The following is a 72,089-nucleotide window of genomic DNA, read 5'->3' as shown; positions in this document are numbered from 1 at the left end:
GCATTTGACAAAGCATATATGTGCATCTAACCTATCAATAAAATCAGTGGTGCACCAGGCCCCAGTACATCATGAAAATTATAAAGTGGGCATTATCAATTATATGAATTGTTATTTTAGAAGCATTCTGTTTTACTACAATAATTTTCATGTGAATCCAGGAAGGACTGAGAGCAGAGAACTTGGAATAGCTATTTTCATGAGTAGTAGATAAACATGGTCTAATGCTCAGCATTTGACTTACATTACAGTTTTATTCAGCTTCCATGAGCGCATTTATTTATTTTAAATCCAACATTCTTTCTATGAGAATTTCTTTTAAAATAATAGCCACTCTTCGTGCCTCCCACAAATAACCATCCTTGCACGCTTGCTGCTGACTCGGCACTGGCAGAGAAACACAGTCTGTTTCCCAGGGCTGCCCTGGCTCTCCCCTCCAGCAGCACGGATGCTCAGGCAGCGTGGGCCACAACGTTGCAACTCTGATTGGCCTTGGCTGTAGAAGCTCATCAATCAGACTCATGTCAGTCTGAGCTTAAAAGTGCAGTGAGGTTTATATTTTCCAGGGGAGAGATATAAAAAGTATTTCCCACTTCCTCTTCTCATTTGATAATAGGAAATTTTGCTCAGTGAAGAATGTAGCATTCAAAATGGACTTAAGAGTCACTGTGACCACCTTCATGATGAAGTGTCATGGGATTTTGATGGCTTGCTTACACATCCATCGGTCTAGCTTCACCTTGGGAACAAGGAAAGAGCCAGCAGGACAGAGGACCAGGGACAAAGGACATTCAGCATCCTGTTGATGATTTGTGTGAGAGTAGCTATAATTTACGGGGCACTTACTTTGTGCCACTCACTGTTACAAGCTGGAGCCACGTATTTCTCATAACACATACAATAGGTAATATTACTAGAGTCATTTCACAATTGAGGAAACCAAGTGCTAGGTGTTTGTGTCCCTCCCAAATTCATGTGTTAATGTCCCAACCCCAGTATCTCAGAATGTGACTGCATGTGGAAATAGGGTCTTTATGTTAAAGTTAAAATAAGCCCAATAGGGTGCAACATAATCCAACAAACCAATGTCCTTATAAGAAGGGGAAATCTGGACTCTGGATTCAGGGACAGGCATACAGGGAAAAAGCCGTGTGAACATGAGGACAGCTGTCTATAAGCCAATGAGAGGGGCCTGGAGCGGATTCTTTCCTCACAGCCCTCAGAAAAAACCCAGCCCTGCTGAGACTTTGATCAGGAACTTCTAGAACTGTGAGACAATACATTTCTGTGTCTAAGCTGCCCAGTCTGTGGTACTTTGTTATCATAGTCCTAGCAGATGAATTCACTAAAGGTATGTAGCTTGCCAAGGATCATCCAGAGAATGGGGTCCACGGCTTGCCCAAGAATGTTGGTGTCTGAGTCGGGATATGGGCTCTGTTTAACCCTGTGCTCTACAGTCCCTAATGAGTGGTAATAGAATCTTTTCCCGGGCTTCTTGCTCCATGAAATTGGATGAGTCCATCACATGGGGTTAGTGGTTTCTAGACAATTTTAATAGTATCACACAATAACTACTTGTCTGCCATGTCATACTATTGGTGAAATATTTTTTAAGAGTTTCTCTTTTTAGAGAGAGAGAGAGAGAGAGAGAGAGAAAGGAGGGAGGGTGGGGATGGGCAAAGGAAGAGGGAAAGAGAATCCTAAGCAGGCTCCATACCCAGAGTGGAGCCCCGACACAGGACTCGATCTCACCACCCTAAGATCATGACCTGAGCCAAAATCGAGAGTTGGACACTTAACCCACTGAGCCGCCCAGGTGCCCCTTGGTGAAATACTGAATATATTATTATTTCCCAGGGAGAAACCAGGGCTAAATTGACCCTGTCCTGCAGTCTGTAGGTTCACACTGGGGCCAAAAACAGTTTGCAAGGACACTTTTGCCGGAATCATCCTCTGAGTCTATGCTTAGGGTCACCATGACTGTCAATGGGGTGCACTTCCTAAAGACATTTCAATTCTTCTTAAAGTCCTGATTGAGTCATTCCACTGCTCAAAAATTTGGATGGCAATCCCAGCCACCATCTTGACGTACAGAAGAAAGTTGTTAATACGTAACTTCGCCCGACACATTGTCCTGGCCTGTGTTTTCAGGCCTCACTAGGGCCCCAAACCTTTTCTCCCCACATGCAGGCATGCATGCTCACACAGATGACTCTCAGGCTCACACCTTCTCCAGCCCGGTTTCACTGAGTACTCCTTCACACCTGGGCCTTTCCTCCAGTTGTTTCCCTGACCTGAAACTACCTTCTTTTCCCTTGTTTGTCTACTAACATCCTACTCACTTGCAAAGTCCACTTCAGACCTCACATTCCCCAAGGGCTTGTCTCCTATCCCTCCAAGTAGAACATGACTGCCCCTCTCACTCAAAATCCCAGGGCCTATTTCCCAGTCTCCCTTCAAATAAAGGTAATTATGACTTATCCTCATGGGCTCTTGGGAGACCAGGGTTTTGTCTTTTCTTTTCTTTCTTTTTTTTTTTTTTTTTTTTTGGTTTTGTCTTTTCAATTTGTATGTGTCCTCCAACAACATCTAGAATGATCTTTAGATAGCAGGTTCTCACTAAGTTTTTGCTAGATTCTAATGCAGTCTCCAAGTCACCTTAATGAAGGCTCCCAAACAAGCTCAAAAAAAAAAAAAAAAAAAATCTACCAAACTTCAGGAATAAGAAGCAAAGGAGAGGAGCTTGGTCCTTAGCTTTCATTTTGAACAGAGCCAGCTCATAAAGGCAGAGAAACTCTTTCTTATGTTTTTCCTGGAAGACAGAGCGTAGGCCTATGATCACTAAGTGTGCTTTGTGGTCTCCGTTTCATTGTCTACTAACTTATAAGGTTTTATTTTGTTTCTAGACTGAACAACTTTGAACTCCAGGAGTTGATAATATAGCTTACCCCAACAACAATTCTTCCACTTGGTGTCAGGTAATGGAATGACACCTCAGATAACATGGTGGCCCCAAGCAGAAGCAACACGCAATGTTAGATTGGAAGCTGCCTATGGTCAAAGTCTGTTTCACTTCTCTAAGCTGATTTTTCTTAAGAAATGTGAAGGCAGCACAAAAGAAATATGCTTCCCAACTCATGGGTCTCACTGAGAGTGATTGTCCAGTTTAACACCAGTCCTGATCCTTGTAACTTAGTCTTGACAGCAACAAATTCTTTAACAACATGATCAAAAATTTATGTCCCTTTTCCCTGGGATAAATTTCTTTTGAACTTGATGGAAATTATTGAGCTCTACATGGCAACTGGGTGAATTGTTAAGTACGTGGAACCATCTGGCTGGGGACAAATCCTTACACCTTATTAGGTGTTAGGGATTTTAGATGTGACTTAACTTTCTGGGCCTCAGTTTTAGTGTCTATAAAATGAGGACAAAGGATTATTTTGAAAGACTGTTATGATAAATTAACTGAGTCAATACATAGAAAGCGCATTGGCTAGGAACCAGGACATAGTCGGTGTTGGATTTAATGTGAACTGTTACTATTTCAAAGTGTTCTCTTCATCAAAGGGAAGAAACAGCAGAGAAGATTACTGGCTTCTATTATGGATTCCATCTCAAACTCCTTTTCCTCTGTTGTTTTTTCTTTTCAGAGTATGTTGGAAATCATAAGTCAACATGCAAGTGATGCACATATATTTAGTTTCACATACAACCTCATTGTTACTTTCTGGCGCCTTTCCAAGATATCTTACAAGTTATCAATCTCGCCAGGACAGAGTGTGTTTTCTGACCACTTCCCCTTTGCAATTAAGACTGTGACCACTCGCTTACGCACAGACTGAGACCAGCAGCCTTAACCCCAAAGGAGGTCAGAAACTCCCAGCTCTTCCCGCCGAGGGGGCTAGCTGAGAACCCGATACCGTGTGTTTTAAGGCTGTGGCTACGACTGTGACCATAGGAACTGCGAACACCCACCAACACCCTGCTTCCCCCCGCCCCACTTCCTTCACTTCGATGCCATTAGCATGGTTGCAGTGCATTTGTGAATGTTTTGAGTGGAGTTAGGTTTCTGATGTTTATTGTTGAATTGCTAAAGATTTGGAGTGAAGACAAATAAGCAGACAAACAGACAAGCATAGAAATATACAGAAAACACCCTTGGACAGACCAGCACTGTGAGCAGATGTGCTCAGGATAACTGGGGTCCATGAAGGTCTGGGTTCTCCCCAGGGCCCCCAGGAGTTGGTCAGTTGCTCTGCAAAGAAAACCTGCCCTAGACACAAGGGGCAAGGAGGGTTTATTTGCATAGGAAACCTGCCAGGCTGGCCTTGCAGATAGTAGGTCAGGGTGGTAAGGAGTTTTCCTGTTTACCATCTACCTCCATGGAAGCATTGAATGCAAGGCTGAAAGGGGCTAGGGAGGGCCATCGCCTCTCCTCTTTCCAGATAGTGTCTCCAGCTAAATCCAGGGCTTTGCCTCTCCGATTGTTCTCCGTAGCATGCAGAGTATAGAGAAGTAAGATAAACTCACAAAGACTTCTGAATGTGTGTGGGAGGGCTTGGGAGTGAGGCCGGTCGGGCTGGCAATAGAAGGTCAAGTTGCATGTGTTATCCGCAGGCTTCCCCATCTGACTTCATCATGGTGCTTCTTACACACACACTTATCCACATAAACTAAACTCCACGTGGCTAGAAGCTGTGTCTCTGCCGCTTGCCACTGTGTGCCCAACATCTACCACAATGCTTGACACATGACAGACTCTTGGTGCAGATTTGTTGAATACGGAATAAATGTCTATTAATAGGTGTAAATACATAGGAGTTCGTATGGTCTGGATTTGAAATATTCAGTCCCATTGTCTTCATATGTATACTTGTTAACATGCACAATCATGCTAGTTTTTTGTTTAGTCAATGGTTATGTTCTGTTCTTCCTTCCTTTCTCCCTCCCTCCCCTCTCTTTCTTTTTCTTTCTTTCCTTCTTGTTAAAATAGGGACGGAAGCCTTCCAAGGTTTGGAGAGAGAATATATTTGAGATCAGCCTATGAAGGCTGTGTGTGATTTCCTTGGAGAATAGACTCCAGAGGCTCTTCTATCATATTTGAAGAGGCTTATAGTTGCAAGCTTCTCCATCCAAGACAGATTATACATTCCTTCCGAGTCTCAGATTTTATCACTCCTTGGAGAGGAGCTTAAAGTTTAAAGAAACTGAAGTTACTGACTCTGGTGAGGAGGAAGTTGAATGGCACACTTTAAGATTATGAAAGGTTATGTTCTTTGAAGATGATGTTGGCTGAAGGGGTATAAATTATAGTTTAAATTATGAATCAAGAGCCTAAAATTTTACCTTTTCATCTAGTAATTCTTCTAGGAATATAGCCTAAAGCTATAACACAGAAATTAGCAAAAGTTCCACAGCCAGTAAAATTCATCGTATCATTGCCAAAACTTGGAAACAATTTTAATGTCCAGCAATGGGCAATGGCTAAGTAAATTATGGGGTACATTCATTAAAGTGGAAAGCAGGACACTTTGCTGTGGCTATTTTGATACTGTGGATATTTTATGTCCCTAAATAACAAACCAGTGAATTCATAAGTTAAAGGAAAAAAGTGATATATTTAACACACGCCTCATCCCTGGAACCCTACTTCTTCCTATCTTTGACCCTCACCCCAGGAATTTAGCACTTGACTGGATTTTAAGGATAAGATAAAGCAATCTGATGTACAAATAATTTGTAATTTAAAATCAAAGTTTAATTATTTCTTTTCAGTGTAACCAAATAGCTGTGTGTGTTAAAATAAACATGACAACTAAAAAAATAGGGCCAAACCTTTACATATGAGGATGATATTTATAAAAAATATTTATTGATGAAGAGGAATATTAGAATAATATCAAGTAAAAAAAGGATACAAATGTGCATGTATAGTGTGATCTAAGTAATATAAACATATTTATATAAATATATACAGGGATTTATGTGCTAAATTATTTACATTGATCTTCACCATATAATACTATTTTAATATATAAAATTTAATATTTATATTTTATATTTTAATATATTTTACATAGATACATATTGCTTTTGTGTCAAATTAAAATATTGTAATAAAAATATAGAAAAGTAATTAAAATTACAATGTAATGGATTGGGTTAACTATTAAAAAGAACTTTCTTGTAAATAGATTTTATTCTTTTAGTGATTAAAAGTTTATTATATTTCATTATATTGTACACCTGAAACTAATATAATACTATATGTTAATTATACTTTAATAGAAAATTAAAATGAAAGAAATAGAAAATAATAATAATAAAATAATAAAATATTACATTCCTAAGCTAAAAAGGAAATGATTATGTTTATAGGATCCTTAGAAAATCTTGAATAACCAGAATTCTATTATACAAAACTTTAGTAAGTCTATATATGTATGTATTTATTTTGTTTTTGTTTTTGTTTTTTTTCTTGTTTGTTTCAAGTTTTTATTTAAATTCTAGTCAGTTAGCATCCAGTGTAATATTGGTTTCAGGAGTAGAATTTAGTGATTCATCATTTACATATAACACTCAGTGCTCATCACAGCAAGTGCCCTCCTTAATACCCATCCCCCATCTAGCCTATCCCCCACCCACCTCCCTCCATCAACCTTCAGTTTGTTCTCTATTGTTGAGTCTGTTTCTAGTTTGCCCATCGTTTTCCTTTTTTCCACTATGTTCCCCTATGTTCATCTGTTTTGTTTCTTAAATTCCATGTATGAGTGAAATCATATGATATTTGTCTTTTTCTAACTGACTTATTTTGCTTTGCATGATAATGGCAATGATATATATACATCTATATATGTACGTTCCATTCATTAGTCGATGGACATTTGGACTTTTTCCAGAATTCAGTGACATAGATAACAAAGCTGGAAATAACCTACACTGAGTGTTTTCTTACCTTGCACTTGACTCTGATCCCTACTCTCAATTCGTGAGGCCCAGCTCTCTCAGGCTTATAGATCCAGACTAGGATAGGCCTCAAGAAAGGGCAGGAGTGGTCTGTAGTGGCCTTTAGGGCTTTCAGTATATGGCGAACTCTTTAATAATATGGCAATAATGAATAGCAAAAGGGATCACATACTTGTGATGGAAAAGAAAATAAAGACATCTTATCTTCTGAGTAAATTAAAAGTAATACCATTCATTTCATTAGTAATTTTGGTTATTTGTATGCGGTATATGGAAGAGGGTCTTTATAGGGAAGGTGTTTTATTCCCATGGATCCCAACAAAATACTATTTGGATGAAGAGCATCTGATAACTTTCTATGGCAGCTGGATTTTCCTAAGGCCAGCTTTGTGAGAATTGGCCTGTACTTTGGGAACGAACCCCTCAGAGGTTTTCTGTCCTCCCTGAGGGCAGACTAGATCCTGGAAACGGTATCTATGGCTCTAAAGACTAATTCATTCTGGACAATGGGAAAAGAAGGAACAGGAGAGAGAGAGAGAGAGAGAGAGAGAGATCAATGAATTGCTGTAACTTATTTGCTACATTTTGTAAAAGTATCTAGTGGTAGAAAAATGGCTCCAACCAGGGTGGGAAGAGTGCCCTGGTGTTTCTTCCCATTCTATGTTCAAGTTAGTAAAAGAAGATACCTGGCAAAGAGATCATACCCCTTCTAAGGAGTAAATGGCCCTACAGAGAAGGAGCTGGGAAAAGCTTGTATTAGTTTGCTAGGGCTGCCATACTAAAGTACCATAGACTAACTTAAAACACAGAAATTTTTTTTCTCACAGTTTTGGAGGCGATAAGCTCAAGATCAAGATGTTGGGAAGGTTGGTTCCTTCTGGAGGCCCAAAGGGAAGAATCTTTTCCGGGCTTCTTTCCTTGTCTTATAGATGGTGGTCTTCCTCCTGTGTCTTCACATTGTCTTCTTTTTATGTGTTTGTGTCCAAATTTCCTTTTGTAAGGACCCCACTCATATCAGACCTCATTCTAACTTAATTACCTCTGTAAAGACCCTATCTCCAAATGTAGTCACATTCTGAGATTCTGGAGGTTGGGACTTCAAAAAATATGAGTTTTGGGGGGGTACACAATTCAACCATAACAAAGCCTGTTTATTTCGGACTATGGCATCGTCTGGCATAGGTATATTCTCCAAACTTTCCTGTCTGTAGGTCTGGGGTCCCCAACTCTTTACACCAGTGAGAGAGGGTAAAGACAATCAACGAGCAAACATTGCGTACAAGACTCCTCTCTTACAGAAGGTACTGGATGAGCCATCTACTCAATCCCAGCCTAGATTGGACCTTGTTCACTTTCTAAATGGAGCAGCTGCCGAAAAAGCAAAATTTTATGGTGAATCCAAAATAGTCTGAAACTATGAAGCTGGGCAGCTTGGCTGTGTGGTGGAGCCCATTAATTATAGTGTGTCCTGATCATGTTTATTTGTCTAAACTTTTCTTGGTATTGCAGAGCTGCCCCCCCCCCCCCGGACATTAAACAACAAAAAAAGTGAGAGCCCATGGAGCTATAGTCATCTCCCCTGTGGCTCAGGTCTATGGTGGGACAGCACAAGGAGACATGCTGTGTCTCCCTGGGAGGAACTCTGCATGATGTGGACTCACCTGGGTCCCATTAGAGAGAGATTTTCCTGAGTGCAGTTGTGGGTCTCTGGGACCAGTTGCCATCTCACTTATCATTAGCCAAATGCTTTGCACCTTAAACTAATGGTTGGGAATGAGGGGCATGGGTGATAAGGCCAGAGAAACACTCACAAGTCCTCTCCTAAATGTCTTTTGTCCCTGCCCCAGACTGTGGTAAAATAGAGCAGGGACCAGCTGGTCAGCCTTGTTTGTTTAAGCTGTTGACTAATCTCTGAGTTCATGTGCTGAGCTGGTTCATGAAGTTCTTGAACTTTTATTATCCTTGGACTTTTGGCACAGTGAACATAAAATAAGAAACTGGCACTGTTTTTAAAAGAAGCCTATGAGATTGAATGAAGTGAATGTTTGACTTCAAATTAAGAAGTTCAAGGGATTCAAATAAATTTGCACAGTATTTGTTGATGGCTACCGTGCCAGGCACTGCACTAGGCTCTGGGATCGGAGTTGAAACTGAATTTTCTTCTCAGCTCTATCAAGAGCTCTACTCATTGAAGCTGCTTCTGGAATCATTGGGCAGCATTGATCCTGTTTCTTTGAAACAATGTTTTAAGTGCAAAATACTAAGAAGCAGATAGAAATCGGGAAAAAATGAGAAGTGCATATAGATCTGTACTGTCCAATATGGTAGCCACCAGCCTCAGTGACTGATGAGGAACTGAGGAAATCCAGTCTGCTAGCTGCACTATCCATATTTAAAGTGTCCCAAAGCTATATGTGCCTAGTGGCTACCATATTGCACAGCACCAGTATAGAAGATTCTGCTGATGAGAATGTTCTATAGGATGGTGCTGATGTAGATAATGAACAAATACATATGGTTTCATGTTGAATATTTTTCATTTGAAAGCATTTTTGCAAACTTCTGCATATGAACCCTGGGAAGGCCCATTAAGGTTGCTAATTTGTATCTCGGAACTGGAAACAATCTTAAAGATTACCTAGATTAATTAATCCACTTTACAAAATCTCCACCAAGCCTCTGTCTATGTTGGGCTTGAAAATGGCAACAACGGACATTTGCCTTGAAGGCAGTGGATTTTCTCAATGAATTCCCCCCTAGTTCAAAATGGTTGGTATAATTTAGTACAAGATTCTTTGCAAATATTAAGGAATTTCTATTCTTACAAATGCCTTTGCAGATGAGTCACAAAATTTCCATTAGAATCATGTATAGAAAGAGTAAATGTCAAATGCAAATGTAAATGTCAAAAATACAATGAAGCTAGGATGTCATCTGCCCACTTGTCCTGCAGTATGCTAATAATAATTTAAAAATTAAGTGTGGATGTATTAATACAGCCAGATAGATGACTTCTTTCCTGAGAGTGATCTTAAACATTTCCAAATGATTTTCTTTCTCCAAAATATTTCAACCATCGAAAAGTGAGCAAATTATCCAGATAAATAATTAAGTTTACCTTTTATAACACCCACCTCTTGAGAATTATCATCAATCATGACAGGAAAACTTTTGTAAAGTATCTCTGCTTGAGTAAGCAGGGCATACTGATGCACTCCAACCTTTTCCAAAAGTCTTGGCATTGCTAACACTATGGTACTGAGCTGGGTCATTGCACCACAGAGATGCACAGGCTGGGTGACCTTGCAGCCACCCATGGTGTGACCTTGCAGTCACTCTACTGTGTCTTCCTTCCTTGTTTGGTAATTCTTCTGACTGCTCTTGCTGAGACTCTAGCTGCAATTGGATGTTCTTTACTGGAGGGGAGATTTCATTGCTTCACTTCTATCTCTTTTCATGCACACTGGATTTATTTAAAGATAAGAATCTGAAATGACTATCCTTCTAAGATTTCTAATTATTATTAAGTAAAGTGCGCAGATGCTGACAGCAATCTGAATGGCCGATAAGTATTGCTGTGTAGTAGTCATAGTAATAACAAGGACAAAAAAGAAGAATGAAAAGAATGTAACATGCATATATTCAGCACCATCCTAAGGCTTTGTATATGATGACTCAAATTGTATTCATAACAATCCATAAGCTAGAAGACGCTTTCTTGATTTTTTAAATGACCTAAGGCATAAGAAGCATGGGTCACCCAGCCAGTTTGGTGGAAAAGCCTGTATTTAATCCCAGGGCATGTGGTCCCAGAGACTCTCTTTTTAACCATTTTGTTTTAGGACAGAGTTCTAGTTTTCACTTTGTAATAGAGCATGAATGTATGCATGTTAAACAATCACTTATTTCTATCCTCTATTTTTGCATGGGGACCTTTGACAAAAGCCATATACTGTTTTACAAGAGTCATTTTGGGGGCAGCCTGGGTGGCTCAGCGGTTTAGTGCTGCCTGCAGCCCAGAATGTGATCCTGGAGACCCAAGACCATGTCCCATGTCCTCCCTGCCTGGAACCTGCTTCTCCCTCTGCCTGTGTCTCTGCCTCTCTCTCTCTCTGTGTCTCTCATGAATAAATAAATAAAATCTTTAAAAAGTCAGTTTGGTAAAACAACATAAAATCTGTAGTCAGAATGGATATGACTGTTGTTCAAGCATTCAATACATACTACTTTCAACAGAGTCTCATTTGAGTATCTTTAGTTTTTAGTCTTTTTTTCTACCTTTCCCGAAGGCTAATAATGCCTCATTTGCATATGAGTACCTATACACCTTTATCAGGGTGGTGGCAATGATGGTATCTGCCATCCTGGTCATTTCTGAAATGTATTCACTCAGAAATATCTCAGATGTATTTTTTGCATCTGTGTTGCTGTTTCAATGTTTTAAGATTAAAAGAGCCATTTTATTCAATAACACTGATTAGGTGCCTGATGTGTGCCAGGCATTTTGCTAGATATAATAATGAATACAATAATGTCTTCAAGGCTCTTCAAGATCTGCTGGGAAGACACTCATTTATAAACAGATGAAATCCCTGAAGAAACGAAGTAATGAAGAAAGTGACAGGTTAAAGGTGAGTGAGGGATATGAGAGGAAGGGCTCTTATAAAAATCCAGGGATTTGGGAAAAGCCAGGAGGTGATATCACCTGGACTGAAACTTGATGGCTGAGCAAGAGTCAAGAAAATAAATGGAAGTGGCAGAGAGAACTTCATAGGTGCACTCAGACCTGGGGTGTGACATGGAGCGCATCCAATCTGCTCCAGCTCCAGGGTTTCTTCTCTCAGTGAAGGGTGCCTCTTTGTTGCACAAAATGAAAACCTGTAGGGCATCGTGGACTCCTCCCTCATCCTCTCCCTCCACAGCCAGTCAGCCACCACACCCAGTGCACTCCAGCTCCTAAATGGTTCTGGGGCCCATCACTTCTCTCCAGTACTTCCACCACCACCCTGGGTGTTTCTTGCCTCTCTTTGGCAATGGTCTGATAGCTGGTTCCCGGCCTCCAGGCCAGCTCTGTCCATCTCTTTCCACCACTCTCCTCCAAACTCATTCACCACATTGCAGCCAAAGCCTCTAAATTGCAAATCAGAATAGACCATATCTCTGAGAGGGGGAAAAGACTTTCAATGACTCTCCTTTGCTTTCAGAATAAAATTTAAATTTTTATCATGACTGGCAAAAGCTTGGTGTTTTAATCTCTGCTTATTTTTCCAGTCTCGTCTTTACCCATTCCTTCCTCACACTCTGATCAAACTATACCGAACTTCTTGTAGTTCCTTGAATGCATCCTGTTTTGCTTCTGGGCCTTTATATGTGTGTTTTCACTAGTTTGGGGTAACTATTACTCATCCCACAAGTCTCATCTTAAATACGGCTTCTCCAAAAAAGTCTTTCCTGAACTGCCTCGTCTGGGTTCAGAACTTCTCTTCTGTGCTCCCAGAGCACATTTTACTAATTACACTATATGGTAAGTGGCTGTTTCCTTGAGCAACAGCACGTTAAAGTGGAACCAAAATACTAGGTGGCAAAAACTCCCATGGTTCAGAGAAGATACTTGTAGAGAAGGAATCTGGAAACCAGATTATGGATATAAATAATTGAGGATGAAGTAACCAAGGACTGGTTTGTTTAGAGAATTTATGAGAAAGGTGTTGAGAGAGACCTGTTGGACAGCTTGATCTTCGTTCTGAAGTTTGAGATGACAGAGACTGAGATTTCTCCGATGTCTAAAAAGACTAAAAGTAAATGGTTGTGGCTGGAGCTGCCTGTCTAGTGGCAGGGCTAAGATGAAGCTGGACTGGGAGCAAAATATGTTTTCATTGACAACAAGGCAGAAGTGTGTACTGGGGACAAGATGTGGGCAGCCAAGGAGGAGACAGTCTGAGGATAATATTTTAAGAGATTTCATACAAAAGGGCTTCCAGCCAGAGACAGGCTGTGGCCAGAAGAAAGAAAAAGGGATATACTATTAGCTGAAGAAACTGGGGGTGTAGTTATCTAAAATAACTTAAAAATAAGTAGTTATCTATCTGACTGAAGACGTTTTGGGTGGGAATTTTTTCAAGGAAACATGAAAATGCCCCATGAAATAATTACCTCTGAATATTCACTCACCAAGCCCAAAGAATGCCAGCCCAGGTTATAATTGTGCCAGTTGAATAAAACCTTTCCCATCCTTTGCCACTCCTGCTTCCATCCTCCCCCCCTCCCCCAACACACACACAGCAGCCCCTCGAGCCCAGGGTCATTTTTCCAGACTAGTAATCCTAAACTGTGGGAGGGAAGAAGATTCAACTCTAAATGGAATCAGAATTTTTCTTATTTAACTATTTCCTTTAAATAAAGGAAATTAGCAGACTGAGTTCTCAGAACTAACGTGACCAGAGAACTGTGTATTATGTAAGTATTAACAAAGAAATTATGAAACTCGTCTGAGACTTCCAGGGAAAAGGAAAAGAAAAATACAGATTACTGAGTGGTTTTAAGTTTTTTTTTTTCTTTTTTCTTTGTCTTTTGGTTTCAGCAGTTTAATTGTGGTGTGCCTAAATGTGGATCACTTTATATATATCTTGTTTGGGATTTTCCAACTTTTTCAATCCAGGAGCTGATGTCTTTATTCAGTTTGTAAAATTCTCAACATAATCTCCTCATATGTTGTTTCTTGCCTATTCTTTCCTTTTCTTCTAGAACTCCAATTACACATATGTTAGACCATTTGATGATATACCACATATTTCTAATGACATATTGTTTTATTTTCTAATTAGTTTTCCTTTATGTGCTTGAGTTTGGAAATCTATTTAACAGCCTTTGAATTCACAGGCTTTTTTTTTTTTTTTTTTTTTAATGTCTGGTCTGCTAGTAAGCTCATCCAACAAATTCTTAATTTAAGATATCTTATTTTTATTTTCTACTATATTAATTCAATTATTTTTTAAGATTTTGTTTATTTACTCATGAGAGAAACAGAGAGAAAGGCAGAGACATAGGCAGAGAGAGAGAGGCAGGCTCCCTGTGGGAAGCCCGATACAGGACTTGATCCCCAGGTCCCAGGATCATGCCCTGAGCCAAAGGCAGAGGCTCAACCACCGAGCCAACTAGGCATCCTTCATTTGATTATTTTTAAGCCATTCCATTTATCTGCTGAAATTCTCTATTTTCTTTACACTTTACCCCACTTTCTTTATCATAATTATTATAGTTATTAAAAATCTTGCCTACTATTTCCAGTATTTGGGTCATCTCTAGGTCCACATCTATTGAATGTTCTAGCTTCCTGTCATGTCATGTAATTTTAAAAATTGCATGATAGGCATCATGTATAAAAGAGCTAATGTAGATATTAACATGCAGCCAAGTTGAAGAGGACTTCAAACAAAAATCAAGCTGGGCTGTAGTTTAATTTCAGTTCAACTCTTGTTTCAATATCTTGAAGGCTATATTTGCTTTGTGCTTATTATAAATCTTTCTCTCCAGCAATATTTTGAAAAACTCCTAACTGCCACTGTGAACTTAATGGCTTTTCAATACTAAAAACTGTCCTAATGACATCAGTGATGATTTTAATTGAATGTGATTTTGGGGTATTATATAATGAAATATGTACACACTGGGAAGATCTGTAAAATTCAGTGAATGAATATTTCCCAAATGACCATGCCTGATACTACAAAGTTATTTCTGGGGAAGAGATGCATTCAATAAAAAAGATAGACCAATGGATATGATTGTAATGGAAGAGGAAAACTTCGCTGAAGGTTTTAGATGCCATGGTGCAAATAATGGCTAAAAAATGACCACTTGTTGAGTTTTGGTATAGTAGAAAGGGAGAACACTACAATTATCAGGAAAGGCAATTAAAATATTCCTCTCTTTGGGATGCCTGGGTGGCTCAGTGGTTGAGCATCTGCCTTCAGCTCAGAGCATGATTCCGGTCTGGGGATCGAGTCCCACTGCCTACGTCTCTGCCTCTCTCTCTCTGTGTCCCTTATGAATAAAATAAATAAAATCTTTAAAAAAATAATAATTTTTTAAAAATTATTTTTATAATTATTTTTATAATTATTTTTAATTTTATAATTATTTTTATTTTTTATAATTATTTTTCATAAAATATGTTAGATATTGTCACTACAAAGAGTAAAAGGTCTCTGTTTGAATATCTAATCTGGGGGATCCCTGGGTGGCGCAGTGGTTTGGCACCTGCCTTTGGCCCAGGGCGCGATCCTGGAGACCCGGGATCGAATCCCACATCAGGCTCCTGGTGCATGGAGCCTGCTTCTCCCTCTGCCTGTGTCTCTGCCTCTCTCTCTCTCTCTCTGTGACTATCATAAATAAATAAAAATTAAAAAAAAATTTAAAAAAAAAAATGAATATCTAATCTGTAAATATTAATAGCTATAACCCACATTTAAAAATTCAGCTCTTGGAGGCACCTGAGTGGCTCAGATGGTTAAGTGTCTGACTCTTGATTTCTGATCAGGTCATGATCTCAGAGTTGTGAGACTGAGCCCTTTGTGCAGCCCTCAGTGCTGAACACTGAGCATGGAGCCTGTTTAAGATTCTCTCTCCCTCTCCCTTTGCTTCCCATCCCCCCTTCTGTATGCATTCTCTCTCTAAAAAACAAAACAAAAAAACAAAAACAAAAACAAAAACAAAAAACAAAACAAAACACTTCAGCTCTTGGGGGTCTCTGATTTTTAAGGGAATAAAAAGGTCCTGAGACTAAAATGTTTGAGAACTGCTGCTATATAATTAAGTTCTATAAACTTGATATTAAAATTTTATAGAATTAGCACCAAAAAATACATTCCTCATTATTGCACAGGCATATCATGCATGTAAGTTTGCTGTGTAAGTTTTCCTAGGCTATCAATGCATTTAGAGAGATTTAGAGAGTGACATCATTTGGGTACTTTCCTCTTCAACATGCAGTCTTCTCCCCAGTCCAGCCCTCTGTTATTAGAATACCAGAATCGTTTGCACATTTTTTTCTTTTTAATTTATTTAATTAATTAATTTTTTAAAAGATTTTATTTCTTTATTCATGAGAGACACAGAGAGAGGGGCAGAGACATAGGAGAGGGAGAAGCAAGCTCCCCATTTGGAGCCTGATGTAGGACTTGATCCTGGGACCTCAGGATCATGCCCTGAGCCGAAGGTAGAGGCTCAACCACTGAGACACCCAGGCATCCCTTATTAATTTATTTTTTTATTATGATTTTAAAATTTCAGTATAATTAACATACAGTGTTATATTAGTTTCAGGTGTACAACATAGTGATTCAACAATTCTACACATTACTCAGTGCTCATCATCCCCTTCACCTATTTCACCGGTCCTCTGCACCCACCTCCCCTCTGGGAATCACCAGTTTGTTCTCTATAGTTAAGAGTCTGAGTTTTCTTGTTTGTCTCTTTTTTATTTTATTCATTTGTTCTGTTCCTTAAATTCCACATATGAGTGAAATCATATGGTATTTGTCTTGCATATTCTTTTCTTTATTTCTTCATTCGTTTTACAAACATTCTTTATGCACTGTGTTAAGGCAGTAGGAATACAAAGATAACTTCCCTCAGGAGCTAACAGTCTAGTAAGTTAGAGAAGTATATTAAAGATTATAAAAAGGGTTTCAGAAATATGATAACATATACACATAGTGTAACAAAGAACATAGAGAAGTGGTGCCCGGCCTTTGGAAAGGTATCAAGAAAAGCTTCGTAAGGACAAGAAGCCTTAACTGTATGTTTAAAGATGAACTAGTAATCAGATGAAAGACTCAGGGAAGGTCAAATCTGGCAGTAAAGACCGAATGACCCAAGGTATAGAAGAAAGAAGTGGGAGGGTGCAAGCAATCCTGTGTTGCTGGGGCATAAGGTGAAAGGCTGGATGGTGAAAAGAGGCAATGAGGGAGATAGAACCAGAAGATGCTAAAAAGATGGTAAGGAGCTTGAGAGCCATCTGATTGGCCAGTGCAGTTTAAGGGGGCTCCACAAAGCCCTGGCAAGGCCTGAAATCTGCAAGTCTGTGGGAATGCTTTGTATGGCCAGCACATGGCTTGAAAATGGATAGGAACACTTTTCTCCAACTTGCCAGTCTTCGGCATTCTCCATGGTCTTGTGTCTCCTTTTCCTGTTTCATCAATGCCTATACATTCCCCTGCCTACTGACCATTTTACTTACACTTAGGCCATTTGTGTTGTATTGACCATTTGTGTTGTATTGACCATTTGACCACAGGTGTCTTTCACCGAGTTTTTACCAAATCTTGTTCATTAGACCCTTGATATATGAAGCACTGCACCACCCCCATCCTCCCCCGCCCCCCAAATTAGAAAATTTGAAAAATCAATGTATATCAAATCCCTTTTCCAGAGATTTACAATATACTTTTGCACATTACTGTCACTGATGAGATGTACATTAGACAAAAACCAACTGATTTTATTTCCAAGCTAATCTGACCTTGGGCCCCCTTCTTTATTTAAGTGAATGCGAAGTAACATCTAGAGAAGTCATTTGAGAATGTAATTCCAGAATGCCTGAGTCTCTGAGATTCTCTCAGGGGTTCTGCGAGGTCAGAAGTATTTCCTAATAATACTACAGCATTATTGTCCTTTTTCCTTCTCATTCTCCCAAGAGTGTGCAGTGGAGTTTTCTAGAGGTTGTATGATGTTCAGTATTATAACAGATTAAATACAGAAATGCTTATGAGGATAGATTAAGCCAGATAGTAATGAGATTTGAAAAAAAGGTAAAACAGAGTCACTTTTCTCCCTACTTAAAAAAATACAAATGGTTATTTCTATAAAACTCTACTGTGCTAACATGCTAATAGGTTAAAAAAAAATCTCAGTTTAGATTTCTAATGTGCCAAATATTCACAAATATAATTCACATGAACAAAAGCCCTTTGGGGTCCTCACTAACTCTTAGGAATAGGAAGAAGTCCTGAAACCAAAGAGTGTGTTTTTGCCTGCCCAGCAGCACAGCATCAATTCCTCGTATTTGATATCTGCACTTTAATTTTCCTTTGGGAGTTCTCTCTCCTCTCCTCTCGGCCCATAGGTTCAGATTGGGTTAACTCAATCCCCTGGCTCCAGGGAAAGGCTTTTGATGAAGGCCTGTGCACAACCATGCCCAGATCTAGAGACCTAATGCTAATTTCCCAATTACATGCACCAATAAATTGTCCCTTGACTCCAAAGAACTTTCACCTTAATACACCAGGGTACCAGGAAATGCAACTTGAGAAATGTTGATCTCATCATCATCATGTTGTTTGTAGCTGAGTATAGACATAAACTTGAATATTCAATTTTGGTTTTGGTCTTGACATCTCTTAATACCTTAGCTCACTGGGGCTTTGACTTAATTATTTTGCGGTTTTGGAAACAAAGTAACTGGTTCATTTATTGAGATAAAAATAAATATATTTATGAATTCATAGTAAGTAAGACAGACGTGTTTAATTGGAAAGATATATTAAACCAATAATTATAACAGAATCATTGTCTGCCTAAAATAGGCCCCTGGTCACTCTCTCCCGGGTACCTACTATTCAGGGATTAGTTTTAATCATTATCTTTGCCCAGGAAGTCTGTTCTGACACTCCAGAATAGTTAGGCCCCCCCATCACTAAAACAGTCTCATCATTCTTGCACTTTGGCTTTGGAATACTCATCATGGTTTTAGTTAATTATTTGATGATTTGTTTGATAGCTTCCTTTCTCACCAGACCGTAAGCTCCATGTTTATCTTGACCACTCTGTCGTTGGGATCCAGCTTAGTGCATGGTGTACGGTGGGCTTCCACAGATAATATCTGTGAATGAGTACGTGAGTGTCATGACAGGAGAAGTTAAAGGTGTTGTAGGGGCATAAGACGGAGGGAGCCCACCCAGGTCAGGGGGACAGAGGAGCACTGCTGGAGAAATGACACTGGAGTGGAAAGAGGTAGTATGAGTAGGAGAGTCATCCAGCTTGGAGGAAAGGGAGAGAAGCACACTACAGCTAAGGGGTGGATTCGAAATGCATGCAGAAGAAGAGTCTGGAGCCAGATTGTGAAGGACCATTTGGGGTTTTATCTCAAGAGCTTAGATTTCATACCAACAACACTGAGAAGCCATTAGAGGGTTGGAAGTAGGGAAATGATTTATCTTTTTGTTTTAAAAGGACATCTTGATCAGTGTGTGCAGAGAACTGTTGAGGGGATGGCAAGTCTGGAGGTAGGTGGGGCCAGTTAGGCGACAAGATTAATTAGGTAAGCGACAAGGTGGCTTGGCCTGGGATAGTGGAAGAGTGTCCTTCAATCATATTTTGATTCAACTCCTACTTGCTGTGCACCTGCTATCTGCAAGGCAACACTCTAGGAAATGGGATATAGAATAATCCAGATAAAGTTGAATCCAGATAAAGGTGAATAAGACAGATAAAGTTCTTGAACCTGTGGAGTTTATATATTGATTAAGGAATGAAACACATATTTTATTTATTTATATTGATCCAGGGGACGAATGAATTAGCAAATGAATAAGCTGGAAAGGTTCACTGTCTTCGAAAAAGCAACAAGCAGACTGAGAGTGGAGCTTCCAATCCAGCCTATGCAGAAGGAGGTGGAATCTTAGGGTACTAGGGGAACCTAAGAGCCAAGCAGTAGGAATGTCACACAAATAATTCGGTATGAATATAACATATGGTCTAATGTATAAAGCTACTGAGTCAACCATACCTGAACACGATTCAGAGATTTGGGGGACCCTCTTGTAATCTGAAGATCGTGGTGGCAAGGAATAAAAACACGTGTAAAACACCGAAAAAAAATGGAAAGGATTACAGAGGGGTCATTGTGGGTTTAGTTGTTAGTAGTATTATTTTGTGAGAGAGCACATGGGTGCAAGTGTGCCTAAGGTAGGGGGAGGGGCAGAGAGAGAGAGAGGGAGAAAATCCTAAGCAGGCTCCACACTTAGCACAGAGCCAGACACAAGGCTCAATCTCATGACCCTGAAATCATGACCTGAACCGAAATCAAGAGTCTTCCGTTTAACTGACTGAGGCACCCAGATGCCCCAAGGTTTAGTTGTTATGATGTTTTTTAAACTTCTTTGACCCTAATAAAGATTTGCAAAAGAGATGAAATATAGAATTGTTCTCCAAAAGAAGAACAAAAAGGGAAAAAGAGGAGGAAAACAACATCTTGTCCCCAAAGTTAAGAAACTTTGCCCCGGGTCTGCATATAGTAGAAGATTAATGCTCATTATTTCTATACTGGGGTTTGAAAACTGTTTTTTTTCCCTCTTTTCCCATCAAACTTGTTATACATTCACATATAAACGCTAAAAACGTTTTTTAATGTGAACAAATCATTCCATTTGTACAGATGCTTTCTTAAAGCCAACCTGGTTGCTTTTCTTCAACATGTGCTGGGGTCTAAGTGTTCACCTGGGAGCACGAGCTTCACTAACTTAGAGATGCGTCACTGGTGAGAACTCTTGCCTCCGGGAAGTGCCCACTAGAGAATGATGCAGAATGAGGACACAAAGTTTTAAAGGATCCATGGAATCAGAACATCCACAAACGTGGAATTTTTGTAGGCATCTCAATTGTCCTGCACTGACTTCTCTTACGTCCTGCTGAAGATGTATCCGAATTTGTGAGCCTGGTCCATATTTTCATTTCCTCACCAAGGGGGAACAATTCTGAATAGGGGTTTAAAAAAAAAAAAAAAAAAAAGAACAACAAACAAAACCCTGGGAAGTTTTCTTGAGCAAGGAAACGAACATTTAACTTACACTTTCAACCTCGTGTAACATTCATCTTCCTCCTTCCACAGCTGGAGGAGCTCTCCTGGGGCTCCCTACATCTCAGTGTATACCCCCTCTTATCTTTAGGACACGGAAGGAAACGAACTGCCCAGCAGTAGGAATGGCATGAATGTGATATATGGTCCCGTATAGGAAGCTACTGGATTCTATGCTCCTCTCCGTACCTTTCTTTTCCTGGGTCAGGACTGGTGCCCATAGGCTCTCTGCTCCCGCACTCAAAGCCTGCCTTAGTCAAAGCCACACTGAGGGTTGCAGACACAGGGATTTGGGACGGGGTCCTGGGTTTCTAAGGCTGCACAGAGGATTCGGAACCTCCACTTGGGACCATGATAGAGGCTGCCCCCCTCGGTGGGGAGGGGTGTCCCCCGAGGGTAATCCTTGCGGAATTTCTTTGGGGCGGTGAAGGGAGGGGGGAAGGGGGCTTCGGAGGTCGCCAGGTGCAGCTCTCCTGCGGGGGAAAGTGCAGCTCGCGGCCGCCGGGCGCCCGGGCCCCGAGGGTGGGCGAGCCCCTCTGTGCCGACCCCGGGCACCTCCGCCCGCGCACCCCCCGGCAGCCGAGCCCGGCGCCCGCCCCGCGAGCGCCGTGGGGAGGGGAGGGGAGGGGAGGGGAGGGGAGGGCGGGGGCGCGGGGAGGCCGGTCGGCGAGGGCGACGGAGTTCGAGAGCGAGGGAGGAGAGAGGAAGGAAGGGGCGCCGGCGGGGGGAGTGGAGGAGCAGCCGCGCCCGGGGCTGATTGGCTCCCGGGCCCGGCCCTCGGCCGCGGTGTATAAGAGTTGGGGTGTCCGGGCGCCCTGCCCGCCCGCCCCCGAGCAGCGCCCCGGCTCCGAGGCCCCAGGTCGAGGCCGCCCGGCCGCGCGCCGCCTTCCGAGTCGCTCGCGGGCAGAGGACGAGGCGGGCACCGCCCGCGGCCCGAGCGCCATGCGCCGCGCCAGCCGAGACTACAGCAAGTACCTGCGCGGCCCCGAGGAGGCGGGCGGCGGCCCGGGCGCCCCCCACGACGGCCCCCCGCCCGCGCCGCCCGCGCCGCCCGCGCCCCCGCCCGCCTCCCGCTCCGTGGCCGTGGCCTTCCTGGGGCTGGGGCTGGGCCAGGTGGTCTGCAGCGTCGCCCTGTTCCTCTACTTCAGGGCTCAGGTGAGTGCCCGCCTCCCCAAGGTCCCGGCTGCACGGGAGGGAACCTGAGTCCGGCTGCCCGGACCCTCGGGAGGGCTCCCCGCGGGGCTCCCCTCGGGGCTCCTCCCCCGCCCCCGGCCTCGCTGCGCGCTCAGCCCTGGGCTCGCCCGGCTGGTGGGTTTGAATTTCCCCCGCGACGCAGCATTGGCCGCTCACCTCCACCGAAAGCGCTTCCCCGGCCCAGTGCGGAGCCGGGAGCGAACTCGCGGCCACGCAGGGCCGGCCCGGAGCCCCCCGCCACCCCCCCACCCCCCACCCGCGCTGGCGGCGGGGCAGGTGCGCTCCGGGAGGGGCCGCGGGGCACGGGGGCGCGCGGGGCTCCGCCCTGCAGGAGGCCCCCCCGCAGCACGCGGCGGAGGTGCCCGGGGCGCCGGAGAGGCCCGGGGACGGGGACCCCTGCGCTCCGCTCGCCCCCCGGGGTGCAAGGACCACGGGCCTTCCCTCGCAGGTGGGCGGAGGGAGGGAGAAGCTATAGGTGTGTGTGGTCGCGGTGGAGCCCTCGGCCCCGGCGCAGCCTCGCTACAGCCCAGCAAATAACCGAACTTCTAAAAGACGAGAAGGAGGGCTGGGAACTGCAGAGAAAGATAGTAGAAAGGAAGGGGTAAATCTGTAATATTATGCTTTCTGGTGGTTTATGCTCTTGTGTTTTCTTGGAAATTGCAGTGCAGTTGGTTGGATTCATTCAAATGTTCTTGTCTGGTGCTGTGAACTCTTTCTCAGAGGAAGTGGAGGGCTGACTGTGCACTTTTTTTTTTTTTATGGGAAAAGAGAGTTGGGTTTGGACTTTATGGGTTTTCAGATTCAAAGGTGATTACTAAACCGAGTTGGATGCATCAAAACATGGCATTGCTTGCGCTGTATGGGTTTTTGACGCGTGCCAGAGTCTTAAACTTCGTTGCTTGCAATCGCAGGCCTTTTGTTAAATATTCGTTGTCTACTGTTTTGTGTTTTATAGAGCAAGTTTGATTATCTACTATAAAAAAAAAGGTCTAAATATTATGAGTGATACTTTAGGACACTCGTATTTGCATATTAATAAAAATAATCTTTACCTGTTGAGATAACTTTTTCTTAAAAAAGCAACTTTGCAACAAGGATTACTCACATCAATATGAAAGTGATGAAATGTTTTTCTTTCATCACAGTATGCTGCCGTCAAGAATGAGTGGTCCACCCATTTCCCCATCCAGTTTTCTCCCTCCCCTCCCCGCATGTAAAGTCTGTATATATTGAGTGTCTACACTGCAGATGAGACTATGAAGCGCTATGGAATGTGAATTAAGAATCACTAATTCAACATATAATGTCCACCTACTGTGTGCATCACATGGTGCCATGTAAATCATTAATTCAACATATAATGTCCACCTGCTATGTGCATCATATGGTGCCACGTAATGGAGGGACCTATAACAAAAGACTTAAAATTCTTGGCCAAACAAGAGAGCAGCATTCAGAAAAAGGACAGAAGATACAGTAGTTCTCTACTATTTATCTTTTCTAACACCTTAGGGATGTGGCATTTTTGTAGCAGTAGTAGCGAAGTGAATGTTCAGCAACGAAAGAGCAGTGGGGAATGAATGAGCTCAAGGGATGATGCCTAGCTCAGGCTGGTGGGAGCCATGGAGATGGGTGTGGCCACGTAGAAAGTGGCATGCTGGGCTCTTAGGACAGTTGTTCTGCTGTTTCACAGAAATATTAATGGTCTGGTAGGCTTGGGGGTCGGATGATCCCTTATCACAATTTAGTAGTCTTGATGTTACATGGGTAATAGTGAAGCTCTTAGCACTTTCTTCCAAAGTAAATGTGCAAACTAGTCAGCGTAGCTAGAAAATTTTCATTTGGAGATTTAATAGCATCAGATTTTATAGGTACAGTTTTCCTAAATGCCATGAAGGACAGGTTTCTCTAAGACTTACGCAGAATGTATTAACCATTACTCCTGAACCCCATTTTGTACTGCATTTTTAAAGGGGCATCTTCTTTAGGAAAGAAGTAATATAAGGAGTAATGTGTTCATAGGAAGACACCACTATCTTTGCTTGCATTTTACTGAGGATAGTATCTACCTTTTTTTATATATATAATAAATTTATTTTTTATTGGTGTTCAATTTACCAACATACAGAATAAGACCCAGTGCTCATCTCGTCACGTGCCCTCCTCAGTGCCCGTCACCCATTCACCCCCACCCCCCGCCCTCCTCCCCTTCCACCACCCCTAGTTCGTTTCCCAGAGTTAGGAGTCTTTATGTATCTACCTTTGTTACCTAAAGGAGTCCTAATCATTTAGAGATGCTTACCGAAGTAGTTACAAGTGAATGCTATGATGTCCGGAATTTATTTCAAAACAATAGGTTCATCTTATAGATGAAACGAGATTGGTCATGGCTTGATAATTGTTGAAGCTTGGTGATGGGTTTGTGGGAGTTCATTCTGCAATTCTTTCCACTTTTATGTATGCCAAAGGCCTTCTTTCAAAGTTCTACTAGCTAAGAGAATAGACTTGATTTGACCCATCACTAATGCAACATTTTTAGTCATATCAATTCTTTAGATTAGAACTTGGTACCAAGTAAGAGATTATTTTTTTTTGATTCCACTAAAGTTGTGAGTGTCAACTACTTGGGGTTTCTGAATGCATCTGAATCAGAATGAAATCATTTAGTATCAAGTGACGTGTTTACAGTTTATAGTAAGCAAATGAGAAAAAGGAGCCAGTTTTATTGATTTTGTTTAAAGGAGAGGTAGCTATGTAATTCTTCAAGAAAAAAACAAAACCAGTTAATTTAGTTTTTAATGCAGTTAGAAGAATGCTTAGAATAGTGTAAAAATTACAGTAACTTTTAAAAAATTGTTTCCCCTTCTCATGTTTGAATAGTTAAAAATGAATCAGCCTCCCAAATGTTTGCAGATTGCATGTACCCAGATTGAAAAGAAAAAAAAAAAAGTACTAGATCTAAAGTAGATTGACTTTTCCTCCACCAACCTTGCCAAAGAAAAAATAGCATGTGGTTTGTGCTATATATTTACCACATAGTATTCATACTTTGGTTTGCAAAGAAGAAGAAAAAAACCTTCCAAAAAGTTGCTTGTAGAATTTATGTGTGTGTGTTTTCTTTCTTTCTTTCTTTCTTTTTTTTTTTTTTTAAACATCCATATAACCATATTCAAAGTTTGGAGTTTAGCTACAAGATAAACTTTTTCAGAAAACCATCTCTGTTGCCCTTTTAACTTCTTCCCCCAAACCCCCAGTATACACACCAACCTCCCTGGCTGTTTGCTACCCAAACAGGAGAGCCGTCCCTGCTGCAGCTGTGATGTAGAGGTGTGCAGGCTGCCTGTTTGAAAAAAGATAAAGAAGTAGCACAAATGTCAAGCATCCTGCCTCATTTAACCCTACAAATGATTACATTTCAAAGAAGCTTTTTTGTAAAGACTTTCATAGGAACTACATCATCTGATAAACGCATTTTTAAAGTCTTTTAAATCAGATGTTCAAGGTTTATAGAATATGTGTAGACACTTCTAGCGACGATGAATTCTTGTAACTCGGTTTGCTGTGATTTTTCTGATGAGTTTCTGCGTTCCTCTGTTGAGTGGAGTAAGTTCAAGAAGGCAAGGGCTGCCTGTTTTGCTCACTTACCTCATTGGCAGCATCTAGCCCTGTGCCTGGCATGTTCAACTCACTGAAGAAGCTTTTCAAATGATTCACAACACTAGAAATTTGCAATATGGAAGTTATCTACTGAGGAGCTAAACTAAGATGAAAAAGCAGCATTTTTTCAGTCGTGCAAATTCTCTATCGGGACTCTGGCATCTGGAGAGAGGGTGTGGGATAGGAGAGTCCTTGGTTCAGCCCCTGGACTTGACCTGGGGTCTTCCCTCCATGGAGACTCCCAGAGGAGAGGCCCCCACTAGGGGCTCCCCACTGGTCTGCCCACCCCCACTCCTCAACTCCTCTCTTGTCTCCTGGTCTCCATTTTTGGGAAGGGAATGCCACAAGGCACTGGAACAAGAAAGACGTTTGATTGCAGCTTCACTAGACATTTCTAACGTATGGCCTCTAAGAGAACAAAATAAATGACTATATTGAAATTAATTTTGCCACGCTTTCATGATTTCTTTTGGGGAAACGATTGATGATTTTTATATATGTCTTAGTTCTAGAATTACCTTCCTAAACACTGGATCTCAAGTGCACATTTGAAGCCCTTCGGGAGAGAGTCAGTTGGCCCCCATCCTTAGGGATGTGCATTCAGTTGGCTGGGGGTGGCATCTGGGCATGGAGACTTTTTAACAGAGAGAGAGGGGACAAGGTCCTTGCGTTACATTTCTTTGCCTTGGCTCATTAGCCATTATTATTGTCACGAGATGTTTGTACTAACTGCCATTACTTGTGAAAAAAAATTTAAAATTGGTGTCCAAGGAAATGTCGAGACATTTGAATAGCAGAAAGTCTACATCTGCACAACTGATATTGGAAAGCATTTCTTCTTAAACTGTAATGTACATGGGGAGGACCTGGGATCTAGTTAGGTTGCAGATTCCCAGGCGGTGCACCAGGGACCTGAGAGTCCACCTTCCCTAAGGAGCTCCCAGGGAGTCTGTGAAGCCACAGGTGCTTGGACTGTCCTTTCAGTAGTGACAGCCTGGCGGGCTGCTGCTCTGTGGATGGCGCTTGGTCTGTCAGCAAGCCTGGAGCTCAACCAATTTTAGGGTCCCCAGGCATTTCCCCTGCTAACACCACACTGTTCCTGTAGATCAGCAGTTTTCTGGTGGTGAGCCAACTGAGGCCTTGGCATGATCATCTTTCTTGAGGTCTGAACCCAGTGACCCTTCATATCAGCTGCCCAGGCTTCTCTGATTTTGTGGGAAACCTATTGGCATAACTGAGCTTTTTCCAAAAAAAAAAAAAAATTGTGATCAAAAAGCTTTCCTTATATAAACACTCACATATTCTGACTTTGTACTGATTATTTTAAAGAAAATATGGAAAATAAGTATGGATCACAAATAACTTTGCTTCTTGAACAATACCTCTGCCATATGCAAGCCTGAAATAATAAAATTTGTATTAGTGGGTGCACATGTGATGAAAGGTTATCATTCATTTTGAGAATCTCAGATATGGGTAATAGAGTTTATTTCTGATGGTTGGTTAATAGACCTGCACATCTTTCTAATTACTTTTAAAAAGATAAACCAGGCACAGAGAGACCTGCTGTTAATTCACTGAGCTTATAACCTTGTATAATTGTTCCTTTCTTCATCCAGTCTGTACCTACTAATGAGCAAATGCACACGAGGTACCTTGAATTTTTGGAAGAAGAGGACAATAAATTAGACAATTGTTATTAAAACAATTGATAGCTAATTATCTTTACCCTTTACTTGGCAGTCGAAACTGCTACAAGGGCTTGTCACAGCCCCAGAAGGAAGGGACAGATGATTTCAAGAAAAGAGTAATACTTAAAGAAATGTTTATGCAGACGATCAGCTGACAACTCAGTGGGGATATTTTGGGTGAGACAGTCCCTTCCATTATAGGAATTTTAGCATCTCCCCTCCATGTATCCATACAGCCTGCTCACCACATGCAGTCCTCTTCACGCCATGTGACACTATCACCCCCTGGCAGACGTACCACTCCAGGTTAAGAAACACTGATAAGGATTTCAACAAAAAGGGAAATTATGCTTCTGGCTTTAGGGTTTTTTTTTGGGGGGGGGGCCCTAGGAAATGGATTTCTCCCTCCTTTCTTTGGCTGGTTAAAATACACATTGATTAAGGAAAAAAGCCAAACATGGTGGTTAAAGATGGTGTTAATTTCACCTGGTTTTTGTAGGTTTCATGCTTTGAATATCCAAGTGAGCTCCATCATCCCATCTAGCATGCTGGGTATGACTGAAAGACAAAAAGTTTTCTCTACCTGCACCGATCACAAGCGATTTTTGCTTGGCGTTCCTCCCCTCTATGAGGACTTACACCTTGGCAGGCGACTTTGATAATTTCCCCCACGATTCACACGTGTATGCTTGTGTTGTGAATCATAGCTACTCATAAAAATGAATTAGAAGTCAATGTTTCAACAACTTGAGGGTAATTGTGCTAACTACTAATTGTTGGAGATATAAAGACTCGTGAAAGAATGAATTTTTTGCCTTATGTCAGTCACACTTTATTAAATAGCAGAATGATCAATGATAATTACTCTACACCTTGACTTTTTTTTTCCCCTCAGATGGATCCTAATAGAATATCAGAAGATGACACTCACTGCATTAATAGAATTTTCAAACTCCATGAAAATGCAGATTTGCAAGACACAACTCTGGAGAATCAAGACACAAAATTAATACCTGATTCGTGTAAGAGCATTAAGCAGGCCTTCCGAGCCGCTGTACAAAAGGTGAGCCCACATGAGGATATTAAGTCAAGGGCCCGCATTGACCCTGCTAATACTGAAAATTAATACTGGCTAAGTGCAGTTGACTTTGTTCTTTTTCATTTTAATAATTTGTAAAAAGAGCTAGAGAATTTTTTTTTAAGAGATTGGCAAAATTCTTTTGAAGTTAGTAGTGGCTTATTAGGATGACCAGAGACGTTCATGCACATATTCTTCGCTTTCTTTTCTTTTCTTTTTTTGTTTAAGAAGAGACACTTAAATTCATACATTGAAGGAGGACAAAGATAGTTTGTGGTAGTCAGCGGGTCAGTTTGCTAGTATGAATCCCCTGCCCTAGAAACCATTCCCTCAGTTTCTAAGACTCACTGCTATTTCTATTTCCTTTACGTTTGGTTTTGTAATGGTGGGATCTCCTATTCCACAACTGTTGATCCAGGACTTGGTTAAGAATAACTGTGACTGGGGCACTTGGACGGCTCAGTCCGTTAAGCATCTGCCTTCAGCTCAGGTCATGATCCCAGGGTCCTGGGATCGAGCCCCATCCCATGTCTGGCTCCCTGCTCAACTGGGAGCCTGCTTCTCCCTCTCCCTCTGTTCCTCCCTCTGTTCATGTGCTCATTCTTTTTCATAAATAAATAAAATCTTTTTTTTTTTTTAAAGAATAATTGTAACTGATTCATTGTTGACATCCGTGGTGAGGAGGTAAGCAAGCAGAGCATGAAAGTGATGTGGTGGGCAAGGTGGGAGCTCTGTGTCCATTTTTCTCATTTTCCAGATCTGGGTGAAAAGGAAGGAGATGGGGTCAGGGGAGACCAGTGACTTCTCTTACACCAACAACTCTAAGTGAGAAACACTGCATTTAATAACTGTGTGTTCTACTTTCCTGAATAAAATCACTTGAGAATTCTGCAGTCGTGGGATTAATTTACTTACTGATTCCACCGAAAACTGGGTCGAATCCAGCAGCTCTGGTGCATGACTGCTTGCACACATTGCATACTAGCTTGCACATCTGTGTGGGCTCTTGCATGTACCCATTTATCCCAACCTCTAATTTGCAACTCCTTGGGCTATCTCTGATCATCTTAGAGTAAATCCTAAAGTTGCCAAACTCCTTAAATCTAAATTGAATTTTAATTTAGTCTATTTTTTAAAAAAAAATCTACATATAGTAATAGTATTTTTAAAAAAAGACAGTATGTGTCGGAGGGGTGGAGGTAGGGAGATGAAGCTGTTTTGTATAACCCATAAAGTTGATTTTTGCTGTATTTTGTCAAATCTACGATACCACCAGTTTTCAACTTACATCATTATTTCATGCATCACAAAGAAACAAATGTTGACACAAATATTAAACGTGATCACCATAGAATCTCTGCATCTTAATTTCAGAGTTACTAAAATGTAAGAAAAATGCGTCATAGAATCAATGAAGTACATATTGCTCTAATATCTGTAAGAGCATACTGGTTATAAATATTACATTTTGTTATTACTTTGTGTACAGGTCCTTAGCTTTATGCAGTGGATACATATTTTAAAGTATGTAGGCTTAAATTTGATCTTTTTATCTTATATCATAATTTTTGAGCAATGGAAATAGCAATTATGCCAGTCTATTCTTTTTTATTGTTTGGTTTTATGTTTCATTTTTGTTGGTCTGCTTTTTTATTGCCTCTCCCTAATGTTGAGTAATCTGTCTATAAACAATGATTTGCATGTACTAGAGATAATCTATTAGTTGGAAACTGATCTCGTAATTAAGGTAATTCTGGTTAGGTAAATGATTGTCTCTTAACTTTCTGTGTGAATTGACCCATATTGTACCTCCTTACAATGAAGAGATAAGCTTTTAATTTCACAGGCGTAACCTGTTCTTAAAAATTACTCTTCGAGCTTTTTTTCTGGAAGAATATGATCAGCCAAGATAATTTTGAAAATAAAAAATACTAAGAAGAACAGATACCATTAGCATTTTTTAGGAGAATGCAAAAGTGGTTCATCTTAATAGGTCAAGAGAGAAAAACATTGGCATCTCATAGATACTAAGAAGTGATGGACAAAAATTCGTATTTATTTCTGTTGTTTAAAATCCATTAGATCCTAGAAAAAAATCCATTAGAAAACAGAACCAGATGGATTCTTGATGTTTTTCTAAAATACTTCAATCTGAAAGTTAGCTAATGATGAAAAATAGAAACATTCTCTTAAAGCCAGGGATACAACGAAGATGCCTGGTGTGCCCACATTATTTAACATTGTTCAGAATATACTAGCTAATGTAATTATACGAGAGGATAAAATATGAAAACATACGTATATATACATACACAGATATGGAGAGGGCAAATTTGCATGTGCTATGAGTGTATACTTGGGAAAATTCAAAAGAGTTAGAAGGCTGCAAGCAAAATAAACCAGTTGGTAAAAATTAATAAGTAATAATCACTAGCTGTCAAACAAGAATTAGAAATTCTTTGAAATTAGAATTTCAAACAAGAATTAGAAAACGCAAATGAAAGATTCCATTCATATGTTTTAAACAGCCCTAAAAATAAACTTAACAAAGCACGGACAAAGCTTATGGAGAAAAAAACTACAAAACTCTACAAAGGCATTTGCAAGGTAAAGACTTAACTATGCAAAGTCCTGATCCGTGCGAGACCAGACACCTTAAAGCAGACTTTATTGAATGTGTGTGTGTGTGTGTGTATGTATGTCTTTAGTATAATATAACATTATTTTAAATAAGTGGGTATAGTTTGAATTATTCAAAAATGGTACTGGGAGGATTTGTTTACTTTTTTTTTTAATTAATTAATTTATTTATGATAGAGATAGACACAGAGAGAGAGAGGCAGAGACACAGGAGGAGGGAGAAGCAGGCTCCATGCCGGGAGCCCGATGTGGGAATCCATCCAGGGACTCCAGGATCACGCCCTGGGCCAAAGGCAAGCGCTAAACCGCTGAGCCACCCAGGGATCCCTGTTTACTATTTTTAAGAAGTGATAGCCTTACCTCATGTCCTAAGTGGAAACGAATCCCAGCTGAAGAGAGTATTGGTGGCCAGTCACTGCTCCCTGCCAGTCCCACACCTTCTGTTGCCTCAGTGGACTTTTCTGCCCCTACCTGCCTGTTCATTGTTCCATTTCCTCTGAGCTTTCAGTGGCTGTCTAGATAGTATGACAAACCAGTGTGTACTTAAAATCAGCAACAATGGCAGAATTTTCATTCTTTTAGGGGCATGTTGCAGACTTGGTGCCTCGTTCCAAATAAGTAACACTCCTTATAAGAGATTCGGTACCTGGCAAGCCAAAGGAGGATGATTTGTGGGCAGACAAGAAACCATCAACTCTTCTTATTAAGGCACACAGTTTTAATTATATTTACAGATTAGGATGACTCACGGAATGAGGAGAACTTTATTTTGTTAATAGCACATTTTTTTGTTATGGGGCCACAAGATTTTACCCATTATTCATGGTTAATAACATCACACACAGGCAATCCTTTGTAAAGAGTAAGGAGCTGTCATAATACATACCAATGTGTGTTCAGACGTAGAAGATGCCATTTCTTCCTCCAGACAAGAACCAGACAAGAAGTTCTTTAAGAAGGAGACGAGCGTTATCCATACCTTTTCATTAGAATCAAGCCATGTTTATTAAGCACACGTACCGTGCTAGGCACCTTGCCATAACTTCTCCTGTACCCAAGGACTTATTCTTCTCTTACTGTCGCCAAATAGTGATTTGCCAGCTGTGTTATCCTTTGATGAGAATTATTGGTTAATATGACATTCTCTACATCTTGCCAAAATAATTAGATTTCTCATTTCTCTTGCCAGTGCTGAAAATAGAATGGGTGTATCAGGCATTTGTAAGTAGGTTTGTATCTTAGTCTTAATTCTAATATAGATATTGAGTGAACCCGTAAAAGAAAATTACATGTGAGGTTTCAATCATTATTGAAAGATCAAACCCATCCAGTGGTAACAAATGCTAGACATAAGCACAATATTACATTATATGTGTGCAAAAAGTGGTGTTTACCCAGCCCGTCTTTGGTCAGACAAGTAATGCTGTTTTCCCCCTTTTTTGTTTGTGGCTGGGCTTTCTTGGCTTTTTTTCCCCTTTAGCACAGAACTCTGAAAGCCTCTTAGTGATCCAGCCCTACCAACCACAATTTACAAAGTCTATCATAACAGTCTATGACAATAAAGAAAACACTAGTACAAATATGGTGTCCAATTTATAAAGAAATTCTTGTTTCCAGCTTTGGCAGCCTCTCTGGCCTCTGCTAGCCCGAGGAGTGGAGTGGTGAGCTCAGGCCTGGGCAGGGGAACTTGGCCCTTAGATCTCTCGGCCAGTCTCAGTAGAAAACCATGTATTTATGCACTAAATATACGTTCTGAGCACTCAAGGCTGTGACTCGGCATGATTTTAGTATGCTCAGTTGTTGATTTCACATTGAATATCCGTTTGTGAAAAACTTCACTGAAACCTACTATGAAAAATATTTAAAAGAGTGATATGGAAGAGAGAGATTAATGGGGATGTTCAGTGAATTCAAGAAGACACCCCCCCCACCCCAGGATGTGGGAAGGCAGCATGGAGATTTACATGTACATGGATTTTTTTAATATTGGCTTTTAAAATGCTTTTTGTGACTATTCTATAATGTTCTTAATATAAGGGAATGTTTTATTTAATACTTAAGTTAATACATATGTATGTTTGGTAGCAATAAAACTTTTTCCCCTGAAAGAGTTGTACGATCAGAAGTGTTTAGCAGTCTCAGAATGAATCTGGAAACTCCCGTCAGGATGAGGTCTTGCTCACACTTGAATATGTCACACATAATGTAGTCTTAAGAATGAAAGAAAAGAACAAATAAATGATTGATGACTTATGGAACTCTGTGAACTAATATTTTTAACTAAACATGGGTCCTCGACCGACTCCTAAAACCAGAGTGTTAGTAGCCTGGTTCTCATTTATCTGATATCTTAACCAACGTTATATTTGATCATTATTAATATTATAGCCGGAGGGAGTAAGGCCTGGGTACAGATACAGAAGTACAGATAATCTTTGTTGAAAGTTATCTCCATCCAGACTTCTCCCTTTAGGCATGTTTTCCTTGAGTCTCTGCAATTTCACTGCAGATATGAAAAGCCAAAGATGATAATGACTACCAATAACTATCTTCTGTTGGCATATTCGTGACTAACCATTTCCTGAAGTCAGGAAGCCTCTGAGCCTCCAAAGGCTTACTGGAAAATAGGGAGTAAAACCAGAGCCATCATTATTGAACAATTAATTTGTACCTGGAATTCTTATTTTATTCTTTGAGATCAGTACATATTTGGTCTCCTCTCCTACAGGATTCAGAGCATAAATAAAAACTATCTCCTCATATTAAGAATGCTATACCCAAAGATTTTCAATATTTTGATCCGTAAGGAAATATTCACTATTATTTGGCAGTCTATGCTGCTGTAACAAAGAGAACCATCATTCATGAACTAAGTAAGACAGAGGTTTTTATTTTTTTATTTTATTTTTTTCCTCTTATGCAATAATCTAGGGTTGAGCAGTCCAGGATTAGCAGGGAGACTCCTCCATCCTCAACTGGAACCTTCCAGACCTTCTGTTGATTCAAGTTGGCTTTTCCATTTGTTACCATTTCCAGACAGAGGGAAGGGAGAGAAAAGGCCAAGAGTGGTAGCTGGGAGCTGAGATACCATTGCTTCTATTTTTTTTTCTATTTTTATTTTTATTTTTTATTGGAGTTTGATTTGCCAACATATAGTGTAACACCCAGGGCTCATCCTGTCAAGTGCTACCCTCAGTGCCTGTCACCCAGTCACCCCATCCCCCCGTCCACCCCCCCTTCCACTACCCCTTGTTCATTTCCCAGAGTTAGGAGTCTCTCACATTGATACCATTGCTTCTAGTAGTATCTTGTTGGCTGGAACTTACACATAAGACCACACCTGGCTGCAAGGGAGGCTGCACAATATTATTTCTAGCTGAGGAGCCATTTGCACCAAGGCTTGAGGAAGGGAATTGCCCATAACTCACCAGGAAGAGGACGGGCTGCATTCTAGGGACAGTGACCAGTCTCTAATACTCACTAAACCCTATTTAGGCAGGAAAGTAGGCTCACCATATGAGCAGAGTTTACTCCATGAATACATGTCTATGAAAAATTTGAATGACTAAGATTTTAGTTTCTAAAAGTTAAAGGATTTTAGGATTATTTGGATTCCACGAGAGAAAGAAATTTAAAAGTGGATTTAACAGAATGCATCTTACTAAAGAGCTTTCAGAGATTTGTTTAGGCATATACATCTCCACATCTGTGATCTTTGAATGAACTTTGATTGTCACCTGCACAGTTTTTAGTAGGTTTTTTGGATTCAAGAATATTAATTTAAAGCCAAAAAATTTATCAGATTAAGTGGTTGTGTTCTCCAATAGACAGCTGATCCTTTAGAATTCTGATGTCAGTTATTACAAGAAGACTACTCCCATTTTTAAAACTAAAGTACATAAAAAATCAACTAAAATTTGAGTAGATATTAACTGCTTATGAAATTGTAATCATTAGAGTTGTTACATAGCCATTATTTCTCACTAGCTTTTTAGTTAAATGTGCACGTAACAAAAGGGGAAAAAATAAACCCCATTCATTATCACTTTGCCTTTGTATATGAGCATGTGTTCCAAGAAAGTTTCTTGTAAACCCACAAGGGAACTTAGGGTTTGGGGGCACTAGCGTTCCCAAATCAAGATGTTAGTCATGTAGTGGTTTTCCAATGGGATTTCATCTGCGCCATAACAGTTTTGGGAACTGCAATTCAATCAACCCCAATCATATGTAGCATTTATGAAAGCTGTCTTTATGGGAAAGCTGAAGTAAGACCCACAGAATTTTCCTACAAAACCAAGGCCATCCACTGCCTTTTGCCTAACAATCGGCCATTGGCTATGATGTGCTCTATCTCAGGGACACCTAGAGCAAAAGTTAGGAGGGTTTGTAAGAGGGAAATAACAGTGAGTGGCATCATGAAAGATGGTCTGATCAATGTGCTAGAAGTATCCCAGGATGGATGAAAATATATTTTTAGATTGATTTTCTTAAAGAAACAGAGGTAAGGAAAAGACATGCCTAGAAGAGAGCGTCTAATTATATGGCTTGAGATCTTGACTTACAATTTTAGAAGTGAATGAAATCCAGGGTCCTTGGCTGGAAGGGAAGGGGGCAAAGGATAGATTGGATTGCTTCCACACAAAGTGGCTCTTCCTAGGGGAAATAGAAAGAATTATGCTCCCTAGAACAGTGTTTCCAAGCCCTGCTTGGCCTTAAGAATCACTTTGGGGCCTTGCTTAAGAAATAAAAGGCTCCCAGATTGGTCACAAAGATTTGGTAGCTCAGGAGTAGACATTGCAATTTCAGAAATCTTCTCTAAGATGGGCTGTCTTTAAAGAAAGGCTTCAGGGTGGGAACAGAGATAGCACCTGGGACCAAGGAGGCGTTCTAAACATTCTAAGAAGATGTGAGAGCCCTTTGGTGAATTTAAGTGACTATATGTGAGAAGTGGGAGCAAGCCTGTGGTATGGAAATGTGGGTTTTGAAAGTTGCAGAGAGCAGTGGTGCAGCTAAGATGATTAGGCAGATGTTTGTTTGAACCTTTTGAAATTCAGGGTCTGAGAGAGTTCTGTTCTCCCATAGCTTCCTCATCATGGGGGTGCTGCCCTGACCTCCAATCTTTGCCCTTCAAAGACACTAGGTAGTATTAGCAGTGATGGTGGAGGTAAATACGATAATGATAAGTATATATTGGGGTGCTTACATTCATCAGAAAGTTTTGGTGAACTCAGAACCTCTTCCTCCGAGTGTCTATACCTGCGTCTTATCTGATGGAACCCTTTCACGGTTAAAGACCATCATCTCCCTCACCCCACCCAGAAGCCAGAAGATGGTTTCACACTCTCCGTCACTAACTCTTCACCTTGCCCCCATACTATGGATTCAAAGCCTTCCACTACTTCTCTCTACCTAGTGCCTACTGTTGTCACCTTAATGAAGGTGTCACCATTATCGTTTCTTGCCCAAGTCACTGCAGGTGGCCACCCCATGTGTGGTCTCACTGCTACTGGTTCCTCCGCTCCACAGCTGAGTGGCTTCTAAAATGTAAATCTGAACACGTCTCTTACTTTCCTGCTTAAATAATTGTTCGGTGGACCCCTGTAACCCACAGTAAAGTCTGAACTGCTGAACGCACAACACAGACTCTTTTGTGCTCTGGAAACCCTCATTCTAACCCCGGCCTCTCCAGGTTCATTACCTTGTACACTATCCCATCACCCCTCCCAGCTTGTGCTCAGTGGCCCTAGCACAGTAAAATGTTAGAAGTTCCCTGACCTGGCTGTGCTCTTCCCCCCTCTGCTTCCTTGCTGGGATCCAAAGCAGAGTGAGGGCAATGATGATATCCCTCCTGGAAACACAGCACCCTCAGCACTCCCTGGGAGTCCTGACCCCCCAGAAGCCATCAGTAAACTTTGTGGAATGGATGGATGGGTGAATGAAAGACGGGCATTTGTGTGTGGTCCTTTAGGTTATTCTAGGCCTTTCCTGCACAGTCGGGTCTCAACTGTCTTTCAAAATTCAGCTCAGGCATTACTTCTCAAAGGAGGCCCCCACTGATGCCTGCCTGCCCCCCTCTGGGTTGGAAGCTTCTCTCATGCATGCCCAGAGCTTCTTTATTCACCCCTGTCATTCAGTGCATCCATTGCAGGAGCCTGGGGTGGGTCTGTCTCCTTCAAATGTGGGCTTTCCAGGACAGAGACTGCATGATGTTTAGTTACTCTCCTCAGCGACAGGCACATAGTAGGTGCTCAGCGAAAGTTTGAAGAACCCGTTTCATGAGTGAGTGAGTGAGCTCTGCTCATCCCTGCTCTTGGTGTCATGGGATGGCCACTTGTTTGATGTTGCCAGAGCTAGCCACATTATGCGTGCTCAGAAAGATTCACAAAGGGCTGGAAGTCACTCCCAAGGGTGATTCTTGCCCTGCTTCTTAGAGGGGGCAGTTTCTGTCTTTGGAGCATGAACATGTTAAAAGGATCTTGAAGCTGGAGGACCCTGGCTGGCCACCCTACCCCTTCCTCCCTGGCCTCATTTGTCCACAGAGGTTGGCCTAGTGCCTCTGATCCTCTTGGAGTGGTATTCCTAGCCGTCCGATACTTTGGGGAGGGTCTGTGAGGGTATAAGCCTTCTTCGGAGGCACAAGGCTCTGTGAATGTCAAAGCTCTGCCAGTGTAAGGTGGCGTTATTGTTTCAAGTGGCAGCAGAAAGCAGAGACCGTGTGGATAGCACAGCTAGCCCAAGAGGCCAGGCTGCAGTTACTCTGTAAAGCTCTTAGATTAAACTTCGTAAATGGGTACTATAGTGCAAGACGTTTTGAGATTGGTCTCTTTATGAAGACAAATATTGCTGTCATAAGGCTACTTTATGAAAACTCTAGGGGACCCTTAACTGTGGCAGAAGGTTCCTCATTTAAACCATGAAGGTTAAACAATAAAAACTAATTTTCTATTCCCAGCGTAGCCAGCACACTGCCAGGAAAGCATCACTCTGTTTTAGGAAAACAAGGGCACGCTCTTCTTCAGCCCTTGAGTGGGGAGGCTACATTTTCTGTTTGTGAAGACATGTCTTTTCCAATCAGCAGACTTGGGAGACTTTTGGGAGAAAGGACCCCCCCCCCCCCACACACACACACATGAGTGTGCTTGGGTGGGAAGAGGAAGAGACCAATGTACAGCTTGGTGAAGTTCTTCAACTGAGAAATTTCCAAAAGTAGTCATGGGATGCTGGTGGCTGATTGAGTTAGGGGGCAAACAAATTAGATGTTTAAGAGGTGGGATGCCCTAGCCACTGGCCTGCCTCCCCTGCCGCTAGCTGGACCATTGGACCCTGCCCTTCTCCCTTGCCCCAGGTGGGGATGATCAGAAGCTTCCCTTCACCCTTGCCATGCTCCTCTCCTGGCCTGGTACCCTAGAGGACTCTGCTTCAGGACACCTGGGCTGGGAAGCACAGGCCCTGCTCTACCCTTCAAAACCTGTAGGTAGGTGATAGAGTGCTCAATGGACCCCACTCTTAAATTTCTTTCCCTGAGGCTATTTTGAACTATTACCTAACAGTTCATAAGGAACTATGGCGTCCCCATCTTCATCCAAGTGCATATAAAGTTCCCCCCATATCCTGTGGATTAGGAGGTTAGTATGAGCTTTAGGGGAGTGAGGAAAGCAAGACGCTGAGACACCTATATTAATTCTGTCTGTTTAATTGCTCCACAACACCTGGGCCTTCTTCCTGTGGGTGGGCATTCTTTCTGTGCCTTGTAAACCAAGAATACCAGGAAAGTAAAACTTTTACAAAAAAAGACAAGGTGCTGATAAGATGGTAAGACTTCTGAGAGCGCTTGGAGACAAAGTTGGTATGAACCAGAGGGCGGGATACTGGCAGTGAGGGCTGACTCTAAGTAGCTCTGTGTGGCTGGCACCTGTGGTGTCCCACAGTGACCTCGGCGGTGGGGTTTGAGAGCTCAGGGGAGGAAGAGCAAAAGAGCCTGAAGCAGTAACCAGGACATCTTGCAGGGCCTTATGAGCCCAGGTAAAGAAATGTGGGCTTGCTCCTGAAGTCTGTGGGCAGCTCCTGGAGGATTTGGAGAGAAGAAGCATGCTCCTCTGTGTGCTTTAGGATGCTCCAGCAGCCATGGATCTGTTTGAGGACAGCAGGAGACTGGGAGAGGAGGCAGGAGGCTATTACCTTAATCCCAATGAGAAATGATGAACTCTTGAAGGAAGGCAGTTGTACTTGGTGGAGAGGAAGGGGATGGATCTCTGAGCTGTTTACGTGGTGGATGTCTGCAGGACTTCTCTGCAGGAATAGGAAACTGGCTATTCATTTTCAGAAACAACCCATGTGTGGCATTCATGTGCTAACTCGGCTGATAAATACACTATTCTTGTAACTTGGTTGGAGAAGAATTACATGAAGGGTATCATTAAGATGTTAAAATGAATGCATTACATATGTTAACAAGTGTATGAACCCGGTATTATATCTGGCAAACGGGGTGTTAAATCCTTGTTCTACCAGCCAGATGTCCCTGCAGCTGCTACTGGTACTGCAGAGGGAGGCAGCCACCTGAGACCCCAGCTATGAGCTGGTGCCAGTGGTTTCTGAAGCATCTGGCTGTACAAATTGCTTCTTCTGTGCTCTGACTGACAGGCACTACGTGGATCACACAATTCACATCACAATGCACAGGTGGGATTTTCAGTCTGATAACCCCAACCTCCAGCAACTTGACCTTTTCAGGAAATTTCTATAGCTAGGCATGTCCTCCATAGGAGCTTAAATCGACTTCTATCATTTCGTAAGATAACAAAGCACTGCGATCAAGCAAATAAGACCATTTTAATAAACCTTCACTCTTGAATTGGAATGCTATCAAAGTCCTGTTTGGGGCAGTTGTCCAACTGAATTTGCAAAAGCAGGCTTACCATTTGCCTGCTTAAATGTTTAAATTACCTGGAGCAAAATTTTCACAACTACCCAAAGGAACTGAAAATACTTATAGGTGTTTGTATTTATTCTTATGGAGTACAATCTCTCCCAAGCGGCTTTGATTTATCAAGATTGAGCCAGTTCTGAGATGTCTCTCACCTCCCTACTTTTGGTGAAAGACCAAAATATTTCAAATATTTGGTGAAATGTTTTAGGAAATATTTTAGACGATATTTGAAAGAGCCCGTGCCAACAGACTGAAGACCCCAGTTTGCTCTCTTCAAATTGACCCTACCACACTCTGGGTATTGTGCTTCTTGGGATGTTGCATTTGGGAGAAGCCAAAAAGAAGCAATCCTGGAGACCACAGTTACACAATCACATCGATCTTTTGTGTGCTTTCTTTCCTGGAGGAGAAATTGTGAAATCACATTTTTCTATGCATGAAATACAAGTCAAAATTATTTAAAAAAAAAAAAAGAAGAATTGGTTGTTTTCTTGTCTTTTTAGATGTACTCTGACAGCAAAGATGAAAGGTTAGTGCAGTCCAAATAGGAAACTACCACAATGAGAAGATGAAAAAATGTGAAATGTCCTCATCCCTATTGTTTTTAGACTTTGGAGAGGGGGTGACAGCAGTTTCAAACTGGTAAGGCCTGGCTGGGGCATCGTAGGCTTGTCAATGGGGACAGCGTCCGCTAGGTGGCAGTACGTCCGAGGGTTTCTTGCATCCTGGATTTGGCAGCAATTTCTTTGGCTGCCTCCCAGTCCTTCGCTTTTCCTTTTTGTTTGGAAGGGTTAAAGGAAGCTATCATAATTGAGGCCCATAATTATGCATAAAAATGCATAATTTTGCTGAAAAGCCCACGTGTTACAGTGTGGCCATAAAATAAATTCATTCATTCATCTGAGTTTTCTTAGTCACTTACAGGTAATGATCCCAGTTGTCATGGGTAGTTTATGGAAACCAGGGGGGCAATTCTTCTTGTCCTTTGCACGTAACAGATGCTAAGCCTGCTGTATTCTGAGGAAGCAGATCACTACTGGTCCTCCTGTGGAGCAGACATTGGGTTGTCTTCTGTGGCTCTTGGTGGAGAGGTGAGGGGAAATTGCAGGGAAGACTGTGCCGGCCTTCCTCACCTTGAAAACTGTCCCTGGCTCGTGCCAAAGGCTGTTTGCTGCGAGGCATGTCAAAGGCCTATCACCTTTGGTGCGAGGCACCTATCCTTTATGATAGTGTAGACCACATATGCACTGGATGGTTATCCAGAGAGTTAAATTCTTTTTTCTTTAACTTACAGCTGGATTTACAATAAGATAAACACATAATATTCTAAGAAAGATCTCTTTCATCTGAATAATTTGTTCAGAGGAAAGGAGTTGGGATATTCTTTGTAGTGTTTTCCCCAGATTAGATGATCAGATCGTTTTGAATTCAAGGAAACCAGAAGCAATGTCTGAAGGATAAGATTTGGGAATAAAGAACTGTAAATTTTAAGACACTCTAATTAGCGTGACAGATGTAGAGGACTAGAGTGGATGAAAATAAATGTAAATGCACAGCTTAGAAAATAAATGGAATTGTCAGTTGGGGTGAAGTTTCAGTACTCCTTTTGAAGGGTTTCCTATCAGCTTGAAAATTAAAAATATTAGGGAGGGGGGGCATTCAAGACAGATCCGTGCTTGGTATATACATACAAAGTACCCAATCTTTGAGAAAAATGACATAACAGAGTAGCTCCTGCTGTGTGGAGTGGACTCGACAGTCATGTTTGGAGGTGGGTGCAGGCCACCCTCACACCCAAGGTCTGCAGGCCATAGTTTGGGCGATTCACCAACCAAGCCCTGAACATGGCTCAGCTAATTCTGAGCCAGTTGTTTTCTGAAGACCCTGGGAGTTCTGAGACCATTTATCCTGATGTCAAGGCTCCTTTTTGTCCGATTTTCCGGGCAACCTGCAGGTACTCGGCCGCTAGACCCCAGTGAAGAAAAGCCTCCTTTCAGACTTAGGTTCTCCAGTTGGAGCTTTATAAATTAGACTGATGAAGATTAATAAAAGAAAAGCTTACACATTTATCGAATATAAGTTCCCATGAAATGAAGACCAGAAGAAACTGTTACCTAACTGGCTTTTATACTAGGTTTGTGGGAAAATGTGATAGGACAAAAGGATCTGAGGTCAGGGCATGAAACAGGAAATCTTAACAAGGCCTGTTCCTTCCTGTTATTCCTGGTGTCCTTACATCTCAGAGATAAAGATGCTCCCTCCTTTCTATCAGGTAGGAGGAAAGCACCTCTCACAGAGGGTCCTATGATCTGCTTCAGAGGAGATGGACCAGGTCAGAGGGTCCTTCCTGCACCTGCCATGTCTCAGATTCCTTCAGCTTAAAATATTGAATATGCCAAGGCCTTGTATTTTGGGGTAGCATGTTCTGAACTCCATGATGGACCATTGAGACTCTTCTGTGAGCTTTCAGGCATGTACTTGAGGACTACCTCTTGCAAAGGGAGAAGGGTATACAGCTCTGAAAGAGGAGCCAGAGGCAGAGGTTCAAGTCCCTGCTTTACCAGGAGAGTCCTTATTTTCTCAGGCTCCATTTCCCAGTCTCAAAAATGAGGTTAGTGATAGCTACCCAGCCTCTGATTCTAACAAGAATCAATATGACAATACAAGGGAAAATCCTTCGTTAGCTACACATACTTTAATTTTCAGTATGAATATATGAGATAGATGGAGGTTGTGAGAATAGAATAAATCTATGGCCAAATAGAGACATGACCAAACAACCATTCTTGGGAGCACTCAATTAGTAATAATGTTTGTCAATGCCTGCCTCATATTAGAATCACCTGGAGAGATTCTTTAAAAAAAATACCAAGTGGATATCAGACTAATTACATTAGACTGGCTGGAGCTGGGGCCTGCGTACCCTGGATGTAGTCCTAGAAGAATGTTCTATTTATGGTTGACATCAATACACATAAATAACACTGAGCTTGGAGTCAAAAGTTGGGAGTGAGGTAGGGATACAAGAATAGTTCATGAGAATACATTTTTTTGTAGCCTTGGGTTATAGACACATCCTGTACACCCCTTTCACATGGAAACTTCCCTATAGGGTTTCTGAGAGGAATTGAAATTTTGGGGGGTGCCTAAGAACAGGTATACCATGAAAGCAGCATTACATGATGGGTCTCTAGCTAGAGTTCTAATCCATCCTGGGTGAGGACACATTAGGGTTTTTTGTTTTGTTTTGTTTTTTTGATATTTAGGTGGGCTTTCTTTCTTTCCTTTTTTCCTTTTTTATTTTTTTTTTATTTTAGAAGTCACTGAAAGTGCTTCGGGGTGCTGATTATTGAATTTTCTCGTAATGAAAAGTTCTGTGATAGCTCTGACCTAGAAGCCACTGATTAAGTGGGCAGGAGAAGTTTATTCCCAGGTAGGAAAGAACAAACCTTCCCTGCCCATTTAATCAGTGACTTGAGTCTGCTTGCTTCGTTTGCCTGGGTCTCAACCTTCAAAAAAAATTTTAGATCTGCCCATCTCTGAAATCTTTTGGGATGTCAAAGGGATTGCTGTTCTCAAATTGAGGCCCGAGGCCAGCAGCTCTAGCTCACCTGATGGAAATGCAAATTCTCAGGCCCTACCCAAGATCTACTGGGTCAGAAACTGTGTTTCAGCGTGCCCTCTGGGAGATGGTGATGCATGCTCAAGTCTGAGAACTACCGAGCTAGCACATAAACTCTTCTCTTGTTTTTCTCAGTAAAAGGTGTGTTTTTCTTCATAGAAAAGCACAAAGCAGACATTGGTTGTCATATGCCACGCTTAGCTTTGCTTCCTGTCCCCCTCTCCCCTCTCCCCTCTGAGGAGTAGTCAGATTAGGAGAGGGAAAATGAAGGGTAGCTTTAAATTTCTGAATTACTGTGTCATCAAGGATTCTATTCCAATCTTTTAAGAGGTAGTAGTCAGGTGAAGAAATATTGCATATATTAGTGTATAAAGATATGCACTATGTATAAAGACATATTATATTGTAAGTGTATAAATATATATACAATGCATAAGTATATCTCTATTATAAATGCATATATATAATGAATAAAGGTGCCGTGTGTGTGTGTGTGTGTATAAAGCTATGAAAATATGCACGTGTATAAGATACACACAATGTATGGTGATACAATGTGTGTATATAAATCTCTATTCTAAATACAGGAGAGGCTAACCCAGGAAATTCCAGAAATCTGAGTACTATCGGGAATCCAGAGACCTAGGGGATTGGAGGTCAGCAGGGGAGAAAAATCTTGGCGGGGAGGGAAGAATAAGGCCTGCTAAGGAGCAGTGCACTGCACGATGCAGAGGGGGCTGCTACAGTTTGCCCAGAATTTCCCACATGCAGTGCTCCCAGATTCTGCGGTGCGGTACCCTGGGCCAAGGCCAAAGCAGAGATAGCCCTGGTGGAGTCCAAGGCTTCTTTGTGAAAGTCAGTCACACTGTGACTTCTTTATGTAACAGAAAACAGTTATACTATCTCCTACAAGGGTCTTTAAACGTAGAATAGATTCTTTTCTCTCCTGGGAGCCCTGAAGGCAGAGAGAAAAATCAATGTTATCTCTAGAATTCCAAATGTTAATAGTTGAAGTTGTGTTAGCCTCTCTCTCTCTCTCTCATCATCATCATCATCATCTATCATCATCTATCAATCATCTATCATCATCTATCATCTATCATCTATCGTCTATTATCATCATCTTCTATCATCTGTCATCTATCAATCATCATCTATCATCTATCTATCTATCTATCTATCTATCTATCTATCTATCTATCTATCATCTATCTCAAATCCCTTCTCTCTAGACACTCAAAGAACTTAAGTTTATGACTTAACCTTTTAAACAACACAGGATGGGGCCAGGGGAGTGGGGGAAATGGGTAGCATGGACAGTCAATCCCAGTAATAGAGAAATTAGGAATCTCTCCAAGAGTGTTTCTAGTATCTAGGTATTTGAATTACCAGACACTCTGCTAAGTGCCTACGTGCATTACCTCATTTAACCTTATGATAGAGGTACTATTAATATCTTTTAGTACAGGTTGATAAAGGATTTGAACTGAAGTTAAACTTGATGTTTCACCCACTCCATCTTAGTATTTAATGATAGCTAAGGTCTTGATTCCGATGGGCCTGCAGTTATTTACCTACTGGATCCTTTATTCTCAGCTCTCAAATTGAGATATGCAATTACCTGTGCTCTTTACGTACTTGTGTTCTTTGTTTTTCAGCTTTGAATTTCTTTTTTTTTCTTTTTTAAGATTTTATATATTTATTTGAGAGAGAGAGAGTGGGAGCAGGGGGTAGAGGAGAGGAGCACAGGAAGAGGGAGAAGCAGCCTCCCCACTGAGCAGGGAGCCCAATGCCGGACTCAATCTCAGGATCCTGGAATCATGACCTAAGCCGAAGGCAGATGCTTAACTGACTGAGCCACCCAGGCTCCCCATTCTGGTTTGAGTTTCTAAACCTCTATTTGTGACGTATTTTAACTTAATTATTGATACTCTAAAAGTTCTTAGACTTCCATATAGTACTTTAAATACACTGTTTTTTTTTTTTTTATTAAAAAATTGACCATTGGGAGCTAGGCATTACTCGCTTTCCTATGGGTTGAACTTTAGTGCAGTAACAGGAATTCACTAATGAAATAAACATAAAAAGAGCCTCCCTAAAGATTCGAGAGGGTCATATATTTTGTGGTAATTATTATTTTCCTAGTTAACTTCATCTTCATTTGTATATCTGCTACAAATTCTTAATTATGTTTAATTATTCCAGGTTTTATAATTTACATTGTCTCTTATTTCCTCTTATCGTCCAAAGTATTTTGTTAGATGGTATGTGTGTGGTCTACTTTTTTAAGCATATCAACATAATTCTTTGGGATGAACTTCTCTTTTAAAAAAAAAAGATTTATTTATTTATTGTAGAGAGACAGAAAGCACAAGAGTGGGAGGAGGGGCAGAGGGAAGGAATCTCAAGCAGACTTCCCATTGAGCATGGAACCTGACGAAGGGCTTCTCATCACCCTGAGACCATGACCTGAGCCAAAAACCAAGAGTTGGACACTCAACCAACCGAGCCACCAGGTGCCCCTGGTTGAACTTCTCTTAGATAGCTACCTAGAACACCAATGAATTTCACTACCTATGTATGTCTGGCCTATTTTGAAGGAAAGAAGATTAATTTATCATATGTCCAACAGTCCTAAACTCTTATGGCTTGACTGGAAGAGTAAATATATAAATAAGATTTTTGTCTTTTTATTTCAGGAATTACAACATATTGTTAGATCACAACACATCAGAGCAGAAAAAGGTAAGCCTGGACCTGCATGAATATGTGAAATCATACAGGGTCCATACTCTTTGGGCTAACAGGGTTTTTCTCATCTCCAGCTATGATGGAAGGTTCATGGTTGGAAATGGCCAGGAGGGGCAAGACTCATACTCAACCTTTTGCTCATCTCACTATCAATGCCACTGACATCCCATCTGGTAAGTTCCATTTACATCCAGCCTGAAAAAAGATTTCAAGAGTCCTTTACCAGTCCATCTGAATACTCAATACTATTATTAGCCGGTTGCTAACATTTTGAGAGCCCTTAACTTCTAGAGCAGAAGAAAGATCATTTGGTGTTCAGTTGATAATCTATATTATGGAAACAGTTATTCTTTTTTTTTTTGGTATATGAAAATTTATTGTCATGTTTTCACCACCAAAACTTACGATCTTGGTCTTTCCTTCCTTGGTCTTTTCCTCCTCTCTTTGTACAAGGCCAAAAGAGAGAGAACGCTTCACGAATTTGCGTGTCATCCTTGCACAGTGGCCATGCTAATCTTCTCCATATTGTTCCAATTTTAGTATATGTGCTGCCGAAGTGAGCATGGAAACAGTTATTCTCAGCTCTGTCAGAATGGGCGTCATCACTCTTCATTTTCAGATCATCAGAATGGGTGTTTATTTTTAATGACTGCCAGTTGAGGTTGCATAAGTGGGGAGGACAGTCTCTTGTTATGTTCATCTGTATTTACCCAAACTAAAGTTGGTACATTCCCACTGCCAACCTATGAAGTGCATGGATTTAACTTCTCCAGAGTTCTAGGCAGAGGCTTAATAGAGTTATGTTTAAGAGGCAGTCACCCTCTAGAAAAGGAGACCTACTCCTTCTCCAAGGGCTTATTACTTTCTCTGGATAAGAATTTAGCTCAATGCACTGGAGAGCTGATTATCTTTTAGTAATGAGGAAACCCAGAGCTCTGTGCCACATCTAACCAATGCCCCAGCTATTCCACCCTGTAATCCCCACTGGTCACCCTACCTTGGGATAGATGAACATCAAAAAGGTTAAAAGAAGGGATGCCTGGGTGGCTCAGCGGTTGAGCCTCTGCCTTTGGCTCAGGCCATGATCCCAGATTCCTGGGTTTCAAGCCCCACATCGGGCTCCTTGCATGGAGCCTGCTTCTCCCTCTGCCTGTGTCTCTGCCTCTTTCTCTCTCTGTGTTGCTCATGAATAAATAACTGAATAAAATCTTTTTTAAAAAAGGTTAAAAGAACATTATAATAGAGTGTCAGTTGACATTATTGTCATTGCATTTGTTCAACATAAACTATGTATCAGGCATTTCATTATATTCATTACCTCTACTCCTTACCACAACCCTGCAAGTAAGTGATTATCATTCAGATTCGCAGACAAGGAAACTGAGGTCCACATAGCTTATCTGCTCAAGGTCACAGTGGTAGTAGTATTAGAAGCTGAGTTCCACTCTAGAATCACTCTAGTTGATTCCCATGTCCATGGTTTTTACACTATGGGCCATCATATTAGCACCCTATTAGTACCCTGTGGCCTGTTGGCTTTGTCAGAAGAAAATAAATTCAGAGTTCTTATGTTCTTATTTTCCCATAAGAAGTAGATTAATGTGGTTTTAATAGCAGGGGCTCGTGGTCTGACTGCCTGGGTATGAAGCGCCACTGTACTAAGTATTGTCTGTATGATCTCTTGCAAATTATTGGAATGATTTGTCAGTTTTTTTATGGGGATGAAGATCATATCTATCTCACGAGGTGGCCATGGAGATTTAACAAGGCAATGTCAGAGCATGCTCATATGGAAGCTGGCATATAGTAAGCACCCTGTGAATGCAACTTGTTACTATTATTTGAGTTTTATTAAATAATTATACATGTTCCATTTTGTTCTAAAAATAATTTTTTTAATTTATTTTTTATTGGTGTTCAATTTACTAACATACAGAATAACCCCCAGTGCCCGTCACCCATTCACTCCCACCCCCCGCCCTCCTCCCCTTCTACCACCCCTAGTTCATTTCCCAGAGTTAGCAGTCTTTACGTTCTGTCTCCCTTTCTGATATTTCCCACACATTTCTTCTCCCTTCCCTTATATTCCCTTTCACTAAAAATAATTTAAGGCTGGTTTTTCTTGGAGTTAAAAACAAACAAACAACAAAAACAACAACAAAAAAAAAACCAACCAAACAAACAAACCAAGTTTTAGTAAATTTTGCAGCCACTATCATAGCATGGGTCACAGATATTTCCTGACTGCAGACATAGAAACTGAGAAATCAATGCTTTGGTGTGTAGCACATTTTCCTGAACTATCTATCCTGTCCCAGATATCTGCTTTATGAACAAATTTTCTCTCTGCTCATGTGTATGTGTGCCTTACATTGAAGCTACACTAATTTTCTGAGTGAAAACTATTTTGCATATTAGCAAATGCAATCAAATTAATACTGATATATCAGCTGTTTGTGCTGTGAATGCACTCTGCATTTATCTTTTCAGTTCATTTTAAATGGCATATGATAAATATTACATTACACTGTGTGCCAAAGTCTGTTTGGCAATACCAAGCGTGTTTTAGTTATAAAGCTCTCTCTTCAGGCACCTAGCATCAAACCATTGCCAAAAAGCAAGGCAAAACTCCTAGTTATTTTCTGACAGCTATTGAGTTTGTGACTGAGTGAAATGAAGTAGTGTATACTTCTGTTTAAGAAAATAGCATTTGCTCCTCTGGCTAAGCCAACAACTCCTTGAGTCCATTTATCTCCCAGTTTTGGCCAGTACTAGGATTCTTCAGAGGGAGATGGCTTTAGTTTTGCATGTTCATTATTGGCTTCTGTTTTATATTTATTTACATATAAGGAAAAAATCAGAATTTGCCTTCTATTGACTGATAGCGTATGGATTTGCAAAGCTTCTTGAATAATATGCATGGGGAAGTGTTTTGTGAGGCTAGACTAAGTGGCTTTCTTAAGGTAGTGGCTCAGGCTAAATATTTGGAGACAGCCTCTTCCCTAGCACCTAGTGGAGACACCCCAGAAGGGATGAGGGGTTTGGGGTAAAAGGTCATCAGCATGCTTTGTTAGTCATGGAAACCCGGGCTTGCCATGTGAGGTCCCTCAACTTGATCACAGGGTATTATTTCTCTTTGTGTCTCCCACTTTTCTCTATTTTTGAGACCTCCCTTTTTTTTTTTTTACAATGATAGCTTTCCTCCTTTTCTCCTCTACATGCTGTGTGTGTTCCATTCTTTGTTCCAACAGTTCCCCTCACTAACAATACTCTCTTCCTTTTCTCAGCCCATCCATATTTGATTGAAGCCTTCCCTGTCCTCTGGCTCCAGTGTCCCCTCATTGGGCTGAGTGCTCCTGATTGCCATTAATTTCTGCAGCATTCACTTGGCAGTTGCTTGGCTGAAATTCAGCTAAGTGCTGTGTGACATACAGCAATGAAATATTGTATTTTCCATTTTATAAGCTTATTTCTTATTTTCTCCCCTATTACTGCTAAGTGCCTTGAAGCTATACTGCTTGATAAAATTCTTAATTATGGGCAGAGTGAATCCAAATAGAAAACCTCACACAGATATTTATTGAATGATTGATCAACCAAATGAATCCATGAATGGATGAGTTTAATGAATAAAAATAGAGATATGTTTAGTAGTGAATATGGACACTCCTTCCAATTGACTAGCTAACAGTGGGGGTGATATGTGGTCAAGGTTCTTGTCTTTTCTCCCCTCTCTGTATCATATTCCTTTCTTCCCTCTCCAGGCTGTATCTACGAGCCCTTGGACTAATACTAACTCATCCATTCCACTGAGAGTAGACTTTACCTTAGTCATTCTCTTTCTCTCTGTTAAGAGTCATCATAGGACATAAACTATAAGACAAGACATTAATTGAGAGAAGAACTAAATATAAGAGTAGGGTAAGAACAGAGAAACATGGAATAATTTTAGATGGGAAACATCTTGAATTTTGTTTGCTCTGTCAATGGGTTAGGTGACTGTTTATTATCAGCCTGGAGGATTTACTTTTCTCGTGTTTGTGGGGCTGTGATGAACAGTCTTGTAGTCTCATCCTGAATCACTTGGGACCATGGGTTGATATTTACATTTGGAATGATATTTACATTTGGGGTGATATTTATGCTCTGGATGCTTCAATCTGGGATAATCTGGGGTAGAACCTCCAACGAAAAAGAAAGAAGTGTGCAAAAGTGGGTCCTGGAGGCCTCAGTGCCTGTAATGGCTTCTCAGGCTCGCTTTAGCACTCTCCTATGGAGTTCAGGAAATATACTGTCCTTGGACAGGAATTGGAACCATTGGAATCAAGCAAAGTCTGGAAGTTCTCTTCCTATACTTGTCTGTTGCTTTTCTGTATCAACTGCCTTTGGCTTATTCTCTGTCTTCAACCTTAAATGATCTTCCTGATTCTGTTGTCTGAATCCTGTACCTATTTTAAGTTCTCAGGCTCAGTAACAATTCAACAAAGTCATTCTTGATTCTTTTGTAAAGAACTAAGCTCTCTTCCTTTGAATTCCCACAGCAATTATCTACACCTTTGCTCTCAGGGTTCATGCCTTGCTTCTTAACTGAGGACATACCATACCTATTGGTTGTGTACTATAGGCTCCTTGAGGGAAGGAAAACTGAGTTTTTATCTTTGTCCTCTCTCAGGCTCCTAGTAGGGAGCTCTAGGGACATCTTCATGTATTTCTGCCCTTTTAGAAAATAACTTCTGAAAAAGTACTCTCCCTTTGGAACAATAACGGTTATGCTATGTTTTTCTCCAACCTTATGGAATCATGAAGATGTCCTTATTGAAGGGGTGCATTTTAAATCATGTACTTTTTCACTCCTCAGGTTCCCACAAAGTGAGTCTGTCCTCCTGGTACCATGACCGAGGTTGGGCCAAGATCTCCAACATGACTTTCAGCAATGGGAAACTAATAGTTAACCAAGATGGCTTTTATTTCCTGTACGCCAACATTTGCTTTAGACATCATGAAACTTCAGGAGACCTCGCCACAGAGTATCTTCAGCTGATGGTGTATGTCACTAAAACCAGCATCAAAATCCCGAGTTCTCATACACTGATGAAAGGAGGTAGCACCAAATACTGGTCAGGGAATTCTGAATTCCATTTTTATTCCATAAACGTTGGAGGATTTTTTAAGCTACGATCTGGTGAGGAAATAAGCATCGAGGTATCCAACCCATCACTACTGGACCCAGATCAAGATGCAACATACTTTGGGGCTTTTAAGGTTCTAGATATAGATTGAGTCCCATTTTATGGAGTGTTATTCTGTATTTCCGAGGATGTATGGAAAATTTTTTTAAACAAGGCAAGAAAGATGTATATAGATGTGAGACTACTAAGGGGTATGACCCACAATGATACAAGAAGACTCTTTCCATGCTTTTGACTCTGTAGCGAGCATGTGTATTTACAGCCCATGGGAGAGGTTGGAGTAAACTGTGTTACAGTCTAAAGGCTTTCTTACATAATGGCTTTTAAATTTTGTAATGAATTCCTAAAATTATACCAGATTAGAGCAATTATGGTTGCCTTTATATGAAACTGTATTTGACTATGGGAAGGGTTAATTCTCTGGATCTAGCCTGTGGTTATGTGCCACAGCTTAAGTGGAGAGGGTGTCACCTAATGCCAATGGATGATCATCAGAAGGGTTAAGTTCCTTTGAATTGTTACATCATGCCGGAACCTGCAAATAAATACTTTTTCTAATGAGGAGAGAAAATATATGTATTTTTATATAATATCTAAAGTTATATTTCAGATGTAATGTTTTCTGTGCAAAGTATTGTAAATTATATTTGTGCCATAGTATTTGATTCAAAATATTTAAAAATGTCTTGCTGTTGACATATTTAATGTTTTAAATGTACAGACATATTTAACTGGTGCACTTTGTAAATCCCCTGGGGTAAACTTGCAGCTAAGGGAAAAAAATGTTGTTTGCTAATATCAACTGTATTATACTTCTTTACTCTTTTAACTTAATAGATTTTTCAGACTTGTCAAGTCTGTGCAAAAAAAGTAAAATGGCTGCCTTGAATAATAAGCAGGATGTTGGCCACCAGGTGCCTTTCAAATTTAGAAGCTAATTGACTTTAGAAAGCTGACATTGCCAAAAAGTATACATAATGGGCTACTGGAATCTGTCAAGAGTATTTATATAATTATTGAACAGGTGTTTTTTCTACAAGTGCTGCAAATTGTAAATTTTGTGGGTTTTTTTATGGAAAAGTTATCAGTGGCTTATCAGCAAAAAAATCCAATTTTTAATATAGTAGATGATATTTTATACTGTACAGTAAAAACATTGCCTTTGAATGTTAATTTTTTTGGTACAAAAATAAATTTATAAGAAGACCTGCCTTTGTGATGTTGTGCTTTTCTTTCATGTCTGTCTTACTCTGTGACCCCATTCTCTCCAATATGCTATTTTGGCTTTTATCTTTCCAAAGGTTAGCGGGAGAAATGCAGATTTAATTAAAAATTAGGGACAGATTCAATTAAATTAATGAACCTCAGAATTTGAAAAATAATTTACAAGGGATATGCATGCCAGATAGAAAATAGAGGCTTCTTCACTTAAAAGAGAAAAGTTTATGTTATGCTTTTGTCACGAGAAAAAAAAAATAGTGTTGTGCATGAGTTCATAATGCCCTGCAGAACAACTGACTTGGAGGAGCCCTTGAACATTTTATAGCTTACTATGGTGAGGAAGCATTAGCAATGGACTAGATGCTTGACTTCATGGAAATTTCTGTGGGGGAGCTGTCCCAACCCATGCTGGTTACTCATGTGAGAGAGATAGAAGAAAACAAGCAACTTGGGAAGGCACAGGAAGCCGTAATTTAAGGCACTTGACATTCGTGGATAAATGTTTCTTGATGGTTGTGAAGAATAGAAGGAGAAGAGAAATAGCAGATGTTAAAGAAGAAATTGTATATTTTAAGCAGCAAAGCTATGATTGTAGGACTCAATCACTGCCCAAAATACACCTATTGTTTTAAACCTACCCGTAAATCTGAGGTAGATTGGCACAAAATATGATTGCATATTCCAATTGCTGAGCCTTGGTTGGAGGAAAAATGAATTTTGATAGGCAATCAGAATTTCTCCACTCTCCGTTGACACAAAATCTTGTTATATAAAGAACCTTATTAGCTGCCCTGGCTCCTATAAGGTGATTGTCATTTCCACGGGTGAATGACATTCATTCATTTGTTCCACGTTATTTACTGAGCACCAACTATGTACTAGACACTGTACCAGGCACTGGGGATCCTATGGCATCCTTTCTGACCTTAAAGAGTTTCCATCCTAATAGGGAGGAGCCTCCTAAGAGTGTAGTAGGGGAGCTCCAGGGTATGTAGAGTGTGCTGTGGCATCAGCGAGAGGGCCATTGAACCCAACATTAGGAATCCGAGAAGGTCTAGAAATTAAATTGGGCTGAATACAAGGTGGGCTGAAAGGCTTCAAAAGTAGATTTAGAGTAGAATATCCATTAATATTTTTTTTAAAGATTTTATTTATTTATTCATGAGAGACAGAGAGAAAGAGGCAGACACACAGGCAGAGAGAGAAGCAGGCTCCATGCAGGGAGCCCGATGTGGGACCCGATCCCGGGACTCCAGGACCACACCCTGGGCCGAAGGCAGATGCTTAACTAAACTTGCAATCTCTCAAAGATGAGCTAAAATCCAAAGTCTAGGGATGGCAAGAATCTAGGATCTCATGAGACAGTACATGGTAGCCCCATCCAGACCGGGAACTAACATGGTGGATGGTCTGCAATGCTAAGGGAGACCCTCTGCAGAAAACCTTGAAAATCCAACCTGACTGTAATGTGATTTTGCATATGTTAACAACCTGGCAGGTCAGGGATTTTTAGAGCTTTGCTGGAATGAATCTATGACTTCATGAAATGTTGGTATGAACTGGCCTGTGCCTCAAAGGAGTCAACTGTAACAAGAGGATGTGCCAAGGGTATGGACGCATGAAAAAGCTTTTTCCACTGTTCTAGTGATGCTCAAGGATTTCCAGGATCTGAGGAGGAGGATCTAAAATGCAGGATTCAATACCTGACTTTCCCATTCACACACTACTTTTACTCCTGCTTTTTCTTCTCACTCACTCCCTTTCTCCCTTCCACTCTTCTTATGTGTTTTAATCTTTTTCTTTTTTCTTTTCTCCACACCCCCAATCCCTGGCCCTTGCCTCAGAGGACCATCTCATTTCTCTGGTGGCCTCTGAGGAAGAAGGAGGCTGCTGCATCTGATTGAGATGGAACCAGATCCTATCAACACTCAGCAACAACAAAGTAAATGTGCTGAATGACAAGATCATGTCAGGAAACCAACACATACTAGTTGCTCTGGCAAATGGAATTGTCGGCTCATTGTAAACTTCCCATTTCCATCTTCGTCCCCACACATGCCAAATCTGAAGGAAGGAAAGCATACAAAATCTGAAGTCCTCTGTCTTCGTGAGTCAGCTTTTACAAATATACCAGATTCACGCACGCTTGCATCTTTTCTAAACATTGCATGTGCAGTAATTCCTGTTCAGTGGAGTTGGTTTCCTCCATTTCCTTCTGCTTCCTTTTGTCTCATTCGTTTCATCAGGCCATCATAGAAAAGTACCCAAGAAGATGACCTGTTTCTCCAGTGACTCCAGTGGATATCTGAACACCTCGTATTTTGTCCTGTCTCTCAGTGTCTACTTGTTGATTTGGCTAGGGACAGTGGCATGGGGTCTCATGTTACATTTTGGGGACACAGCTCTGACTCAGCTTGCATTTGCACATTTAGCCTGTGGAGCCATTCAGGGCACGTCAAGCATGTGCTAGCTTCACTTTTGGCTTTGTTAATCGATTCTCTAGCTTCTTTGCTATGAAATTGAAATATGTTTCCCAGAAGCTGCATTTATAAATGCTAATTAGTTATTGATTCACATTATTATGATTTAGGCTTGTGTCACTTTTTACAATAAAAAATTTGTACACAGTAAGTATTAGATTTTAGCTATAAAACAGAAATCTATCCTTTTGATTAGTAACACTTTTATGATACCTCTACTCTTCTACTCTTGTAATTGAAAATTTCTATTTCCTAATCATTTTCCCTCACCTCCCCTCTCCTTTGCTGACTGATCCTCTTTTCAGGAGTTTGTCATTACCACATCTTGGCCAGTACTCCAGCTATTTGCAGTGACAATCTCTTTGGTGTATCAGATGTGGACCAGTTGTAACATTCATATTGCTACTGGCTTTCAATGTTTATAGAGAAATCCTGTAGAATCTTCTTTTCTGAAAATTCAAAGAGGTATCTCTTCCTTTTGGCAAAGGAATGAGCTAGTAGCTACTTCATTAGTAACACCCAGAACTAAGAACCTGGGGATCAGGGCTTGCTTCAGAAACAGTTACTTCTCCTAAAAATGTAATAAATATTTTAAAGTTTCTTATGAGGTTCCCTTATGAACATACCTAAAGTCATGGTATATTGTCATCTTGGGCAAAACACATTTTCCCCCTTTTTCTATGGATTCTGCACAAGCTTTATTTTCTCAAAGGCCTGATCTCAATAATCTTACGTTTGTGGAGGGCACCTGAGTGGCTCAGTTGATTAAGCATAGCATCCAACTCTTGATCTCAGCTCAGGTCTTGATCTCAGGGTTGTAAGTTCAAGCTCCACATTAGGCTCCACTTAAAAAAAAATTCTTATGTTGGTAGAATGAAAACTTCTCATGAAATGTGCACATCTTTCAAAAGATAGATTACAAGTTTGAGTGTCAGCTAGATCCAGGATTGGAGTCTGAGCTCTGCTGCCTGGTAACCTTGGGCAGGTGGTCACCATTTGCATTTTGGTTTCCTGCCTTGTAAAGCAGGAGTCAAGCTACCTGCATTGACAGTTTGTAAGGACTGGCACACGGAGGGGCTCAACAAATCAGGGCCACCATTATTATCTTCTCATCCCATTTGCTAGACCCTTGACCCCCAGAGTAAAGCACGTATTTTATCTTTTTTCTATAGCTGCCATGGATGGCCATATTGAGCAAGGCACTGAGCTACGCACTAAAAGGGACACTAGGATAGATATTACATTAATTTTCTGGGGCTGCAACACGTAGCAATTACACAAATTGAATGGCTTTAAACAATAGAAATTTGTTCTCTAAAAGTTCCGGAGGCTGGATATCTGAAATCAAGGTAAGGCCATACTCTCCCTGAAGATTTTAGGAAAGAAACTTTCCCTAGGATTTTGACAGGTTCAGCAGTCTTGTCCCTGGACTTGTAGTTGCATTTCTCCAATCTCTGCTTCTATCATCATATGGACCTTCTTCCCCGTGTGCCTGTGTGTCTCCAAATCATCCTCTCTTCATAAGAACAACAGTCATTGGATTTATACCCTAATATAGTATGACCTCATCTTACCTTGATTACATTTGCAAATACTCCATTTCCATATAAGATCACATTCACAGGTTCTGGGTGGACATGAATTTTTAGGCGAAACTATTCAACCCAGTACAGTTATCAAGGGACATAGAGTTCAAGAATGAAATAATATCTGCAAATCAAACTATAATTAAACTAGAGTAAATTAATGCCATAACAGAAGCATGAGCAATGATGCTGGTAAATGTATCTAACACAGTGAGGGTTTGTTTCATTGAATATGAATGAAATCATATTGGATTCAATTAAGTATGATGTGTTTCTGTTCGCTGCTGATTTTCATGAGACTATGTTGGGATTAGAACAGGCTGCTAGGTTATTCTGTATGTTAGTAAATTGAACACCAATAAAAAAAAGAACAGGCTGCTATGTGCCCTCTTACACCTCCCCTCCCTGTGACACCTCTCCCTCTCTGCTCCCAGCCCTGCACCAGGGCATCTTGGTTCTGCTAAGGGCCACGACACAATTTGCATTTGCTTCTTCCTTCCAATGGGAAATGTGGTTTTGCTCAAGGATTAGGAGTTAAAAGGAATATGGAACCATATGGAGAAAATGTTACTTTCCCAAAGATTCAGAGCTCAGAGGGAGGCAGCCCAGCTTCATGTAGATTTTCTTGGAGAGGCATGCAGGGTTGGTGTTTAGCAAAGTACTTTGCCTGCAGACCAGGGGGTTGCGGACAGTCACATGGGTGATGGCAGGAAGGACAAGGGGGTGAGAGATCAGAACCATACCTGTGACCCTGAATTCTTTGTTAAAGTGACCAGAATCCTTATGAGTTTGCTTTTATTTCTGATGGAGGGGCAGCATTTGCCCAAACACTGAGATGCAGAAGAAGCAGGAATATAGGAAGCAATGAGGCCTCAGCCATGACCTCAGGGTAAAGGTGCTGGTACTTTGAGGTGGGGTCCTTAAACCTTCTCTGGGCAGGGAGGCCTGCACTGAGGACACAGAGGTCAGGCTTAAAGTAATATATTATTAATAAAAAACAGAGTCAGACCTATAAAGGCAGAGAACAAACTGATGGTTGCCAGAGGGGAGGGGGATGGGACATGAGCTAAATGAATGAAGAGGAGTAGGAGACATAGGCTTGCAGCTACAGAATGAATAATTTACTAGAATAAAAGGCACAGCATAGGGAATATGGTAAATGATACTGTAATAGTGCTGTATGGTGACAGGTGGGAGCTACACTGCGGTGAGCGTAGCAGAACTGTATAGACTTGTCAAAGCACCATCTCGTACACCTGAAACTAATATAACATTGTGACATTGTGTGTCAACTTTATTTTTTAAAAGTGGGGCAAAGATTTGTTAAAAAAAAAAAAAAGATAAATCACTTGGGTGGGGGGTTGCCTGGGTGACTCAGTTGGTTAAGTGTCTGACTCTTGATTTTTGTTCAGGTCATGATCTCACAGTAGTGAGATTGAGCCCTGTGTTGGCCTCTGCACTGAGTGGGGAGTCTGCTTAAGATTCTCTCTCCTTCTGTCCATCCCCCTTCCCTTTATCTCTCTTCCTCTCTAAAAAAATAGAAACTAAAATAACTTGGAATCTTAAAAAAAAAAAAAAGTACTATATTTAAATGTAGAAGGAAAACAACCTAGACCTTAATAGGTAAAAAGGACAAGCTTACACACAACTTTAGGGGAAGCACGAATGGTGAGACTTAACAAAAATGCCTAAATGAGTAAATGACTCCTGAAATAGGGGAAGGGTCTCTAGAGGAGTTTACATAAATCCCAAAGTTCAGAGAGACATTAAAACAGCAGGGGGAAAAAGAGATAACCACAGAACATCACCTATACACTGAGGACAGAGATGGCACCTTCCATCCCCTTCTCTTCTACAAAATCACCAAAACAAATGACCCATGATCCAAAAGGCAAATCCCATCCAAGTTCAGATGCAGGTCAGTGATGCATGAATAGTAAGGAGTATCTAGCCCATGGGAATGGAACAGGAATGCACCTTGGGTCAAACTCCAAGTTCAGGGATATGATTTTAGTGAGTGGCTGGGGCTCAAGCAGGGATTCGGCTCTGAAAGAGGATTGTCACTATCCCCAGAAGTGAGTCAGATCCCAGCTGCGAGGGGGTGTAGGCAGTGCCCCCTGCCAAGACACCAGGGAGCCCTGGGATGGAAAGAACTCCCAGGTGCCCATGTTCCCTGGACAAAAGGGGTACGGCAAGTAGATAGGTTCCCCTTGTAGGGAAGAGTCGGGAAGCTGCCATGCAGTCCTGTCCCTGCTATTATGAGAGGCCCATATACGTATTAGTGTCCTGGGGGCTGTATCAAACTACCACAGACTTGATGGCTTCAAATGCCAGAAACTTATTCTCACAGTTCTGGAATCAGAAATTTGAAATCAAGGCACCAGCAGAGAGGCCCTACAGAAGAATCCTTCCTTGCTTCTTCCAGCCTCTGGTGGCTCCATGAATCCCTGTGGCTCCTTAATGAGTCTCTGCCTCTGTCTTCCTGTGGCCTTCTCTTCTCTCTAGGTCTTCTTTGCTTCCATTTCTTATAAGGACGTCTGTCATTGGATTTAGAGTCCTCTGGGATAATAATAGGTAATAGAAAAAGATCTCCTCTTTAAGAGCCTTAATTATATCTGCAATGACCCATTTCCTAAAAAAAAAAAGTCCTATCCACAGGTTCTAGCATTTAGAATGTGGATATATTATTTTGAGGCCACCATTCAACCTACTATGCTTTCCAAATCCCAATTATCAATAGAGCTTGTCACCTCGATATCCTTGTCTTTGGGGTTATGGCTTCCATGGAGGGACAGGGAAGCCACCAGGAAGAAGCTGAGGCTGGGAAAATAACAAGTAAAAAACTGACTGATAGAAAATCCCTAGATCTGCAACTCTCTTAAAATGTAAATGTATAAAAAAAAAATGTAAATGTATGAGACAGATCCCAGAGGAGATAGACATGTATAAGAATGTTGCTATGTATGTTCAGGAAATGGGATTATAGATGTTTTTCTTCTTTTCGAAATGTGCCTATTTCAACGCTGCCGTTGAATTCAGTGATAAACAGCATTAAAACTAATCTTTACAAAACAGAAACGATATTGCAGCTTTTGGTGCTAAATGAATCTAGGGCCCCATAATGTAAGGCCTGTTTGCTTTTGAAATAGGATACCCTGGAGATTTGGGGAAAGTGCATCAGCTGGAAGAGTTGGCTTTTTTAGAATGGGAAGAAGTGACTTCATCCCCGAGTGTTGCCTTTCACTGTTCACAGCCTTGAACTTGGATTGCATTCAGAATTAGGGGCTACAAGCTTGCAGGAGCCAGGGTTAGCATCCAACGTTCCCTCCCAACACTTTGTCTTTTCGCCACTCTCCCTGACTTTAGAAGACAAGATGAGGAGGCAGGACAGTTTCAAAGGAGAATGTTTTTTGGAACGCCTTAAACTCAAGAGGCTCAGAGTTAATTTTTTAAAGATGACTTGACAACTTGTTCACCTTATTTTCTGCCCTCAACAAGGGAGCAAGTTGACAGACAGAGATAAGATAATTGAAATGTTCCCTTAGCATGCAAGCTGCTTGTGTAAAAATGGTCTCCTTGTGGCATGGCTGTTTAATAAGGTTTTTTGTTGTTGTTTTTTTCTCAATTATCGAAAGGAACTCAAAGCTGAACATTTTTGTTTGTGATATAAGGGTTGGTGATACAGGCTTTCCTTTAGAACCAAAACTTTATTGTTTCAAAACCTAGGAAAATTTTTTAAAGATTTTTTTTAATTTTAAAAATTTTTTATTGGGGTTCAGTTTGCCAACATATAGCATAACACCCAGTACTCATCCCATTAAGTGCCCCCCTCAGTGCTCGTCACCCAGTCACCCCATCACCCCCACCCACCTCCCCTTCCACCACCCCTAGTTTGTTTCCCAGAGTTAGGAGTCTCTCATGTTCTGTCTCCCTCACTGATATTTCCCACTCATTTTCTCTCCTTTTCCCTTTATTCCCTTTCACTATTTTTTATATTCCCCAAAAGAATGAGACCATATAATGTTTGTCCTTCTCCGATTGACTTATTTCACTCAGCATAATACCCTCCAGTTCCATCCACATCGAAGCAAATGGTGGGCATTTGTTGTTTCTAATGGCTGAGGAATATTCCATTGTATACATAGACCACAGCTTCTTTATCCATCATCTTTCGATGGACACCGAGGCTCCTTCCACAGTTTGGCTATTGTGGACATTGCTGCTAGAAACATCGGGGTGCAGGTGTCCCGGCGTTTCACTGCATCTGTATCTTTGGGGTAAATCCCCAGCAGTGCAATTGCTGGGTCATAGGGCAGCTCTATTTTTAACTCTTTGAGGAACCTCCACACAGTTTTCCAGAGTGGCTGCACCAGGTCACATTCCCACCAACAGTGCAGGAGGGTTCCCCCTTCTCCACATCCTCTCCAACATTTGTGGTTTCCTGCCTTGTTAGTTTTCCCCATTCTCACTGGTGTGAGGTGGGATCTCATGGTGGTTTTGATTTGTATTTCCCTGATGGCCAGTGAAGCGGAGCATTTTCTCATGTGCTTGTTGGCCATGTCTACGTCTTCCTCTGTGAGATTTCGGTTCATGTCTTTTGCCCGTTTCATGATTGGATTGTTTCTTGGGTATTGAGTTTAATAAGTTCTTTCTAGATCTTGGATACTGGCCCTTCATCTGAGAGGTCATTTGCAAATATCCTCTCCCATTCTGTAGGTTGTCTTTTAGTTTTGTTGACTGTTTCTTTTGCTGTGCAGAAGCTTTTGATCTTGATTAAGTCCTAATAATTCATTTTTGCTTTTGTTTCCCTTGCTTTCACATAGATGTATCTTGCAAGAAGATGCTGTGGCCAAGTTCAAAAAGGGTGTTGCCTGTGTTCTTCTCTAGGATTTTGATGGAATCTAGTCTCACATTTAGATCTTTCATCCATTTTGAGTTTATCTTTGTGTCTGGTGTAAGAGAATGGTCTAGTTTCATTCTGCACGTGGCTGTCCAATTTTCCCAGCACCATTTATTGAAGAGACTGTCTTTCTTCCAGTGGATAGTCTTTCCTCCTTTATCAAATATTAGTTGACCATAAAGTTCAGGGTCCACTTCTGGATTCTCTATTCTGTTCCATTGATCTATGTGTCTGTTTTTGTGCCAGTACCACACTGTCTTGATGACCACAGCTTTGTAGTACAACCTGAAATCTGGCATTGTGATGCCCCCAGATATGGTTTTCTTTTTAAATATTCCCCTGGCTATTCGGGGTCTTTTCTGATTCCATACAAATCTTAAGATGATTTGTCCCAACTCTCTGAAGAAAGTCCATGGTATTTTGATAGGTATTGCATTAAATGTGTAAATTGCCCTGGGTAACATTGACAATTTCACAGTATTAATTCTTCCAATCCATGAGCATGGAATATTTTTCCATCTCTTTGTGTCTTCCTCAATTTCTTTCAGAAGTGTTCTGTAGCTTTTAAGGTATAGATCCTTTACCTCTTTGGTTAGGTTTATTCCTAGGTATTTTATGTTTTTGGGTGCAACTGTAAATGGGATTGACTCTTTAATTTCTCTTTCTTCAGTCTCATTGTTTTTTTTTTTATTATTTTTTTTTTTTATTTTTTTTTTTTTTATTTTTTTTTTTTTTTTTTATTTTTTTTTTTTTATTTTTATTTTTTTTTTTTTTTAAAAATTTTTTTATAAATTTATTTTTATTTATTTTTTTTTTTTTTATTGGTGTTCAATTTACTAACATACAGAATAACACCCAGTGCCCGTCACCCATTCACTCCCACCCCCCGCCCTCCTCCCCTTCCACCACCCCTAGTTCGTTTCCCAGAGTTAGCAGTCTTTATGTTCTGTCTCCCTTTCTGATATTTCCCACACATTTCTTCTCCCTTCCCTTATTTTCCCTTTCACTATTATTTATATTCCCCAAATGAATGAGAACATTGTTAGTGTATAGAAATGCCACTGATTTCTGGGCATTGATTTCGTATCCTGCCACACTGCCGAATTGCTGTATATGAGTTCTAGCAATCTTGGGGTGGAGTCTTTTGAGTTTTGTATGTACAGTATCATGTTGTCTGCAAAGAGGGAGAGTTGACTTCTTCTTTGCCAATTTGAATGCCTTTTATTTCTTTTTGTTGCCTTATTGCTGAGGTTAGGACTTCTAGTACTATGTTGAATAGCAGTGGTGAGAGTGGACATCCCTGTCCACTGTGTTCCTGATCTTAGGGGAAAGGCTCCTAGTGTTTCCCCGTTGAGAATGATATTTGCTGTGGCCTTTTCATAGATGGCTTTTAAGATGCTGAGGAATGTTCCCTCTATCCCTACACTCTGAACAGTTTTGATCAGGAATGGATGCTGTATTTTGTCAAATGCTTTCTCTGCATCTATTGAGAGGATCATATGGTTCTTGTGTTTTCTCTTGTTGATATGATTTATCACATTGATTGCTTTACAAGTGTTGAACCAGCCTTGCATCTTGGGGATAAATCCCACTTGGTCATGGTGAATACTCTTCTTAATGTACTATTTGATCCTATTGGATAGTATCTTGTTGAGAATTTTTGCATCTGTGTTCATCAGGGATATTGGTCTGTAATTCTCCTTTTTGGTGGGGTCTTTGTCTGGTTTCGGAATTAAGGTGATGCTGGCCTCATAGAACGAGTTTGGAAGTACTTCATCTCTTTCTATGTTTCCGAACAGGTTTAGTAGAATAGGTATGGTTTCTTCTATAAACGTTTATTTATTTAAGAGAGAGGGTGAGCAGCGAGAGGGGCAGAGGGAGAAGGAGACAAGCAGACTCCTGGCTGAGACTCCAGACTCCTGGTTGAGCAGGGAGCCTGATGCAGGGCTCAGTCTCAAGACCCTGAGATCATGACCTGAGCTGAAATCAAGAGTTAGATGCTTAATTGACTGCGCCATTCAGGTGTCCCTAGGAATTCTTACTTAAGCCTCAGATATTGGCCCATAGAAGTCCACCTATGCAAGTTACAATGTCTACAGCATCTCCTGGACTGAAAAGAGGGGTAGACTTCCAGCCCAACACCATGGCTAAAGGGAGGAAAAAAAAAAAGCAAATGTGGTTAGAAAATATTTCCTGTTTGTGCCTTACAATAAATCCTTCTGAATTTGTTGTACCCTGTTAATATTAATGTTGCAGCCTTTAAATTATTTTTTAAAAGTCCTACATGACACAATCTTGTTTTTATAGGGGACTTAGTGAGATTTGTGGGGTCATTGGTGCACTTGGAAAGAATAAGTCATTCAATGCCTTGGTTCTACTAAGGTAGAACCTTAGTAGGTTCTAGGTGTAGGTCCCACACCACAGAGGGTAGACCAATTTATCCCACTTTAAGTGATTATTATAAAATACCTGTTCAAGACTTGATTGGGGGTGGCCCTGGTGGCTCAGTGGTTTAGCACTACCTTCAGCCCAGGGTGTGATCCTGGAGACCCGAGATCAAGTCCCATGTCGGGCTCCCTGCATGGAGCCTGCTTCTGCCTCAGCCTGTGTCTCTGCCTCTCTCTCTGTGTGTCTCTCATGAATAAATAAATAAAATCTAAAAAAAAAAAAAAAGACTTGATTAGGAGAGGAGAGTGCTATATGTGAATGGGAAGAGGAGGGGCTGCTGGTGGCAGCATTAAGCCTTCCCTGGGCCTTCCCAAACTTTCGTAACCCACTCAGTAAAAGGATTCTTCAAGTTCAAGATTCACAACCTTCAAGATTGTGATGACAATCCCCCACATAGTTGATCATGTCCCTTTTGTTAGAAGAACCTGCTCGTTGGGAACAAAAAGAGTTCCTTCTTGGCGTAGAGAAAAGTAAATATATTCTCTCTGTCTTCTTACATCTCAACTGTCCTAGGCACCTGCCCCTCTGCCCACCCACTTTGGCTCTGTAAAATAGCACTGTAGTCTCTAGTCTTTCCACAACAAATAAGAATGGACTGTATTACATCAAATTGTCTAAGATTATCAATAGTAAAATAATGCATTTTCATGCATTTTTCTTTGCCTGGATCGATGGTTAAGAAATATCTAGATTTGTTTGTTCTCTTTAAGGAAATCAATGCCAGGATTCATCTCATGGTTAAAAATAGTGGATGGAGGGATCCCTAGGTGGCGCAGCGGTTTGGCGCCTGCCTTTGGCCCAGGGCGCGATCCTGGAGATCCAGGATCGAATCCCACGTCAGGCTCCCGGTGCATGGAGCCTGCTTCTTCTTCTGCCTGTGTCTCTGCCTCTCTCTCTCTCTCTCTCTCTCTCTCTCTCTCTCTCTCTCTCTCTGTGACTATCATAAATAAATAAAAATTAAAAAAAATAAAAATAAAAAAAAAAGTAAAAAAAAAATAGTGGATGGGGCAGTAGAAAGACATGCTTCTTTTCACTACAGGTTTAGCCAAAAGGTACTGAGAATTTCCTATATATTGAGCATTACTAGGGGTGTTCTCACACATAATGTCTTTAATCTTCATTACAATCCTAGGTAGTGTCTGTTATCCTATTTTATAGACTCATAAATAATAAGTGAGCGGGTGTGTGTGCACACATGCATGTGTCTGGGAATTGAATGTAAGATTACCAGACTTTCTTCTGCATTCCTTTCTTTCTTTCTTCTTTTTTTTCTTCTGCATTCCTGATGCTGCAGACAATGTGACTGATGTAGTTCTTTCTGTCTGCAATGCGCTCCCCATTTTTCACCTGACCAGATTCTCACCATCTTCAAGTCCTTGTGAGCCCCACCTTCCCATTAATCTACCCAGGCTTCCTTTCCTTGGGAGCTCTTATTTTTCTTTGTGTTTTAACCATACAGTCCAAGACCCAATTATCTCTTATCTTCTACCACCTTTTGATTGTTTCCTTGCTCTTGGTCTTGTCTTCCAAAAGGAGTGTGTGCTGTTCAATATAGGGATAGTGTGTTCTGTGTGCTTCTTTTCTATTCCCAAAGGTGCCTACCAGATGATGGGGGAAAAGAAGAACTCAATACAGGTTTATTGAACACATGCCTAATGAATTCACCTGTGTCTTCTGTCAATTGTGAGCACCCACAGCCCAGTATTTGTCATGTGGCTCTTAAATGTTTTCTCTTGAATTTTTGTCCCCATTTATTGCTGGGGTTACATAGCATTGGGTGAGAAGTGGAAGAGGAAATGGAAGCCAAAGAGGCCACTTTTGCATGATGAATTTTTCATGTTACACAGAATCCTAAGGCAGGGGAGTATGACGGAGTGGAAAGATGAGCAAATTTGATGTTGGGAGAATAGAGATCTACGCTTGCCTCTTCAACAATTGTCTCATAACTTAACCTTTCTCCACCTCTTTATTCACAAAATTCAAATAATCATAGCGCATCACTTGTCTTGTGTTCTTGAGATCTCAAGTAAAACAAATGTGCAAACATGTCAGAAAGAATAAATTGTGATATGGGTTGGATAGGGTCATTGTTCCTGAAGTTACTCAGACCAATTACACAATCTGACCTGATTAGCATCTAATACCTTCTCTGAAGATGCTTTCCTCCTCCAACTCATTTATACACCTTCTGGTGCCGTCCCCAAACCAACAAGCACTTCTATGCACGATTTTAGTAGTCATGGGCTCCATGCATGCCCTGCTCTCAATGGTGACAGACATCTTAAATTAATTCCACTTGGATTTGACATTTCAAAATGTTTTTTCTCCTGTTGAACTCTGGTTTCACATTCTAGAGATTGAATTTATCTCTTTCAAGCTTTCCCTTTTCTAAAGTGAAAGAGAAAGGGGAAAGGCAAAGAAAAGTAATGGATGGCAATGGATCCATTTATCTTTCCTGCAAGCAAGTAGCAAAGAATTAGAGTCTCAGGGCCAAACCCACCTTGCTCTGCCTCTCCCTGGGCGCTTCTGTGCTTCCTCCCTCCCCCTGGTAGAGCTGATCAGCCTGTGGTGAGCCTAATGGTGAAAGTGAGGGGAGTGCAAGAAGACAGGGGCCTAGAAAATTCTCCTTCATTTTTTGTAAGCAAGTCTTTAAAGACCACCCCTATCTGTTGGTCCCTTCCCTTAACCTCAAATCCTCACAGCTCTGAGGGTCTAGCATTTGGTAAGGACTCCATGAAATATTAAACAGCATTTAAAGCAATTTTTTAGAAAAACAAGAAGATTTAAATAGGATCTTCCAGAGATATGTGTATGTTGTAGAGAGAAAATTCCCCAGTGAAAATAATGACTCACTAAGGAGAAGCATTTCAGACAGCAAGGGTGGGTTAGGGAAGGGATATTTTGTGTGCGTGGGTACCTATGTGTATTTGGTAGGTATAACTTCGGGTGCTTTTAGCTGTAAATAACAGACGACCTGATTGACTTCACCCTCTTGGTGTTAGCAAAATGGTCACAGCAGTTCCAGGCATCAAATTCCAATACAACAATGTTAAGGGAAGAAATAACAAGTATAACTGGCTCAGGCTCCTCCAGCGGCCTTGGAGGGCTCCCAGTGGCACAGAGAATAAGTTCTACAATTCCCACAAACTGGCTTCTAGACAGAAGTCAGACGAGAGCAGAGGGAGCTCTATGCTTAGCTTATGGAAAACCATATTGTCTCAGATTTTTATGCCACTTTTGTGTGCAGAACTCAAACTGCAAGATTTCTCTGTGGCAAACTCCTTTGGGCACTATCCACTCACGGCTGTGTGTGTGACCTTCACTTGAACCTTTGCTACTGTGCTTACTTGGTTGTAAGTACCACTGTGGGGCGGGATTTCTAACTTGCACATGTTCTGTAATCTGGAATCCTCCTTAAAGTTTCTGCTCTTGCCTATACCCTGAGGATCCAGTATAAAAGCTTTCTGTTCTTTTAACACCAGCCCTATTCAGGACTTGTTCTTCCAAACTTGTTTGGCTACTTATAACATGAGATCGATTGCTATTTTGCATTCCTGGGTGACTTAACAGCCGCTTTGAATCAGCTGCGTGACTGGCCTGAATGACTGCAAAAATTGGTCATTAAAATGGCTAAGAAACAAATCTTTTCTTTTTTTTATTATTTTTTTTAATTTATTTTTTATTGGTGTTCAATTTACTAACATACAGAATAACCCCCAGTGCCCGTCACCCATTCACTCCCACCCCCCGCCCTCCTCCCCTTCCACCACCCCTAGTTCGTTTCCCAGAGTTAGCAGTCTTTACGTTCTGTCTCCCTTTCTGATATTTCCCACACATTTCTTCCCCCTTCCCTTATATTCCCTTTCACTATTATTTATATTCCCCAAATGAATGAGAACATATAATGTTTGTCCTTCTCCGACTGGCTTACTTCACTCAGCATGATACCCTCCAGTTCCATCCACGTTGAAGCAAATGGTGGGTATTTGTCATTTCTAATAGCTGAGTAATATTCCATTGTATACGTGTCCAACGAAAGATGAATGGATAAAGAAGAAACAAATTTCAACAGCACAACAGCCAATTTCATGTTGGCAGGTTGATGTGGCCAAGCCCTGGTCTGTTCTTCCTACACAATCTCCACCTCAGAGCTGCTCCCAATCCTCCTCCACAGTGCTGGGCAGGACAATTTTCTAAAACACAGTTAGAGTCATGTCTTTTACTTGTCCCAAAGCCTTACATCATTTCTCTGCACCAACAAATTAAGTGCAAAATAGCTACAGGCATTGACCTCCTTTTGCAAGTTTTTTTTCCTGAAATCTCTACCCTGTGGCCTCTCCTCACTATGCCCCAGTCATGCCAAAGTACCAGCTCTTGCTGCATTGAGCACTCATGCGCTTCCACACCTCTGTGAGTATGGGCGCTGCTCTGGGTGGACTTTCTCCCATCCCTGTCTCATATCTGCTCCTCATCCTTGAGGCTACACCTCTGAAGCTTTCTTGATTTTCATGGCCATCAACCAGTCAGCCTCTTCTCTGGGTCCCTGTGGCACTTGGGTCTCGTGCTCAAAGCCTGAACTGGAGTTATTTATGTGCCAGTGTGTTCCCCTCACTACTACGGCTGTGTGCTCTTCATCTTTGTGGGCATGGGACCAAGCACAATGACCAGCAAAACTAGGAGCTGTCCAAAAAATGTTTAATAAGGGAAGGAAGGAAGGAAGAAGGAAAGGAGAATGAAGGAATCTGGTCAACATGCTCTCCTAGATCCTAGTAGTCTGTATCCTCCTCTCAAGTCTTATCTCTGGCCAAGAGTAAAAATTAAGACTAAAGGTAATTAGGGGCACCTGGGGGGGGGCGGTGCTCAGTTAAGCATCCAACTCTTGGCTTTGGTTCAGGTCATGATCTCGAGGTCATGAGCTTGAGCCCATAGTGGGGCTCTGCACCCACCAGGGGGTCTCCTTGGGATTATCTCTCTCTCCCTCTCCATCTTCTCCTCCCCCTGACCATGCTGTTTCTCTCTCTCAAACAAACAAATAAAGTCTTAAAAAGACAAAAGTAATGAGAGGACACAAAAGATAGCATCTGGAAGGTATCTAGCTGCCCCAGGCTGCTCTTCAATAGCCAGCTTAAAGATAAGCAGCAGTAGCCTTCTCTTCTCTGTGGAACAGATGCTCCTTACCCAGCAAATGTTTACTGAGAATCTCTTATGTGCCAGGCAGGTACCAAGTGTCACTGGTAATTTTTCAAAGATGAATCAGACCCTCAGTAGTCCACAAGGTAGTTAGCTCAGCCTTCTCCTCTGGATACCTCAGATGCCATATTCTCACATGTCACAAACTCCCCTCCTTGGCAGTTCTGGGTCATGTCTGAGCTCTGGATGTCACTACTCAAGGACTGTAGAATGCCCCTGTTTTGACACCACACTGAACCCAAAGGCAGAAGTCAGGTGATCAGCCCCTCATTAGTGTTCTTTTGGGTTTTCCTTCCCAAATCTGCTTCTTAAAACATTTTCTCTCTCCTCCCTTTCTCAGAGGCCAGTTATAGGCATAGCAGGCCTTTTTACTGGCCCCAATTGCACTCCCCATACTTTCCATCCTTTTTGATCCTCACATGTCAGTCTGGGTGTTTCCTACTGATCTGTCCCCCTAGCTTGCTGATCCTGGCCTCTATGGCTGTTGTACCTACTGCTCACCCCATTCAACACACACATTTCAGTCCTGTATTTTTTAGTTTCAGAATTTTTATGTGATGCTTTTTCATAGGTTCTAGTTTTTCTTTCTGTCATTTTTTAAGATTTTACTTATTTATCTGAGAGACAGAGATGGCGAGAGAGAGCACAAGTGGGATAGACGGGCAGAAGGAGAGGGAGAAGCAGACTCCCAACACGGAGTTTGATTCCAGGTTCCCCGAGATCCTGACCTGAGCTGAAGGCAGACACTGAACCGACTGAGCCACCCAGGTGCCCCGGCTCTAGTTTTTCTGCTGAACTTCTCCCCCCACCCTCTATTTTTGACACTGTTTAATCTGTCTTTGATGTGTTTGATGACTTAATATCTGCACCACTGTTCTGGTCACTCTTGCTGCATAACAAACCACGCAAATCTTAGTTGCATAAATCCCCTTGGCTGAAATCATTTAGAAATATCTTCACTCGTGGCTGGCAACTGATGCTGGCTGTTGGCTAGAGCATCTTCAAATACCTCCTCAAAATGGCCTAGGCTTCCTGACGGTACGGCCACCCCAGGGTGGTCACATTTCTCACGTTGGTGTCCCTTTAGAGGCTAAGTAGAGATACAGGGGTGGGCGAGAGGCAAGTAAGAGGATGGGGAGGGCAATCAGAAGGTTATGGCGACAAGGTCAGATTTCAGCATCTGAAATACTGACGACGTTCAAATGTGGTAAGGACATAAGGGAACCCTCCACCCCCGCCAAGCTGTGAAATAGCAAACGATTGCATTATAATGATAATTATATGTTCTTATAGGATGACAATGGACATGTTTGAGAGATAGCGAATCTAACATTTCTGCCATGTAACTACTATCATCACCCTCACCTTATAGATGGGGAAACTGAGGCCAGGGAAGTTAAGCAACTTAGCCAAGGGCACACAGAAAGTGGCAGAAGCTGGGTTCAAACCCGGACAGTTATACACCGAGGGCCACTACTCATATTATATGTAACCCAACGGCCAGATATACACTGTCTCTCGTTTTCTGGGCATCTCCTGGCTAAATGCCAGCCAGCAGAAGTTAACGAGAGCACAATGCCATTATGTCATTATGCGTAGACAGGAGAGGTCGGGGAGAAACCAGGCCTTGACTTGACATCATTTGTCAACATCAAGGGCCTCAGCAGATGTTGCAGTGGGAAGAGACAGGGAGAGGTGGCGGCGACCAGTCAGAGGAAGACAACATTCTGACCACTGATGATACCAAATGAGGACATTTAGTGAGGTGTGTGAGAAGAGGGTGTGAGAGCCACAGGGACGCCCCCACAGAGGCCAAGGACACAATGACAATGGGGCAAGTTACCCCACCCTTCCCTCTTCTCTGTGCTCACTAGGGGTGAAAGCCAAGGGCCAAAAGGAGGCTTCCCTTCCTTCCCAAGCCACTAGGGGAGTCACTTGGTCACCAGGGTGGGGGCTACAGCAGTTCCCCATGGGGAGCCTGAGAGGAAGGGAGAGGAGAAGGGAGGCAGTGGCAGGTGGGACCCTGGGTAAGCTAACACTCCAAGCCCCGCCCCCCACACACACACAGACTCCATTGACCCGTCAACTGTCAGTTGTAAAACAAATTAATTAAAAGATATAATTACTAAGAACTTAAAGTCTCTGCAGGCAGAGCCTTGACCCCTTAAGCACAGGTGGGCTGGGTGCAGGGTCAGGTGGGACTGCACCGTGCTCAGATGCCCCCATCCCTGCAGCTGCAGAGCCTAGGGCTCATGGAAAGAATGCTGATTAGGTTCCCAACCTCAGATCTTCTGGTTGCCTCTTCACCTCTCCCTTTGCTTTTGTTTTTTAAAGATTTTATTTTATTATTCATGAGAGACACACAGAGAGAGGCAGAGACACAAGCAGAGGGAGAAGCAGGCTCCATGCAGGGAGCCCGATGTGGGACTCCATCCCTGGAGCAGTATCACGACCTGAATGGAAGGCAGATGCTCAACTGCTGAGCCACCCAGGCATCCCTCATCTCTCCCTTTGTAGGGAGACCCGGATAGTCTTTCTTTGCGTTGCTTTCTGCTGACCACTACCCTCTGGGAGGAAGGGTTTGACACTGATGTTCTAGGACTGAACACTTATGCTAAGTGAAAATAAACACAAATAAATCCTACCTTAGGCACTGGGGTCACATGCTGGCTTCAGGGAGCCATTTACA

General features: G+C 41.4%; 1 protein-coding gene and 1 non-coding gene across 2 annotated transcripts; one reads left to right on the top strand and one right to left on the bottom strand.

The window, feature by feature from the left end:
- Positions 1-21,766: 21,766 nt before the first annotated feature.
- On the top strand, positions 21,767-52,787 carry TNFSF11 (TNF superfamily member 11). Its single transcript, XM_038569367.1, has 5 exons — positions 21,767-21,979; positions 28,262-28,429; positions 46,335-46,380; positions 46,461-46,559; positions 51,245-52,787. Exons 1-5 carry the CDS (start codon positions 21,767-21,769, stop codon positions 51,664-51,666), a joined length of 948 nt encoding a protein of 315 aa, XP_038425295.1. The 3' UTR covers positions 51,667-52,787.
- On the bottom strand, positions 46,844-46,950 carry LOC119865270. The gene has a single exon (XR_005376650.1). It is a non-coding gene; the product is annotated as a U6 spliceosomal RNA (small nuclear RNA).
- Positions 52,788-72,089: the final 19,302 nt, after the last annotated feature.

This window comes from Canis lupus, chromosome 22 (assembly GCF_011100685.1).
Source record: "Canis lupus familiaris isolate Mischka breed German Shepherd chromosome 22, alternate assembly UU_Cfam_GSD_1.0, whole genome shotgun sequence".
NCBI lineage: Eukaryota > Metazoa > Chordata > Mammalia > Carnivora > Canidae > Canis > Canis lupus.
This window is presented reverse-complemented; position numbering and strand designations above follow the sequence as displayed.

Bases quoted from the DNA above. Each gene is read 5' to 3' on its own strand.
- TNFSF11 (XM_038569367.1), top strand. From the start codon at position 21,767: ATGCGCCGCGCCAGCCGAGACTACAGCAAGTACCTGCGCGGCCCCGAG. The intron at 21,980-28,261 runs GTGAGTGCCCGC...TTTTCCCCTCAG, and splicing joins TCCTCTACTTCAGGGCTCAG to ATGGATCCTAATAGAATATC. The intron at 46,381-46,460 runs GTAAGCCTGGAC...TCTCATCTCCAG, and splicing joins ACACATCAGAGCAGAAAAAG to CTATGATGGAAGGTTCATGG.